The sequence below is a fragment of the Haemaphysalis longicornis genome, unplaced genomic scaffold (assembly GCF_048455015.1).
Source record: "Haemaphysalis longicornis isolate Haplotype H1 unplaced genomic scaffold, Haemaphysalis longicornis Haplotype H1 scaffold_7, whole genome shotgun sequence".
Taxonomy (NCBI): domain Eukaryota; kingdom Metazoa; phylum Arthropoda; class Arachnida; order Ixodida; family Ixodidae; genus Haemaphysalis; species Haemaphysalis longicornis.
The window spans coordinates 83,593,543-83,665,631 of NW_027526422.1; the positions used below are offsets into that span (position 1 = coordinate 83,593,543).

At 46.8% G+C, this 72,089-nt stretch overlaps 1 protein-coding gene across 1 annotated transcript; it reads left to right on the forward strand.

Annotated features, from left to right (window-relative positions):
* Positions 1-4,490: 4,490 nt before the first annotated feature.
* LOC144146019 (mite group 2 allergen-like Ixo r 2) lies at positions 4,491-14,260 on the forward strand. The gene is made up of 4 exons (XM_077677935.1): positions 4,491-4,690; positions 11,052-11,156; positions 11,910-12,082; positions 14,038-14,260. The coding sequence occupies exons 1-4, from the start codon at positions 4,612-4,614 to the stop codon at positions 14,116-14,118; spliced, it is 438 nt and encodes a 145-aa protein (XP_077534061.1). The 5' UTR covers positions 4,491-4,611; the 3' UTR covers positions 14,119-14,260.
* Positions 14,261-72,089: the final 57,829 nt, after the last annotated feature.

Sequence of the window (72,089 nt, forward strand, 5' to 3'; positions counted from 1 at the left end):
TCCATTGGCATTACATTTCACCCAGCACCAAAAAAGAAAAGCACTGCCCTTTCACTGCATAAATATACAGATGCATTAAAAAAACTGTTTGGTCACCCATACAATGACCTCACTGCACTAGCTTTGTGAACACTAAGCGTTGCACAACTACAAGCTAGGAGAAAACTGTACGGAACCCATTGAAAAGGAGGTTTGGAGCACACAAGTTTTTGTGCCAGCAGGAGCCAGTGCGGCCATGAATTTTGTGGAGAGCTCTACAACTAGAGTATTGTATTGCTGCCTAAAATGCAGTGCCACACAATTATTGTTTTCTAGTCACTCTTGTCCACGCTCTTATGGCTACGAAATCAAACCACGCGCAAAAAATTGCTTGTATTCAAGCGCATTCTTTGGATATAAACAGAACAATGTTACAGTGCTGGTTAGTAAAACCAGTGGAGTTAAAATATTACATGCAACGTAAAAAACAATGAAACAGATTTTTTTTGTTTTGAGCAACAGATAAACTTTTGTTAGAAACTAAGCAATAGTACAAATTGGTCCAAAGGTGCACTTGCCTTTCTAGTAGTACTTGAAAGATTTCAGAGGGCAGCACTTGAATGCATTTTTTTACCACTCACGCTAATGAACTTCAGTTACACATTAAAGTTTCAAACCGTCGAGCCCATGCAATTGTCTCGCCATAATCGCTAGAAGTGCGCAAGCTGAGTGAGTACAGCAGGCATAAACAAATTCACAATAACACAACGACGAAACTGCAGACTTTTTTAATCTAGACATGGCATTGTTCGACCAGTGGAAATATAGTACGCTTGATTAGCCTGAGATGAAAATCCTGGTTTCATTCTTTCAGCGCGCATACAAAAACATATAGTGCCACTCCACCTTGATCACTACAAAATCCAAGATAAACGGCGATGCGTTTGGACATACGAAACATGTTCACTCATCTTAATGCGTAAATAAAAAGAAAAGAAACGGACATATCACGTCACGTAGAAAAATTTCCTGGCGACGATACGAGCAATCGCGGTCTTCAAGAAGTTTGGCTGGGGATCTCGCACCGTCCTTCAGCACCGAACAACGGTAAGTCTACTGAAGCACAACGTGTAATTTTTTTAAAGTCACCACCACCCCCCGAACCCAGTGGGTGGTTCTGGGCTTGCACACACAGAACCGGGAGGATTTTTTGCACAGCTGGCACACACCACGGCAACTGTCACCAGAGGCCCTATTCTCGACTGCACAAATTGCCGGCAATTCTGGCAATTTGCCGGAAGTCTTTTCTCATTGGCTTTCAATTTTGGTCACGTGCTTCCGGTTGACAAAGCGGTTGTGTGTGCTGTCGTCATTTTGACGTTTCATGTCGTTTAAGGACACCAGTTCTAAACTTTGCCTTATTTCTCATTACTAAAGGCGCATAATTCTTGGCCGGCCATGAAAAACCAGACTAAACGCAGCGGACATGACAACGTAAGCCTGTCTTTGCTATTCAACAACAATACTGCTTGTAATACACACCCCCTCTGTGATTGGCTGAGAAGGCGGGACGTAATTTAAAGAGTTGGCGGTAACGATTACGTCATGCATTGGCAACTTCAGCCTGCGTAAAAGTGACGTAATGCTACGTAACAGCTTGAAAATGGCGGCTGTTTTTGTCGCAAAATACAAGCAAAATAGGGCGAAAAATTTCCCCGGCTTACGGCGCCGCGAAATGTGCGGCAATTTGCAGCAGGCGCAGTTTCGCATGCGCGCTGTTTGAAGCATGTTTCCTACCGAAACAAATTATAGTTTCAACTGCTTCCAAGTCAGCGATCATGGAGCATACACATAACGTGCAGTATTTTGCTTTTATGTTTGGCAATAAAATAAAAATTATTTGTTTGGCGTAACCGCAACATAAGAGGGCAGTACGTACAAGCCTCTCCATGACAAAGAGAACCCAATGCATGGCATTTGTCCATACTCGTCCTAGTAAGCGGTTGGGTCACACGATCAAACTCAAGAAAAAAAATAACAAAGAAAAGTGACTATTTGGTTAATTACAGCGCTGATTGAAGTCGAGCTTGACGAATGAGTGAATCGGCGACATCGGTGCGCTCCGCGGTTATCAGGCGTAGCGCTTCGCTGCTCTTATGTGTCATAGAAGCAATGGTCGCGGCCGCATTTTCTGTGATCACGCCATAAACTTCTAACATAGCAGCAGACGATGGCGTGGCGGCGGTGGCGGCAGGGAAGGTGATAACGCAACAAAGCTTGCATTGAAGCAGAGAGCCTTGCGTGCGCTCTCATCCAGCGGCCGTGGCCCAGCTATGTTACTAAGAGCGATTGAAAGAAATAAATAGATACGGTAAAAAAATTGTGTGATGTTCTTTAGCTCGACATCCGCCTTTCCATGGAGGAAAAAAAGTTTTCTTCCTCCGTGCGCCTTTCGCTCGTTTTTGGATCAACGTTACTCGATCGCCTTGTGGTGTTGACGCCAAATTTGACCTCCAGGAATGTGTTTTTCTTGTCAGCCTCAGCTACCGTCTTCATTTTTATAGTACATGCCAAGTGTTTTTATATCTTTCTTGCACACTATTCGATACCTTGATTGCGATCTTTATGAGTGGCTCGTCAAATTACACTGCGTGTTGTCATAGCTATAGGTGCAGCACGTCACTGATTGATTACGTCGTGCTTCCGAAAAAAAAAATATGGGTGAATTGCCGGCAATTTGTGCAGTCGAGAATAGGGCCCCAGCTGGCACACAGCATTTCGGATCGGCTAGAGCGTGACTGCGCAATAGATGCCGGCGTGGATTCAAAAAATTTTCGGCGCTTAACAATATCATCGCAAAAGCGCATAAACTCCCGATGAACATGCGAATTATAAAATGTATTTGGGACAGGGGCCCCGTTGCTGCTAGTGCCACTAAAAAGCGTGTAGCGGATGTGACGACTGTGCGGTCTCGACGTCAGAGATGTCAGAGGCCCCGAAGGCCACACCCCCGTTGGAAAGTAGACGAAACGGAATAGCGCGGCCGGGCCATGTGGAGTCGATGATCACCGACAGGAGCTTCGACATTCAAGTCGCGGCTCTTATACGGTACAGAGCGCATGCGCACGACGACACGAGGACGAACGAACGAGGGGCCCAAGCTACAACGTGTCTTTCTCGTGGCGAGCAACTGTTGCCACGATACGGCGAACGCTGGAGTTCTTTACGGCCAGTGTTGGCCAACCTCCCTAAGTGGGTGTGCTTGGCTTGACGAAACGGACAATTGGGCTAGTTTGGTAGCTGTTCATCTTGAAGGTGGAAGCGCTCACAAAACAGGGACGAAAGTAGAATGAACTTAGACGACACGGCGCTAACTCGCAACTATTTGTTTATTTCTATTTGTTTGTTTATTTTCAATAAACAAATAGTTGCGAGTTAGCGCCGTGTCGTCTATGTTCTTTCTACTTTCGTCCCTGTTTTGTGAGCGCTTCCACCTTCAAGATTGATGAACGTACGCTCGAGGCACGCGTGCACGAGCACTCGGCCTTTCCTTGCTACTTTTAGCTGCGGACAGCATACACAAGCTATTTCCTCAACAATTTTGCTGCTAAAAATTAAGCACGCATCAACTTTCAATTCAAAGAACACTGCTAGTACCAGTTATGCATTGCTGTTTTAACTCAAATATGCCTAATGATCTCTTTTCCCAAAAATGTTGAGTAATAAGTAGTGCAGCAAATTTTGGTTATTTATTTATTTATTTATTTATTTATTTATTTATTTATTTATTTATTTATTTGTTTGTTTGTTTATTTATTTATTTATTTATTTATTTATTTATTTATTTATTTATTTATTTATTTATTTATTTATTTATTTAGGGCTTGCCAAAATAAACTTCTCGTTTCAAAATTTTTATAACTTGTGAATAGTGTAGTGGCTAGAGAGAGAGGGAAATGGATAGAGTTTCGCTGTAAAAGCTAAAGGGCAGATGGGAGAGCGCTGCAACACCGAATCACGCTACGCCAAAAGTTCGAGCATCCTAACCTTCACGCACGTAACCGTAATTGAACGGTGTTGCCATCAGTCCGTATATCGCATTCTGCGTACAAGTAACCTCTACCTATCCTTGACTTTTCCGGTATGCGAGAATTGTCCAGGGCGATAATTTGTTATCGTAGGTGTCTACTTGTTTATCGCATGTACATTGTATGCTCGAACCCTTTGGACAGCGCAGAAAGGTCACCGACGTTGCTGCGTTAGTTACCGCACCTTTATTGAAAAAAAGCAAAGTTTCATCGAATCTGTTCAGTTCAGACAAAGGCAACTCCCGGAGGAAAGAAAGCTGATGAGCTCAAGTATGGCGGCATGCGCTATTGTTCCTGTATCTCTCCGATACCGAAAATGTCCAAAGTTCCTTGAGAGTCTCCCTATCCGAGCCCGCTATCAGCGGCGAGGTCTATTCAACCTTTGACGCAAGCAAAGGCTGACACACATCCGCTCTGTGTTAGTGCGCGGCGTCGCACCTGAGCAACCAACTATATATATTAGCGCGCTCGACGCTAAGCCTGCCCTTGAACATCGCTTGATTGAAACGGAGTGACACCGGAGGCATTTACTACGCCGACCAGAATGATTCGAGCCGTGCTCTTTCTCGTTGCCGTCGGTTCGGCAGTCGCCCAGATCAGGGATGCCGTCTACGAAGATTGCGGTGAGTCTTCCATTCATTATTTTCTGGTCCCTCGTGCTTCTTTCTCTTCCACCTGTGGGGAACCAACTGTGCTTCTGCCTTATAACCATGCACCTGTAGGTAGGTATCGTTCATGGCAGCCAGCCACCGGAACCTTGCTAAAGAATTCAAATTTCACTACTTTTTTTATAAGTTGATAGCCCCAGTTACGTTTGGCTTTTATAACCATAAATGTATCCCGGCTCTACAGAATTCGAGAAAGCGAGTGCCTAGGCTACCTATTGCCTTCGCATTTGTTCTGCGTTCGCATGCAATGGAGGCAGGTAATCACTACGAATTTGACTTACCATACGTTCCCTCCACAGTGCCAAGTGCTTTCACTCTTGTTTTAAAGTCTCCGCGACTTAATTGTATAACGGTTAGGTCACCAAAGTTATACATGCCAGAACAACATCTATTATGTTGGAAAGTGTTTACACCGCATACGTTTCAAATAAAAAAATTGTACTCTTGGGGCTAATGGGGTGGTGTAGTTGCAGTTATTGTGCTGCAGTCCGGTAAATGTGTTATTGGGGATTCTGACGCAATCTTATTTCCCTAAGATGGTAATAACGAGCAGTACACGTTTTTTTTTTTTTTTTTTTCCTCAACAGTCTAGACCCCGTTAAATGTTCCCGACTGAGGTATCATCTTGTCGCACTGAACATGTTATCTTCCTAAGTCTACACGCAGAAATCTGTGTCGCTTCGCATAGATTTGTAACTACAGCCCGAAAAGAACGAGGGCGGACAAGGAACACTAAATGAGGTGACACAAGACTGTTTCGCGCTCCCCCAAGTCTTTCTCGCGGCGTATACATGTATAGTTAACAATAGACTCTCTTCCTTGCCCAACTTTTATATAAATTTCGTAGACCATCAATGACGGAGGTTCGATCCCTGCCGCGGCAGCTATTTCTCTGAAAGAAGCGAAAGACGAAAACGCCCGCGAGTCGAGATTCCGGGGATTGTTATAAAGGTCCCCGCGTGGTCAAGCCTAATCCGTAGCCCTCCACTACGGTGTGCCTCATAGCGCACGTACGCGCAGCTTCGCCAGATTAAGCCGCCAAATTTCTTTGGACTTCATCCCTCAGCCGCTGCAGATGGTCTAAGACGTATTCTTCAGTGCGTATTCTTAGAGCCTTCAGGCTTTTCAGCGAATCGAAGAAAAAAATTAATGTGGTCCGAGCTCGACATTTTTAGGCTATAGCACCTGAAAATTTAAGCTTGCGTATGCTTGTACTCGCCGATGGCATTTTCCACAAAACTCCTTCGCTGTAATGAGTGCAATAGACTGCGGAACAACCGAGCGCAGCTGGCAATATCAAACCAGACAGGCTGACGCAAGCCGTCAATCACTGCTGTACCAGCTGTAGCTCGGGGATGTCTCAGAAAAAAAAAAAAGATGATAAATATGTTTGTCAAAGCTCACAACAGCGTAAATTGAGGTTACAAAGAAATAGTAACAGCCATAGAGTTTCATACTAATACATACTAGAGGGAAATCTGTCGCTGCAGTCGCGGGCCGCCGTGGGCAGCGCAATTGCCGCTAGCGACGTTCCTCACCTACTTGGCTTAGCTAGCCATATGGCTTCTTTTTTTTCTCAAAGCCAAAATCAACAAAAAAGAGTAACATTTTTTTCTTGTTCATCGTGCATGAAGCATCTAGATATTCACTGGCAAATGAATCTTATTGGAGGTTCAATTTCATAATAACAAAGCAATTTTGATGAATCTTCTACAGTAATAGTGTCGCTTTTTCGCAGCCAGAGCCAACTTTTCAGCCTGTTCATGAGCCATGCCAAGGACAAGGGGAACGTGCCTGCCCGGTACATGACGGAACACTCGCTGAAGCGCGGGCTCCCCTAGACAGTGGCGCCAGCTTTCCCTCTATATTAGTATGAACCCCTATAGTAACAACAGCACGCACAGCGTCTGGTGCATGCGTCATCATCTGGCTGCCAGGTTCGAAGGCTGTGCGCACGCGCTGTTCGTCTACAGATTTCATAGTACGGCCTGGTATTAGATCGGACGCCTGCTTCGTGGAGCGACGCTGTCTATCTTCCTTAGCTGCGCATTTCGAGATCACTGCGCAACTGCGTGTTTTCTCGGCATCTGCCTGACAAGCTCAAAAAGTGGCGTAAGGCGGGACGCGCTCATGCAGGCGCCAAGCTGCGGATGAAAACTAGGCGTCCCCACTGTTCCCATCTGAAAGCGGCTGACGCTGTAGGCAATATTATACAGGCGGCGTTCTCCTAAGAAACCCGCCCATGCGTGAAGCTTCGATATACGGCAGCCAGATAACGCCGAATGTACCGAAGGCTTCGTGCTCCGTTGTTCGCATTTATTTGCACTCCCCCTCTACATTTCACGCAGGGACAGAGCAAGAACCTCACTTCTCAAAAAACGCGCAAATCGGCCGCGCTGTGACTCGTGCTTGCTGTCAGTTGGCGACTGACCAGTACGTCGTTCGCAGTGCTCACGATCAAAGCATGCCCCCTGCATCGTCTTGGCCATGCCAATGAGTATCAATGCCACGCTCAGCATGTAACACTTTAGGCCATAAATCTGCCATGCAATTATGAAAAAAAGAGGCTCCGAGAACGCCGGCTAGCCTCAGTGTGGTAACCCCAGCGGTAACCTCATACGGTAACCTCAGCGTGGTGTTCATACTTTATATAAGCCGCTCAGTAAACCACCTATCAGTCGTTTCCGGTGCGCTCGCACAAAACAAACCAACTTGCCGTCATTATTTGTTTTTGTTTTTGTTTTTTTTTTTTTTGAAATTGGATGTATTTTTTAATATAGCTGAAGGAAAACTTCACAGGGCACTACGGATGCAAGCAAATAGTCTGAAAAACAATGTGTGACGGGGACGCGTAGAGAAATGACAGCGAAGGTACGGCAATAGTTGGGTGGTAACTTGCCAAAGCTACCATCGTCATCCCACCGTCATCCTTCCACCGCAGTCCTCCTCCTAGCTGACATCGTCCTCCATAAGGAGAGCAGTAAAAATACCTATAAAGAAGGGCGTCAAACAAGGAGACACAATCTCTCCAATGTTATTCACAGTATGTTTACAAGTGGCGCTCACAACTTTGGATTGGGAACAGGTGGGTGTAAGGGTGAAAGGAGGATACCTCAGTAACTTCAGATTTGCTGATGACGTTACCTTGCTAAGTAACTCTGGGGACGATTTGCAAAGCATGCTTCCCACACTGGACAAAAGAGTAGAACCGTGAGCCTGAACATTAATATGCAGAAAAATAAAGTAATGCTCAATAACCTCGGTAGATCACAGCGGTTTGAAATTGGTGGCGAGGCAGTGAAAGTGGTAAGCGAATATATCTACTTAAGCCAAGTAGTGACCCCGGATCCCAACCTAGAGGCAGAGATAATTAGAGGGATAAGAATGGGCTGGAGTGCAATCGGCAGGCATTCCCAGATCATGAAAGGCAGCCTACCATTGTCCCTGAAGAAGAAAGTGTATGACAGCTGCACCTTGCCGGTACTCACCTACGGGGCAGAAACTTGAAGGTTCACTAAGAGGGTTCAACTTAAATTGAGAACGACTCAGCGAGGAATGGAACGGAAGATGATAGGTGTAACTTTAAGGAACAAGAAGAGAGCGGAGTGGGTCAGGGAACAAACGCGTGTTAAGGACATATTAGTAGGAATTAAGAAGAAATCGGTGTGGGCAATGCCTGTAATGCGAAGGCAAGATAACCGTTGGCCATTGAGGGTAACAGAGAGGATCCCTAGAGAAGGCAAACGTGGCAGGGGGCGGCAGAAAGTTAGATCGGCAGATGAGATCAAGAAGCTTGTGGGGATAAATTGGTCGCAGCTAGCGCAGGACCGCGACAATTGGGGATTAATGGGAGAGGCCTTTGCCCTGCAGACGGCGTAGATAGGCTGATGGTGCTGATGATGAACAGGCCAAAGCGGTAGTTTGCTACAGCTTATTCATGTGTCGGCCCCATTGAGTTTCTTACAATATACACTAGAGAGCAATCTGGCGCTAGCGTCTATGCGACTCACATCAAAGCCGTCTGTGTCGTCATGGACCGCCATTAGAATATTTCCTCGCCTTAGCTTCATCATTGGCTTGAATTGAAACGTTTTAGTGACCCCAAATTTAAACAAAGTGCCATAAAAACGCCAAGAATACTGTGCAATTATGTAAGTGGAAAATATAACAGGCTGTTTTAAAATTAAGTAAAAAGGAAGTAAAGCGTATTTTTGCCGCAACGGTTGTGCCTGCTATTCTGCAGGCCAAGGTGGTAGTTACGAGCAATGTTAATATTTGAGGGCGAGACTTATTAGACACTCGTATTTTATTAACTTTACCAATATTTCACATAATAAGTTGTCTGAAGTGTTTGGAAAGTTTTTTTAGCGTGCCTATGAATATGTCGTGGTGAACCGGTGCGCCAGCCGTCAGTTACAGTTTAAGAAAAATTGCTGCTGAGCGGGTAGGTTTATACTTGAAGAAAAAAAGAAAACGTGCGTTAAACATTCGCGGACGATGACAAGACAGGACGGATACAGGCGCCAGTATTTGTCGTATCTTGTGTTCGTCGAAGTACGTTTTGTTTATTTTTTTCGTCACCTACAAATTTCGCGGCGGCATATTACTCGCTCAGTCATGCGTCCTTCTACTGCGGCATAACCAACGTCAGGTACGATCACGCACTGCCTGCTGTTTCGCTCGCCGAACACGGCTACCACAGAACAGGCAGGATTTCGGCTTCCTCGCATCTCGTAGGCGTGTTAATGCATAGTGCAGAAAGCAAATCCTCAAGACCGCTTAAGAATTCAATTGCCATGCCAAGCCCAAGCCAAAAGCGGGGGTCTTCCCATAAACCCCCACGACGACATGGATTACCAGGCGCAGTTTCTTCTCTAGTATGCTTACTAAGAAACTCTATGGTCGACCCATTCCGCTACGAAGAATGTGAGCGGATTTCGGACCGTGCTCCTTTTACGTGAACTTGATGTACCCCAAGGCCGTACGTAATGCAGTGCATATCAAGGGGGGGTCCCCTGGCCCTATGAGGACCAAAAGGGCATTTCAGGGGTCCGCGAAGCACCTCCCGGAACCCCATTTATCCCATTTATTTCCTGTCCTCTAATGTACACACTAAAAGAAAAAAACTAAAAAAAAAATTCGAGGACAAAACCCGCACCAACAAAGCTATCGCAGGTTTAAACCAATTCAAAATAAATAAAATAGGCACTAGGCCAAAAATACTTTTAGACAAAAGCCGATTCGATGTTGACAAAAAGAAAAAAAAATCACACTCCACATCCAAAGGCGCTACTGTCTACACACACACACTAAAATAATCCTATACATCAGAGCTAATTTTTAAAATCTAACAGTATGACAGTGAAGATGCGAAAAAGTTGAAAAGCGTTATAAAATGAGAACACACAAAAATACATACAAAACAGTCCACTAGAACAATGTCCTTACAGTGAGTTCCAGAACTATGCGAAATTAGTTGGTGCATTAATTACCCTTTTTTCACCACATGCAGACCCATGGACACAACCATCACTCTAAAACAAATCAACCAGAAATAAACCGGCTACAAGTGACAGAAAACCACACAGTTCAAATAAACAGTACTCTTTAAATAAACAGTACAGTTTGGCCCTATGAGGACCAAAAGGGCATTTCAGGGGTCCGCGAAGCACCTCCCGGAACCCCCCATTCTTTTCTCCATTTGTCCAAGCCTTACTGCCAATGGAAAAAGGTGTCCTCTCTGCATGACTTGTACATTTAATTTCTGCGCGCCGAACTGGGTTTCACGTTGGCTTTTGGGACCACACGACAGCTATGCAAAAAAGCCAGACATCTAAAAGGAGGTGTGTAGGTGTTTGGGTGAATTTTAGCCGCAAGAAGAAATCGTTTGACAATATGACACGTATCCGAATAAAAGTGAGGCAAGAAGGGCGGGCATAGAATAAGCATGTGGAGAACTTTAGCTGCAAGTGCAAATTGTTTGACATTATGGCACGATCTACATAGTTCATCGTGCGGTCCGCCATCACCTTTGCAAGCTGATAAGGGGTCCCCGCCCACTCATGGTTGAGAACCACCGCATTAATGAACGGAGCAGTCACAATGAATTGGCAGCTAGCTTTGCAAAAGGAGACTCATCTCAGTTGTATTCCTTCCCAAACCGCAAACTCAGGAAATATTTAGCCGAAGGCAGCATAAATTGGCACATATAAGAAATCGCCGTAGTTTTTGTAATGTTGTGCAAGCGTTATCGATCTTGTCACGTGTCATCTCCGTGGTCCCCACCAATATATGTTCGCCGTCGTCCCATGCCCAGGCAGCACCGCTGAAATCGTCTCGGTACAAGTGGAGCCCTGCACTTCGGACCCGTGCACCATGAAGAGGGGCACCGTCGCCAGCATCTACTTTGAAATTGTCTCCGGTGAGTTAAACTGGCTTCGCTTCGACCACACCCATTCTTCGCGTCGATTCCACTTCAGGCAAAAAGTGCCCAGATCGACCGCTGACACGCCTCGGCAAACTCATTAAGTGGGTTAAAAGAACAAGTAAAACCAGATTTTGTGACCGAACAAAGAGCACTTTTCTTTGTCTCTCTATCCAAGCGTGAGGTGTCGAAATGGAGGACACGTGGCTGCCTTAAGAGTGATATACCTCCCTCTCTTGATCTGCTCATAAACTAGCGACATCGGCGCTAACAGAGACGTTCCGTACTGCGGAGAAAGATTCCCATTTCCAGATGCGGAAATGTATCTTTGAGGCAGATAACAAACGCTGAGACGCAATAGCACCTGGGAGGCCATATTTGAGTGAGTGAGTGAGTGAGTGAGTGAGTGAGTGAGTGAGTGAGTGAGTGAGTGAGTGAGTGAGTGAGTGAGTGAGTGAGTGAGTGAGTGAGTGAGTGAGTGAGTGAGTGAGTGAGTGAGTGAGTGAGTGAGTGAGTGAGTGAGTGAGTGAGTGAGTGAGTGAGTGAGTGAGCGAGCGAGCGAGCGAGTGAGATGAGCGAGTGAGATGAGTGAGTGAGTGAGTGGTGCGGATGTTTACGTGACCTCCAATACGCCCTCAACGCTGTTTTTAGAGGATTACATATGTAGCAGTCAACTGTTACCGCTACCCCAGTGTCGTCCCGCTACCTCACACGAGGCGTGCCGTCGATTTTTACCCTCTTTTTCTTCAGACCAAGACAGCAACACGGCTAAGCTCGTAGCGACAGCCAAGGTGTTCGGCCTGGACATACCGGTGCCGGGCGTCGACCCCGACATGTGCAAAGGCGTCATAAAGTGCCCCATCGTTAAGGGGCAAAACTACAAGGGCAAGATCAGCATGATGCTCCCTAAGATTGCACCCATGGTACGTCTCCTAACGCCGCCACTAGCGATGGATTGGCAACAGATTAATTGTTGTGCTGGAAGCCTCGTTTAACCCTTTTCGGCCACTTAAGAAGTTTCGATTCGCCGTCTTCTTCGACGTAGGTTCAAGCGTAAAAATATACTCCGCAACCACTGAGCTAATTCGAAGGGCACTGGTCTCATTTCAAAGAACGAGTAGAATCAATGGAATAGCCGCTGTAAAAAGTGTTAAGTTATGTCCCTGCTTAATGGAAAAGCAGGGGTCGAACACTGGTTTATTGATTAGTGGTGGGGTTTGACGCGCATAACCAACGCCTGAGCTTTGAGGCGCGCTGTAGTGGAGGGCTCTGAATTAATTTTGACACCTGGGGATCTTTAACGTGTGCCGAAATCTCGACACACGGGCGTTTTCGGCGTCGAAAACTGAGAAATTCGGTGAACAATGATTGGAGACGATCTGATGCAGATTCGTTCTTGGTGCCAGGCAAGCCCCTTTCCGGTTCAATTCTGTCATTAGGCGCGTCCAAATGGAACTTGGTTGCACTCCGTAACGTGTGCTTACAGAATTTAGCATACAATTCTGCTTCCACTACACCGCTTCCACTGCTTCCACCCTTCTGCGAGTATGTGTGTGCGACGCTTGGCTGTGTAATTCTGTGTTAGACTTGGAGTACGCAAGCAGGCTTCTGCGTACACGAACACATTTCTCGCCGTGGACCTTCGTAGGGCATATTTATTTATTTATTTATTTATTTATTTATTTATTTATTTTTATTGAACTTTCTGACTGACTGAAATTGCTGAGTTGACGAGCTATTTTATAAAGCGGTTCACAAAACAGCTCATGGGTACGTGCTACTCTGGGGGTTTATTTATTTATTTATTTATTTATTTATTTATTTATTTATTTATTTATTTATTTATTTATTTATTTATTTATTTATTTATTTATTTATTTATTTATTTATTTATTTATTTATTTATTTATTTATTTATTTATTTATTTATTTATTGAACTTTCTGTGACTGAAATTACTGAGTTGACGAGCTATTTTGTAAAGCGGTTGACAAAATAGCTCATGGGTACTAGCTACTCTGGGTGTATGTGACTATATACTAGGAGTCAGAGTAGGCAGGCAAGCGCTCAGAGTACGTGCACAAATTGGTCATGTTCGACAAACTTGTTGCTTTCACTAAAAAGAAAACCTGGCTGAAAACTTGACAAAACAAATTAAAAATCTGTAGGACGATAAATTTTTTCAACGTCACACAACAGGGCATGCCTGTATGAGGAAGGGCGTGTCTGTATTAAATATTGCTTTGTAGTGTAGCACCCGGATTTTTTTTTTAAGTGACATTACCACCCGTCCCACTGGGGAGCGATGTACTTCTTAGAGCGAAGTTGCGCGTTTGAATCCGCTCTACGACGGCTGCACTTTTAATGAAGGCGAAACACACAACCACTCAGGCGCACGACATTTCGGTGTATGTATGCAAAAAAAAATAATAAGACTATGTCAAAAAATATATTCACCCCCACACCCCCTGTCTTGCGGTATGTCTCACCACCTGTAAGCCGGACAGCTACGGCGTAGAATCGAATTTTTAATTGTTTGGGTTATTCCGCCGAAATAGTAAGAGACCTTATGAGAATTGCACACAAAAAGGCGAAACAGTTTTACGGGTCTCGTACAACCCTCGTATTCTCCTATTTTCTAGAGGCGCTAGTTGATAAATTCCGAGAGCCACGTCATTCAAGTTGACCAACTGCGTATACCCGTGTTCTAGCTCCCTATACCGTCTAACGGGTCATTTGAAGCCAAGTTGTATTTTCCACTTGGCGACACCTGAATAGTCATGCATAAATTTTATAGGTGATATGCTCTCGCTAATCTTCGTAGTTCCGCTGCGCGATCTTCACGGTATGCTGCTTTTTTCCACCCCTCTTTTACGCAGGGTGAAGTCCCCCTTACGCTGAAAGTGAAGGGTGACAAGGGAGTCAGCGTCTGCGCCACGTCCAAAATCATTCTCCAGTAAACCGTCATTCCTATTCATTGATCTTCGGCAAAGCTGCGGTGAATCGAATTGCGAGCGTAGAGCGAAATGAACCGAACGAATGAAAAAAGGCACCACAAACTATCTGCGTTTTTTCACTTCAATAAAGGAATCATTTGTGCTATGCTTTTTTTCGTAGATTTTATAGTTACAACCGCTTAAGGGCCTTTTTAAATATTTGTGGCCTTCTTTCTCTATTCACGCAAAACATGTACGCAGGCGAGAATTAGTTTATTCGGTCGAGTCTCCAACTTTCTTCATTGTATAGGTGTTCCTTTTGGAGGCTGTTCCCGAAAAGAAACAGGGAAAAAATATAGGTTCCTGATGAAATCTGGGATTGTTGTGACCTGGGTTCTCTTATGACGGCCACAACTTATACAAATAATTTGACTGGTTATTGAATAGGACGGACCGTGTGTGATCGTCCGTAATACGTCTCAGAGAACTATCTCGCAATAAGAAAGTTACACAATATCATATTTATGAGCACATGTACACACACATACACACAACACATACACACACACACACACACACACACACGCACGCACGCGCGCACACACGCACACGCGCACGCGCACGCGCACGCGCACGCACACACACAACCTTCGATAAACACGCCGCACAACACGGGACCACCGCGGGAGAATTCGCCCCTAAGTTTCGCGCGCTGTTGGCGCATGGCCGCCACGTCAGCAAAACACACCAGAGCCGATACCTCACAGCTCGCGCAATAAAAACTAAACATGAACGCGAAGATTCAGTTTCTCTTTCCTTGTGTCGACGCACCATAATTGGATACAGAGCCACACTTCCTGTATCGACGAAAACGCAACGGCAATGACGGCTATTGTTTTGTGGGTACCGGCAGTATGAACGAGCCAGCCATCTACATGGGTACCTCGAGACTCTTCTGGAAACACCCATAGGACGTATTAAAGCGAAGCTTTCTAGGTCGCACTGATTCGTCCGTGAACGCCAAAACGCACTGCAGGAAAGCCAACTTTCTGGGATCGTGATGGTGATAGTAGAAGCGCCTGAAAAAAAAACGCTCCCCGTAGACGGTATCGAACCTCGGTCCTTCATGTTATGAAGCCGACGACTATACGATTGCGCAATTCCGACATGATCAAGGCAGTTTGGATTCGGAGAGGGTGGCACGGACGTGCAAAGTTACACAGAGAAATTATGCACCACTCCGTCTAACGACAATTATGGTTGAACGCGACTGTTTCTTCGTACGAAATCAAATGGCGAAGGGCCAAGTCAAAGTCCCTGCGATCAAAGTCCAAACTACGTGCGAATCAAAGTTAAAGCTCAATAAATCAGTCCAAACCGTCTGTGAGTCAAAGTCCAAAAGACAACAAACAAGAAATCCCTCTCTCGAAAGCTTCGAGTTTAATCATTTTCGTTTATAGACGGAGGGCTGCGTTATTTTTCCTGTAATGCAACGTGAGGAATGCTCTGCAAGTACGGTAAGTTGCCCCGCAGGTTGGTTTCTTCTCATACATCGTCTTATTGCTGTGAAGCCAGCTTTGCCAGATACTCGTTGAACAGTGGGGAGAGAGGCTGGACGATAATCACCCACCCCTGCTGTGGTAAAAAACGTCAGTTGAAGGTAGCAACAAGGTCAATTTATTAACGACCCCAAGTAAGTAATGCGTCAGGCTTCAGAAGTAACACCTTAAAATCACATGATAAAACTGCGTAGCCATTTTACTACTTTGAGGTTCGAAGACCAGCGAAGCTGTAATGGTGGATAACTATATGAGTTATGTACTGTGACTTACTATATTGATCGAATAAAGACATAAAACTTCCTTAGAGTCTAACCCAAATTTATTCTCATATAGTTTGTTACGGGCGAGTTTTGATAAAACAAGAGTTCCAGCCATTTTCTGTAACCCTTACACCCTCTTTAGGCAGCCATGTTTTGACAGCTGACGCTTTTCTGGTGGAGGCGGAAAGCGATAACGCTCGTGTGTTTGAGATTTCGGCGCCCGTTAAAGATCCCCAGGTGGTCAAAATTATTTCGAAGCCCTCCACTACGGCGCGCCTCATTGCCTGTGTAGCGTCGGTTCGTTAAACCCCGCAATCAGCCAATCAACTTTGTAACATTTAGAACTTTCCTGTGAACCAAATAAGTACGACAAACGAATGAAACTCGGCACAGTGATACAGTCGCCTGAGTGGCCAATATCAGTGTAGTTTTTTGCGAGGTAATTATATCAGATTAAGAGCTGTAGAGCATTTTCGCTTGCTCCGGACCGAGCGCGTGCGATTCGACTCTGTGTACGCGACCCGATAGACACGTGCGATTTTGGTCAGAGCCTAGCGCAAGACAGCTTCATTGCATCCCACGCATAGGTGAGAATAGGCATAATGCGAAGCTTTGTTCTTGGCATACCTGGGTTGCAATGTATCTGCGTGCCTAAATTCACCGCACCTTTTTTATGGTGTTATTTTGTTTGGCTGGTTGGCGTAGTTGCTGATTTTTCACAATAGTAAGGAGTGAAGAGTGCCCCGAGAGATACAAGACGCAACAAGAAACGTTGAACGTCTCAATCACTTCGGTGAAGACGCCAACAGCTCTAAGCGCACAGAACGTGTTTGCTCGGAGGCCCCTCGGGTGCGATACGGGGAAGCCATCGTTGTCGTGTGTAGCCTCTCCAAGAGTTTCTGGAAATGATTGATTGATTGTAGGGTTTAACGCGCCGACACAAAACAGGCGATGAGACACGCCGTAGTGTAGGGCTCCGGATTAATTTTGACCCCCTGAGCATGTTTAACGTGCACCGAAATCTCGAACACACGGACGTGTCCGCTTTTTGTTTCCATCATAAAAGCGGCCACCACGGCCGGGAATCGGACCCCCGTCCTCGGACACAGCAGAACAACGCCATAGCCACTGAGCCACCGCGGCGGGTGCGTTTCTGGAAACGCCTGAGCTCCCAGATAGATGTGCACGGACGAAATGCCAGGTCATTTTATTTGACGACGATCGACTGCGAACGTCAGTTTTTTGAAGGGGCTTCTTCCATGTTTCTGTTTTCTTCCAGTTTATTGAACAGCACGAGTTCTCTCCAATACACTTTGATTACTACAGGAACCTCGCCTTTTTCTAGACACAATGGAAGAAACTTCGCCCTAAAAGAACAAGGAAATGTCAAAATAGGCGCGATTTCGTCCTGGATTGCGTATACCATATTTAATCAAGAACTCACTACAAAGAGCTCGCTCCGAGATCAAAGAATTCATTTTCCGTCAGCCCGAACAATAAGCTATGACATTAAGCCATGCTGTTCCCGTGCCGATTTTCAGAGCAATTGAAAATTAATGTCCTACATTCTTTTAAAACTGTGCAGTATTATATTCTAGCAAATTCCGAATAATAGATACATAATCCCGCCACAGAAAACGTTTTATAGGCCATATGCTCATTAGTAGGCGGAGTTATGCCTGCCAGAAGGTGTCACTTCTTTGTGCATTACCACGAGAAAATGTCTATAATAGAACGGTAATAATCGTAGCCCGGATGGCGGGAAATACTCTGAGATTATAGACAATGCAAGCCCTATCAAGGAAGCCATGCAAAGTGTAACATAAAAAATTGCGGTGGTTGCTTAAAACGTTGTAAGAATGTGAAAGCGGAAGCCCATTTCGAACTTCTCTTGATCTGCTGGTGAACTTTCTGCAGAAAATTGCGGCCACGCCCGTCACGGTTTGACTAGCCCCCTGGACAGCGCCCTCCGAAGCTCGTACCGCTCGCTAGCCACCTCCAGGAGCATCCTGTTCATCCCCGTCGGCGGGTTCACCTCTCAAAGCGGCTCGTATTGCGCGTGCGGCAGTGGCCTACCCTCCTCCGGCACCGTTGTTACCCTTTCCCGCCGTGCTCTGCGTCGTTTTATGGTCAGAGCCCTCCTCCGACCCTCCTCTCGCACTGCTGTCATCCTTTCCTGGCGAGTGCACCGGGACTCACACTTCCCGGTTCACGCAACTTTCTTTAGGCGATTTCGTGCACCACACAGCGATTTTAACACAGAAGTGTTTTATGCCAGGATAACACAAGATTATACTGACGTCATATTAGTCACGGAAATGACGCCAGTACAACTAACGCAGGACAAACGGCCGTAAAAGTTTCATTGGCGTGGATGGGGCTGCCGTCTAGGAGAGGTGAAGTAGCGCATCATGAGGCTAACAGCGCCTACAGTCGGCGCCTCGGTTGGGCAGCGTCCCCCGATCGAGGCGTCGGCATACTAGCAGCGATGCCGACGGGCGATTCCCCGAGTGTGGCGGATTTGGTGCAAAGAGAGACGCCAGCGGGAAGCGGAACGTGTTCGTGCGTTCATGGTCTACGCTACGAACTCTACCTCTCGCGTTCCAAAAGCTGAGCTCGTCGCAACGCAACCGTCTGCAGTACACGCCACGGAGCGAGACCGTAGTGGTGACACCTTTACCGCGCGACCCGCCAGTAGGACGTCGCCCGCCGAGCACGCCTGCAATACAGCCGCCGACCCGCAAACCATGCTTTTTTTTTTTTTGCTGCAGATTTCGCTGCACAATTCATATTCCTGTTTTACTGATTGCTATGACAGAGGAATCAACCACAATTTTTCTACCTCACGTGTTTTATGAAAAGTAGACATCTACGGCTATCAGTTTAAAAGTTGGTAAATTAGGCCACAGAGAAGGCGGAAAGTCCGAATTCAGGTTGTAGGTGGAGATCTGGTTCTGCTCTGGCTTGTCCTTCTTCAAACGACGGGACTGAATGACTAGACGGAAGTAAATAGCCACAAGCGGATATTTTCGGAATGTGATCCATTACTTGTGTAGAATAGTGCGCAACACCGCAGCAAATGACGTTGAGCTGTTTTCTAGAGGGAGATCAAGTGGTAAGTTCGCTCCTCCGCTAAAAGACTCATAGTGCAGAGAAGCCACCCAAAAGGATGCGAAAGATCGGTGAATAGACCAGTATAACTTTACAATACGGCGAGACTACTGTATTTGGGCCCACTTGGCCGTTCGGCAGTAGTTTTGGTCGGCTATATGAACGGGCCAGCGAATGGACTTGGAAATCAATTCTTTACTTCAAGTGGCACTGAAATTCTCAGCAATCTGTGAGGTCGTACGTCAAATCAGCAACGGCCGAGTTGCTAGTTTGTTGCATTTGCTATAAATTGCGATAGACTTGTTAATTTATAACGTCATATATATGACTGCGTTGCATGGGTGGTGGGGTTAGGGTATTCTATCGATTCACGAATTTTGAGAAACGTTCAATCAGAGCAGCGGTGTTATTTATTTATTTATTTATTTATTTATTTATTTATTTATTTATTTATTTATTTATTTATTTATTTATTCATTCATTCATTCATTCATTCATTCATTCATTCATTCATTCATTCGTTCATTCGTTCGTTCGTTCGTTCGTTCGTTCGTTCGTTCGTTCGTTCGTTCGTCCCCTGTACCCTGCCTCTCGGTGCCTCTGCCGCGCTGGTTTAACCTTCTTTGCTACAAGGCCATTCAGGTGGCGATAATAAGTCGCGAGAAATGCTTCTCATGAGAACTTTCCGAGCCACGGCCATTTTATTCCCTGTGCAAATAACAATATTACGCTTTTATTGGTACACGTTCACTCCTTCACGCTACGCGAGTGTTTCCTTCGTGATCTTCACTTGAAGATTTGGGCCTTGTGTCTCAGTTCCCTTGCCTGACTTCTTATATACCCGCTTGTAACGTACCCGTGCATGGTTATTCATTTTAAAGGTATCACCTGCGGTGAATTTGGGAAATAAAGACGCTGTTTGTTGTACTTGGGCCGGTTGCACTTACGGGTGTAGGGGAAGTGCATGCGCTATTGGCTCTGAATTGGCGCGCATACGCCATGTAGTTACAGTGATGGCGGGTTGGACCGGAGAGGGTGGTGGCGGCTACAGGATGCGGTGCACTAGAGGGCATCCAACTTAGTGTAGCCACGCTAAGCAACGGCTTGCCATGCGAGAGATTCCGCGATGCCCATCTCCTTTTCTCGTCGTGGCTGCTTAGTCTCACCCATCAAACGAAGATTACAATAAAAGAAGTAAGAAAAAGAGTAACGGCAAAATATTTCTCGAATTGTGGAAATGAGATTAGGTAGAGGACCAAAATAATAATGACGACAAAAGGAAGGAGGACGAAAAATGACAGTATTACTTCATACTCCTACGTAACAGGTCACTAGGCACCACCTAACGATTCAGTGTTCCTGACAGACAAGACCTTTAAAGTGATTGTTGTGAAAAAAACGGCTTACAAAGAATTTATAACGCCTCTAAAAACAACAACGCATAGCATATGACACGTGAACTCTCTCTGATATATAGCCTTCCCTTGTTTTAAATGAGAGAGTGAGTCATCAATCCTACATTTCTTGCAGGAAATAGTTGCTGCGATATACTCACCCCATCATAAGTGAGCTTTAACATCACGTGACTACGACATAGGATTCCCCACGCCCCGCACATGGCCTTACACATCGACACTTTTCAAAAAAGAACGCAGTGCACCGACGTCGAAATGACCGAACAGCAATGGCGACGCATTGAGGCGGCTCACAACCGCCGTGAAAATGAGAGGACTAAAAGAGCAACTGTAGCGTTAACCAGCGAATTGGTGTATTTGCCTGCACATATAATCATAAGAAGTATACGTGCAACGCACTACGAAGTTATTTTGCAAAACAGTCACCCAAATATCGATTACATCCGCAAAAAGAATGCCAATCCACAGCGATTTATATCAGGAGTACAATTCCAAAAGACACGCTTTCCTATTTCATCGAGGCTTGCGCAACGCAGACAAATTCATCTCGCTTTTTTTTTATTCCACGCACGGCAGGAATCCCGCTCAATAGATGCGAGGCTTCTTACGCAACAGGGCACCGTGTTGCGCATTCCGTTTAATCCCAAAAAGCCGGGAAAATGGGCTCCGATTCGGCCGCTTCCCGTCGGAGCTGCCCTCCGAGAGGGACGCACGATTGCGTCCATCTGTCCCCGCTTGAGTCGGGTCGCCCGAGAGCTTCTTTTTCGCTCAGCCGGCTTTGCGTCTCGATTCCATCTGATCCCCTGACGCAAGCACTCACCGGCTGGGGCTTTGCGGTCGATTTCGAAACGCAGCGGTCACGCTGTGCGGGCCTCTCGGAGTCCGAATCTTTTGCATTTCGTTCTTAGGGTGCGCATCAGTTTATTAAAGAGAAAAAAATGCGTCTTCAGAGAGCGTACGGACAAAAAAGAAATACGTTTTCTTTCTTTGCCTTGGGAAGTCTACCGTGTTTGTCAATGTCCAGAGGTCAAACGCTCGGCAGAACTCCTACTATGCATAGCAAGCTTGCAGCTAAGTTTTAAGGGCGTGAAACTGTACGAAAGTGTTTTACGAGGCTTCGCACTCAAAGGTCAGGTCATTCATCGGTGAAGCCAATTTTGCGACTAAGTGGTTTTGGTTTCGTCCTCTTTCAGTATGCCCCCTCAAATAAAGACGTTTGTTCTCCTTTTTCGTGCACGCATTTGCTAGCATAGTAAGCCGCATTTAAGTTACTCTGAAGTCGCACTCAACAGTTCATTCAACAGTACGCTAGAACACCGTACAGGCCATTGCAGTGCAGTATCGCCGTAAAAAACGTTCACGCGAGCCCAGAAAAGAATTCGGTTAAAAGAAGATTCAGTCATGGGAAGCACGCGTGAAGGATTATGCTACGATCAAAAAAGTACAAAAAACTCCGATAAAGCTAAGCACATCGTATCAGCTGTAAGAGCAAAAACATTATCCTACAATAGTGTGCTTCTCAGTGCCCCTTCGAGTTCTTTGATGGAAATAAAGATTTATAGTTTGGCCGTGTCTAGAGTCCCGTCCGACGGTATTATAAGCACTCCACTATATCGACGTCCACTGGTGTTTTCTAACAAAATTGCCGTGGTTGGCACTACATCGCTCTAGATAACGCAAAGCAAGCAAACCTAACCTAAACATAGCATAGCATGACCTAACGCACACAAGTAAAGCATTTAAAACACCCAAACTACGCTAAGCCATAAAAATTGTACTTTAAGGTAAAGATGAAAAAAAAAACAATTAAGGCAAAAGCCGGTCTCCAACCACCGTCTTTGGGATCAAGAAGCTAAGACGGATCCTCTACACTACAACGACAGACGCTTCGGCCGGTACTAGCTTAGTCTTAAATATTCGAATGTCGTCGGACGGCACTTTAGCCATGCCTGCAGCCAAGGGCGTCCGCAGAACTTTTTGCAAGGGGGGGCATCCATTAGCGGGGGGGGGGGCGTGAGGGGGGGGGGGGAGTACGGTTGGATAGCACATAGAAGGCTCTATTTGTGGTTACAAAAAGTACAAACAGCGAATTAAAACCAGACTTGGAGAATATACATTGGATTTTATTACCGAACAAAGAACTAAAATTAATAAAAAAATGCAAAAACTACTGTCACTTTGTAAAGAAGAGTGGCCAGTCTTGCTGCGTGAGCGTTCTCGACTCACACAAACTGATCACCAGCACACAGCACAATACATTCACATACATAGAACTGCACTCCGTCAATATTCTTTGAATAGCAGCTGCAGACGCCTCGGGTTTTTCTGGGCAAATTGCGAGACGACATGTGTGATGAAGTCTGTTGAAATGGCTCACCCAATAAAGATACTACTGGCCTCCCTGGATTTCAATGCAGTACAGGAGTACAAGCGTTTTGAAGGGCTGATTTATAGGTTTTGTTTCGGGCCCCGAAACGAAACCTATAAATCCGGGGCTTGGGTGGTGCCGACATTTCGAAATTTAGAAGGAAAGGGTGCACAAGGTAATGGGACGGCACGGGAGGATGTTACACTCTCGCTACTAGGTGTAGCGGTGGAGATTTTTTGCTAGATATCGCTGCAAATTTGTCGGAAAACTGAAGTTTTTGCGGTAAGACTGCATAAATCTAGAGTTTAGAAAAAACAAAACAAAAAACTTCAAACCTTTCAGAATTGTTCTGTATCTTCAATAGCCAGCACAGGCAGTCTGTTTCCCTGCCATCACATGACCGGCAATGTTAGTCAGTGTCTAAAGTGCAATGTTGACCGCAGTCCTGAAGGGCGTTCCATATGGATACGCAGAACCTGAGTGTGCTAATCATTTGAGTAGCGTGGATTGTTGGGCTAGTTGGTTCACGTACATAATTAAAACAACTTTGCGCTAAAGGACGGGACAAAGGAGAGAACGTCGGTGTCGTTCTCTCCTCCCTTCCGTCCTTCAGGGCAAAGTTATTTTAATTATGGGCCAACCAAGCTGTGCAGCTTTTTTGTAGTGCATAAAATATCCGAATTTCCAAGGGGGGGCAGTTGCCCCCCCTTGCCCCCCCTTCCGGACGCCCATGCCTGCAGCCATCAGTCGGACGGCACTCTAGACACTGGGCTATAATTCTGCTGCGGGGCAACTTCCCCGTACACTGGCGGGTTCGGCCTCCTTTCGCTGTCGGAGTTGCCGACGACCTGGATGCTTCAGACTTCGTATTGATACGGTACTTACAGCCACGCAGAGCGGCCTTGTTCCTTGGGGACTGTTGCGCCGCTGTGTGAGGCCAACGAGATGTACTTGCCGTGTCGCTACTACGGGACACTAAAAGGCTGTCGCAGCCACTGCCACCACGTGCCTACGCGGTAGAAAACGTTCGCGAATACACCCTTGTGGGCAATTGCGGCTGCGTGGACATGTAACGCTGCACGAGTGTTGGCACTACCACGACATGTAAAAAACCAGGGAATACACCTCTGCGGTCGCAGTCAGTGGGCGGTTTAAGAGCCGCGTGGGTGCTACAAACACCGGACACCAGATGTCGCCTTTTTCGCACACAGAACCACTTGCTGCTTTCGCATTAAATACTTTTTAGTGACATGTAGAAATATAATTTTATGGCAACTAGCCTTGGAGATGTCAGCTGACGTCTTTCTCAGAACCCAGTTACCTCAATGATATCGTGTTCTTCAGTAAACGTCTTCGCTTAACCCTCGTCACTGGCTGAAAAAGAGAATACTCATATGTGACTGCAGACGTTATATAACGAACGACAGCCGCAACTGACCTCCTGGGCTTCTCGTAATAGCGTAGGCTATGTTGCGCACTCTTTTTCGCGTCGGAGTTCGCTCTATTCGAAATGGGCTCGTAGGCGAACGCTATTTGGTGAAAATGTGGCACGACAGGTGTATTATATTCATCACCTTTAATGTCATATCAGACCACACTACGTACTCTACATTTATCACCTTTACAGCGGTCAACCATCGACCTTGGCTCGCTACGACTTGTCACGAAACACGTGCGCAACTTTCCGCCTACGTATTTGATAAATGACTTTGTAATGGTTAGCTGAGTTTCCTAACATGATGAACGAGACACGATATCCCGGTGGGAGCTGGCCGAGCAGCGTTAATCACTCCTCACTAAAAGCGTTCGTACATGCCGCGTAAAGCGCAAGCACGTTTAGCCGTAAGACATTGCGCAAGTAAGGCAAAGCCGAACGCACCGGAGGGAAGACGTTGGCGCTTTGGGGTAGGAGCGTTGGCTAAGCAAATAGATGGTGATGCCCCGCTCCTTTCGGGACATTAAAGTAAGTGGAAGACAGCGTCGCCTTGCCTAACCCAACGTCAGAATAAATTGGGAAGAAGGGGGGAATAAATTGTATGCGCCAGTGGGAAATTAATAGTTAGGTATTCTGAGAAACTAGGGCTGTGACGTCAAATAGAGGAAGAAAAAAACTGTATGAAATGTTCTCTTCCGAGAAAAATGGGGGACGCAAAGTGATGCAAGAATTATATCTCCACGAAAATCACACCGCTGAGAAACACCATCTTCTCCATCTCCCGATTGCAAAACCAAAGAAACGAAGAAAGGTACAGAATAAATTAAAGTAAAAAAATGAACGGTAGGAAGACGGAAGCAAGTAAATAAATAAAATTGGAAGGAAAGTTGATCTCTACGATTCTTATATCAGCAGGCGGTGTTCATTCAACAGCTGGGAGTGGTACAATAAGCATGCAACAGGCACTACACGCTGCCTAACTTATCTCTTTAATGGACAGAACATAAAGCCGATTTTACTCTTAGCCGGTGACCCACATTCGACGAACGAGGTGTTTTTGCATTTCCCAGTCAAGCCTAGCGTTTGTAAATGGAAGAGGAATCGAGGAGGATGGCACCAAGCGTTCTTAACGTGCAAAGTGAATATTCTGTTAATATTATGGCTTATTTTTTTTATAAATGGCCAGACCTGTAAGAAAAACTCTGTGCGTGGTCTTCGATTACCCTTGCACTAGTCAGGTGTAATTAAGCAATCATTGGATGAAGTCGACATGGAGGACCACAAGAAGGGCTTAAAACGACGTCACCCTCGGGTCTCTTGCTCTCTCCTTGCGGCTAATCTGGGAGCGTTTCCTATTCACATACGCGCCCCGGCATCGACATCACCCGTAAGGCACCAAAGAAAGAGTCATACCAGACAACGTTTATTATTTTTCCAGTCGCGATACCCCGACGGGAGTCAGCTAACTACGCTCGTCGTAATAGATCCAGTCATCCGCAAACATACTGCTCTGCCCCGCAGAAAGAGCAAAACGAAATCAAGCCGGAAAAAAAAGGCGGCTGGCCAAAGCGAAAGCGCAAAAGTGAGACGTCCTCCGAGCTGGCTTGGATTGCAGCAGAACCCTATCGGTTTGGAGGCAGGGGCAGAGCGGAGGAGGGCGGGAGGGGTGGTTTGAGGGCTGCCGGAACCCAAGCGGCAGGCGTCAGCGCTGAAATATAGCGTCATCAACGAACCAGCGCCGGGCTGCCAACGAAAGAGGACCCCGCGGAGGAAGTTGTAACCAGGCTGGCGGCCGGCTGCGCTCGCAGAGGCGTAAAATGGAAACCACCCCCTCCTACTTCCTTTCTCGCCCGTTATTTTTTCTAACCCTTCTCACTCTCTTAACGCGCCAGTCGTGCCTTTCTTTTTCACATTCTCGACCGGCGGGCCCTTCAGACCGACACCACCACTCCAATGCCCCCTGTTTCACTCACTTTTAAGCAAACTTAAAAATCCAACGCGGAAGCAAAGAGCGGAGCGGAAAGCGAGAGATCCCGGTGGTCCCTTGTGGCGGCCGATAAACCCTCCCAGAAATAAGTTTTTCTCTGCTCGTTGGGGCCTGTCGGAATGAACGCAAAGAGGAGATTGGCTGTAAAAAAGGCGATAATAATGATAGTAGGAAGCGCGTGCGAGCACGCTCCAGGAAGGGAGCAGTTGCGCCCCTAGGTCGAAGCGCTATGGAGCGGACGTGCCCGTCAGCCTGGGCTGCGACGTGGGTGACTCGCTGCGAAGTTTGGCAAGCGCTTTAAAGGAGGCGTCGTACTTAACGCTAATCGCCGCTCCACTTACAAGTGCTTAGATCCAGCTGCTGGTGGCCGCAGATCATGACTCATTCTTGCTCTTTTCTCGCTGTGGGTTTTTTTTACTTTTTGTTTATTTTCTTTCTGTTTTTTTTTTTAAGTTTGAAACTGTTTCCATTTCGTATTTACTTTTTAACGAGTTGCGTTGTGCTATCAGCCCGAGGGTGGTATGATAAACTAGACGGTGTTTAACCTTTGCTTCCCTGCTTGAATGCATGATTGAATGCTGGCCTGGAGGCTACTCTACTTTGCAGTGTTCCAACTCAATGATAAAAAAATCTGCCGCGTTCAAAATGAGCGACATAAGCAAAAAAAAAAGTTAATTTTTAGGCTTGATGCGTTCGTTAAGTAAGTTAATATTGTTTAGCATGTAGAGCAGTGCACGAAACCGAGAGCACTATCTATACTTCCGTTTGCATTTATGACACCCGCCACGGTGATGGTAGCGGCAAACCAATTGTCCTGAAGTTCGCGGGTTCGACTGTGGACCGTAGCGGCCAGTTTTATAGGTTAGGTAAAAAAACTTAGGGAAGCTTCGTTCAAGTCAGGCCAATAACCGTAAAAAAGTTGGGTATGCTTGGCTTAACGAACACGCGCTCGAGGCACACGACGAACGCAGTTCTTTGTTTGTTTGTTTGTTTGTTTGTTTGTTTGTTTGTTTGTTTGTTTGTTTGTTTGTTTGTTTGTTTTGCCAATATTGGCCAAGCTGCATAAGTGGGTATGCTTAGTTTAACCAGAGTTCTTGACGAACATGCTGTCTTTTTTTATGCAGTTTTCTTTTGATTTCGTTTGCTTTTGTTAACAGCGAAGCTGTTAACAAGAGAAAATCATGTTTATGAGATCATCATCATCATCATCATTATGCACTGAGAGGAAGATATGATGCACTGCAACACGGCTTGAAGCCGGGCCAGTTGGTACGCAATATGGCGTGAAACAGCGTGAAAACACAGGATGACAGAACTAAAAGTATAGAGACGCAGCGCTGTGATAAGAGTACATAATTTGGCGCTGCGTCTGTTTACTGACTGAGTCTGTGTACTCTTCTGGCTACAGCAGTGTGTACAGCGCTGCGTCTTTGTACCCTTAGTTCTGTAGTCCAGTATTTTCGCGTTGTATCACGCCAAAGTATGATGCACATTGATATCTGGTCGAATGGTAATGTACACAATGAACTTTTTTACACACTTTTTGACCGAAAAGGGGGTAAAAGTCTTGCCCCATGTTAAACACCTTTAAAGGGTGTTTGGCTACATCTGGCCTTCTTTCTTTTATAGCCACTAGAGGAAAGTCCTCTGATAGAGTCGGTCGGGTTTTCGGAAAAAAGAGATACTTTAGCTCTAATTTTGGAATTATGCATTTTAATGCCAGCATATACAAGTCCGCATGCGGAATTGCAACCGCTTTTTAGTCGGCAGGTGATTGCTATGTTCAATAAGTCATGAAATTCTTATTAAATACCAAATGAACTCCTTCTACACACCCTTTCAACGCCCATCAAAAAGGGTGTTCATTATTTCAACACCCTTCTAGCCACATCGGTGTAAAGCTACAAAACAGGGTGTCGGAAACTAAGAAAAGGGTGTAAGAGACCACCAGCTAAGAAAATGGGTGTAAAAGACCTCCAACTTCGGAGGTATTTTCTACCCGTTTACAGGGGTGGACTTGAACATTTTCTACAAACGGAGGATGTTTTGTACCTCACGGGGTTAAAACAGTATGAATTGGCATAATTTATTACCAGCGGAGTTGTTTAAGCTTGAGTTTGGTTCGGTGGCGTTAGCAAAAAAATACCAAGAAAGAACTGCGCCGCCTGTATAGGGTGCCCCACCGCAGATAGGGTATTACAAAATCGAAGACGGCTTTGTGAGCACAAGGGCCGCTCAACTGTGAGCACAAGGGTCGCATGCGTATGCGCACTTCTTACAATACCATTTGAAATGTGATAGTCTTTGTTTAACTATTAAAACGCAAAAAATGACGCAGTTTGCACTACTGGTGCAACGCCAAAAGTGGAGCTGGGGTCGACCTAGCTTGTTTCCCCCTTGGATCCGCTGTCAGCTGAGGGAGGTGGGGTATGCACTGGAACAGCCTTGTAAAATACGGCTAAACTTGGCCTCCCCCCTCAGCACTTAGCCGAGGCTAGCGAGAGCATCGCAAAACCAAACGAAACTTAGCAAAGCGTAGCAAATCCTAGCTCAACTTATTAACACCGGAAGAAGCTAGGTCGACCCCCAGCTCCGTTGCTTCTTTGTTCTTGTTGTTGTTGTTGTTTTGTTTTGTTTTGTTTTTTGTGTTTTTTTTTTCAACTGAACACCTATTTCACACCCTTTCAACGCCTTACAGAAAACCGGGGGTATTGCAGTTGGTCAACACCATTTCTTTCACACAAAAAGGGTGTAAAGGTAGAAATTGGAGTGTTGGAACCTAAGAAAAAAGGCATAATGACTTCCCAATACCCTTGTTCCACTTATACTACACCTTTTTTAGGCGATAAAGGTGTAAAAAGTTTAGTGTGCAGAGTATAGCCGCAAGACCACCCTTTCAATTTCGACCTCGAGCTCAAACGCAGCGCTTGTATTCATTACCCGCCATGTGGAAGCGTGTTCTTAATACAATATATCCTTTGGGGACAGTCAACAAAGATTATGCCAAGAAACACTGGCAGCATCCCTGTAAAAAAAAACATCCGTGGTCACAGTTAAACCTTGCACAGCCCTTCGCATGGTGGCGTGCCTGACACACTTACGTGTATTGACGTTGAGGTTAAACATCCGACCTAACTAACAACGCCACGGCTTCTGATCTCACCCTTTGACTCAATTTATACAGTGAAGTTGAGGTTGAATTGAGGTTGAGGTCGGCCTCATGAGGCTTCCCTCCTCTCCAGGTGAATTATGGAAGCAAAAAGGAGAATTTTCAGGCGATTATTCGACCCGATCGATGAGGCGAAAACTCAGGGTAATTGTACGATCATGGATGACATAGAAACCACATGCCGACAATTCTGCAGTAATGCTTGAGCCTTCTCACAGAGCTTATCGACTTCACGAATTTTACGTTAACTGGATGGAAATTAAAAAAAACACTCTTGGATACCTCTTTTTCTTTTTTGAGTTATTCGTGGATTATGCCGGTGTTTCTTTCTCAAGCTTCAAATCTTGTGAACTTAAAGTGCCGAAGCTACACCTGGGTTATCAGGAGTGCCGCAGCAGGTAGCTACGAATTAATTTAGACAACCCAGGGATCTTGAACGCCGTGCGCCGAAGCCTCCCTCGACACACGGCGTCTCTATTTTCGGTCCCGTCAAAAAAACTGCCGCCGCATTCGTTATCGAACCCGCATCATTGGGTCCAACAGCACTACGCCTCCGCTACATTCGTGACTTCATCCGTTTGTTTGCAGCTTTCGTCACAAATTAAAATCGAATTCACTACTGCACATATGCGCTACTCGTAAGGCGTTTTTAGGGGCCATTATAAGCAGTCTGATGTCAAAATATCAAGGCACAAAGCTCTTTAATAAATGACTTCATATGACTTAGTGTAAGCCGTTTGTAATAGACTCCATTACTAGAAACTGTTACGATTCAGCGCGCCGCTATTCTGTTCAAGGGTACAGCAAGCTTCGTGTAGTGCTTCTATGCTATGTGGCAGAGCCTACCACTACCTGCTCCTTCCGCGTTGGTGTCTCGATGGTGACTGAAACCGTTGCAGCGACAGCCAACGGTTCAAGATTAAACTTGCCTCTGCGGGGCGGCCGCCGCAGCTGAGATATCTTCTCTCCCTTCTTTTAGAATCAACTGGCGCCGCTGCTGCCGGCCCCTCACGAACTCGGAAAGAGCGTTGTGTGCGTCTGTATTGCGGGCCGTGCGCCAAAGCACTACAACTGTTTGACCGTTCGCGCATCGGGCACGAATACGGTGTGCTTCCGAGATCAAAATTAATTCGTTTTGGAGCAGCGAACCCATCTTGTCGCTCTTCTCGAGTACCATACTGTCACCTCCGAGGGGTGCGGCAGCTCGAGGAACTGCTTTGGCCCCCAGGAAGTGCCAGGGAGCGGGACAAAGTGCTCGAGGCCCTGGGAGCATACCTGGGGGCCTCGGGGCTCCACAACGCACTAAGCTACAACTTTACGTAACAGCTCGGGTCGCAGTGGAGTGTAGCTGCTAGTGTAGAATTCCTGTGTGTGTATTTGTGTGTGTGTGCGTGTGTATGTGTGCAGGTGTCCTTTTTGCTACTCATTCGTGTACTGTATTTTGGTATTTATTTATATGTCTAGTTTTTCGTTTTTTTTTTGTTTTTTTTCACCTAACGTTGTATATATGTTATTCTTGCCCATGTGTTATATATTTATGTTAGCCCTCTACCCTATCCCCCTATTCCTATGTACTCTTTCCTCCCTATCCCACCTCCCCTACACCAGCAGGCGTTCCGGTGTCCGCCCCTAGGCGAGACAATTTACGCCTGTTGGTGGACGTGCAATAAATACATACATACAACCTCGCCCGAAAGGGTATTATTCCTGTATTGCTTCGTCTCATCTCTCGCCATGCAGTAAACCAGTTAAGTTTGCCTTCGGCTTCTTGTCGTCGTCACTAATGCTGCAAGCTTAGCTGGCCGCTCACCGTCACGCTACCTCGCATGACGGAGGCAACAGAGCCTGGTTCGGGGACGCCTTCTCCTTCGTAAAGAAGCAAATGTAATCCAAGCGCACCACGTAACGCGTTTTTTTTTTTTTTTTTGTTCTTGTCCTTCACTTTTGTGTTTTCAATCATTCCTTTTAGATTCTCAAGGTACATTATTATAACGATCACGTGTGTTATGTTCCGAAATTATGCATATATTTTGCAGTCACAAGGCGCCATGGTTTTGCGGTGGAGCATTCGTCAAAGAATTCTCCTGCATTAAAGGCCAACTGCACTAAAAATTTTTTTTGTCCAAATAAGTAGTCTACGCTCTTAAAATCACCATGGCGAAATCCTTAGCTTCGTAATCACAGAGAGCGCTAGGTACCGCCGTTCAAAGTACCTCCGAGCAGACGACGTTTGCACCTGGCGGAGAGTCGCCGTAACAAGTTTCGAGCGGCCTGTGACGGAGGTTGGGGAACCTGTCTTGTGAAGCTCGCGCTTCTCCGGCGACTTGCAGGGCGCTCCGGCGGGCGCAGGGATGCGTTCGCCCGGAGGTTCTCTGCTTCACCAGCGCGCTGTACCGGCGCCGCCATCAAATTTTTAAACTAACCGCATAGGCAGTAATATCCCCCATTTTTCTCAATGCAAAAAAAAAATGATTAGAAGCCTAAACCTATTCAGGCGCTTGCGAACGTGTTGGAGTTAGCAAAACTTTTTTACTTGAAAATAATATTTTACTCAAAGGAAAAAATAGCGCAAAAGGAGCACTTGCCTAAAATTTGTCATTCCTATTGCATTTACAACAGAAAAAAAGATATATTATAAATTACTGACCACTTGCACTTCCGCGTCCAATATTGCCCTCATTTGGGCTGGCCCAACGCCACCTCTATCTTTTAGACATTTCCAAAAGTTTTACGACCCAAATAGAGTTCTTGCACACGCGGCTATAAACATTTGTGCGACTTTTGTCTCCCTAGCTAAGTGAACCAAAATCAGCCTTTCTCGTAGTAACAAATACACCCGCACAAATATTGGCCGTCGTATTTGGGAAGTGAGAAAACTAAACTGCTCCTCTCCTAAACAATAGATTATATTTTTGTTCGATTCCCAAGTGAAGTATTTACTTTGAGCGTTAGGTTTAGTTTATTTGAAAGTAAAACGTTTTCAACAGTGCCTGTCTCTGGTTAAAGTAGAAAACAGCGGTAGATAGGAAGTGTTTTCGTGTTTTAGTGCGTCATTTAGCTCTGGAGGCGGGCTTATAGTTTCAGATCCCTTTTATAATTCGATTCTCGATGTGCACACAGGGGAAAAAATACTGGGCCGATATTCACGAAGCTGTTTGTATGTAATGTATAGTAGAAATAGTGATTTATCTCCGCCCGCGTGCGATTTGTTCCCTTCAGAGAGGGCGACGTGATAGCCGAGGGGTCGGCTATAATAAAAGCTGCTTTTCGATATCGTATACGAGCAAATAGCTTTGTAAATCAGGGTCCGTTTTTTACTTGCAATGCCGAAAATTGCTATTCCGGCAGTTATTATGATGGAAAAAATTACTGTCGGGCGTCTACTTCATCTCGATTGATAGCAACGGGATGCCGGAATTGCGCCCAACTTCATTATCATGGGCAAACGTTAGTGGAAGTTCTTCTGTGGAAATGAAAAAGCGAAACGCGGCGCTACCACGCCCATTTGAAGGCGGCTCTGAGCGGCCGCCGGCTCTGGCGCGGTCGCTTCCGTTCCCTCACGTCCGTCACGTCCGGCCGCCGCTTTGGCCGCCTTTTCTATTCAGTTTCGGTTCCGAAAACGCGAATGTCGCGAGCCGTTTGAGTCGCACGCGTTGATATTTCAAGCGCAGTATTTTGCATTTCGCACCCTTTTTATTTGAACTGTTAGGTGACATTATTTTTACGTTGTCGAAAATTTGAGTGCAGTTGGCCTTTAAAGATCAAATTCCCGGATTACGCAACAAAACAATCTTCTAAAGGTTTCTAGACGAAGGGCAGCGTGTGGTGGTAGTCGTGGCAAAACACAAAGAATCTATCGAGCACGTTCGGGACGTTAATCGGCATACAAACGACGAGGAGAGAATGAAATATTATAAGGAATACGACGCAATCTTGTGATGACAATATTCTATGGCCTTCACGAGGGCACAGAAGAAATTCATGGCAAATTTCAACCTAAGAAGTACACTTCGCGGCACTTCGGTCTGATTATAACGGGCGTTGAAGGCGAAAGGCTTATGGCTTTCCCTGTCAACACTTATCAGACTGCTTTACGAACACACTGTGTTGGCGTCCGTTTCTTCATTTGTGTTTCTTCGTCTTTTCGGGCAAATTATCGCAGGCGGACCTGCGACCCTTCCTGCCACAGCTTCCCGCAAACAGAGCTCTCCGTCGCTGGGGTGCACTCGTTCTACTCCCGTGCCTGTCATTCTGTCTGAAGTCAGCGTCGTACGTACTACGCTAGCTACTGTTTCGCCGCTGGTGACGCGCCGCTGCAGCGTGGTGGTAAGGCACGCCCTCCTACACTAGGACCCGGAATCATTTCCCATAGGAGCTCCAACGTATTGTAACCACGAAGATTGCCCTTCGCTACCGCTACGGAAGCATGGTGATCGACAGTGAAGCAGTCGAGACGTTTCAGGAAGTTTTAAGGTTACTGGTTTATTTACTGATAACATTGGCTGATAACACAAATTTCAAACAACAAATTTACTACATGAAGAGAGGAAAGATAGACAAAAGCACTAAACGGAACATAGATGTTGGCAAAGATCTCCCGGCGTAAGTCTCCCATGGCGGGCGGCAGCAGTGAATCCCCGCGCCGGCGGGTGCCCCGCGAACCCGGTGAAGATACTTGTATTTGCTTCAAGCACTTTTACGGGCCAAAAAGAAAAGTGCATTCTGGAGAGCATTTCGGCAGCCAATGGGGGATACGCTTCTTAACTCCAATCAGCTATTTTCCCACCAAAGCGAAAGGGGACAAAGGGTGAACCCGAGGACGCGCGCTCCGGTAAAAGGATTATTGACGTAAACGAGGTAGTTGGCACAAAACTGAAGTAAAGATTGGAAAAAACAGGAAGGGCCGTTGAAAATACTCTGCGCCTGTGCGCGGGGGCGAATGCCATGAAGGCTGAGGGACGCTGAAACCGAAACTCTGCCACCCGCAACAGCCCAGTCTTCCGGCCGAACGGCGCGCAGGCAACGGCTGCATGCGTTTTTTCGAAAACCGGGTGCCTTGACGGCCGACTCGCTGCTTGAAAGCAGGAAATAACAACAAAACTACGGCTTTGCGACAGTATATAGCCCACTTTGTTTTCAAATATAATTGGTTCGCTTTGTCGGAATTATTCCACGTAAACGTTTTGGCATAAATTCCATTTTTGCACGTGGGTTTTACTCGTTACCATGGCGGCCATTTTCAGTGCCGGCCAACAACACCGCTTTTGCTTGCGTGCAATATGGCAGTTTAGGCTTTCGCGTTAACATTGTATGTCGTACAACGGCGCCAAAAAAAAACAAGACTGTGTAGACGTGTATAGTTGATGACAGGGTAAGAATGCAGCTCCGCCCACAAGCGTTGTTTGGCCGCTAGCTGACTCTCCGCCGTTAGAAAAAATAGTTCGTTATATTGCAGCTGTTTATACCCATGATTACTAATATAAGCGGCTGACAGTATAACCATCTGATTATGATGTCGTTTATATATGTTTCATTCCGAAGAATGAATGATTTTCACAGAAAAAAGAAAAAGTCATCCTCATTGAAAACTGGCTCAGGAGAAGAAAAAATTATTCACTAAAACAAAGGTTATTCTTGATAGAAACTATTTACGGTGCATTTTATGCTTAAATCAAAGCTATCTGTGATTGTTTTACTGTTAGACAACAGAAATAAATATATAAACAACGCGCACACGATTTTTTGGGTCTGAATAGTTCGAATTTCGACCGCTGCACGTCGCTTAGCCGTCGTCTGCTTGGAGAAACATAATCAACATAATTAATGGTCGTCGTTATATTTTGTCGGGCTCGTCGCAGTTCGACTATTTCTTCACTTCGCGTGTGCAATCATTGTCAAGAAATGTAGTCGGTACAATATCTTCCACAGCCATCATCACCGCTAAATCAAGCGTCGTAAACGCACGGTGGAAGAACGGGGCGGTTCGTCGCCGCAATGGCTGGATGCAGTGCACGGACTGTGTAAGCCCAGGGTGAAAAGGAAACCAGCGGCGAAAATTCATCGGTGTCTTTCAGAAATCGGCCGCGATATCAACGGGCCACGCATTGTTCTATGCGACTGTTTCGAACGTAGTGACGCACTGCAAACACCTATCGCGGCGACGCACGCAACCGTGGAGGTCGCGATGCCGCATAAGGTGTCCTGCCTTGCGAAATCAGCTGTAGGTGCGAAGAAACAAGCGTTTTTTTTATTCCGCTTAAACGAGACGACAACACCGTATGGCGCGAGCAGAGAACTGCGGGATGTGAAACGTTACAAGACTAAGCATTTCTACTTCACGAGACACGCGAGTGGCAAGACGCTCTACGTCAGTTGGTTAGACTGACAGTATACAGTGTCATGCTTTCAATCCAGGCGACCATTTCCGAGGTGTTTCCCGGCGATGTAATAAAAGAGCTGCCGGCGTTTCTTTAGTGTCATATCACCACCGCGCAGTTTACAGTGGAATGATAACGCAGAGAACCCCAACTGACGGTGAAAATTGATAGAAAAACACCCTTAAGCACTAGCAGCCGCCTAAAAAAGTACTGTTGCGAGCTTTTATGGAAAAAAACAAATAGTGACCTACAAATGCATCCGTCCGAAGTTCGTTTCCAAGTTGTGCTACATTCAACTTTCATTGCATGGCTTTACACTGATGTGCAGCAGCCTACCGTGAAGATATTTTTATTGTTGATGAGGCTTTTGAAATAGCATACATAAAGAAAATATTCGGTTCAACATGTAGTTGCTTTGCAGCCATGTCATGTCAAGCTTTTGTGGAAGCATTTTAATTTCTGATAATCTTCCCGAAGCCAATAATCTTCCCCTATGTACACCAAACAGTGACGTCGAACACTGACTGCGCCATACGAAACCTGAACGAACAGCTATACAAGTGCACTCATTCTTAATGCACCTATTTAGACAACCACACTCAACAGGCCCAATGATATGAGTATGAACGTGAGATCTAAGTGAATTATTTAAAAATGTGCCGACATCTCCATGCAAGCATTTCTATTTTATCCACTTCTGCAACCAATCAGAGCACCAAACTGGAACAGGGAGAAGAAATATTTAATTCTCACTGCCCCTTGTCAACGTGTCATGGGCTACTGCTCAAGCATTTTCTATTCTTACCACACTTTCCAGCCAGCAGCAGCAAAGTGGCACCCTGAAAGGCTGACATTGGATCCATTTTGATTTGCTGCACCAGTGTTTTCAATGCCTAATGCAGCTTTAAAGCCAAAAGCAACAGTGTGTACGTGAAAAGCAGTGACTTCACAGCGTGAAGGTGTGGCATGAATTCATTCTAACGTACTACATAAGCATCTTCAACTCTCACCACAACTTCATGGCCAGAAACTACAATGTGTGCTAGAGAAGCAGCGAATTCATAGCCTGAAAGTGTGGCATGAATTTATTCTAACGTACTATGTAAGTGTCTTCAACCCTCACCACAAGTTCATGGCTAGAAGCTACAATGTGTAAATAAAAAGCAGCAACATCACAGCTTGAAGGCCTGGCATAAACACGTTCCAACGTATTTTATTAGAGCTTTCACTTCTTACCATAGCTTTCTAGTCAGAAGGAACAGTTCAACCTTGTAAAGGAGTTACATAGCATCTTGAAGAAGTGACGTAAAATCGTTGCGACCTGCTGAGTACGTTTTTCCATTTTTTACTGCGTCTGAACCAGCTGGAAGCAACAGTGCGCACGGAAAGCAGCGACATGACACTCTGGAGGCCTGAAGTTGAACAATTTTGATATGCCACATCACTGCTTTCTATTATTCTTGAACAGTGCATGCTTGAAAAGTATGAACATAGCATTCTGAAGGGGTGACGTATACCTCATTTCTACCTGATAGACAAGTATTAGCAATTATTACTGCAGCTCTTCAACCTGAACCACCTTCAGTCACTGTTTGAAGGCTCTCCACAGTTGCTGGAACAATAAAAACATCTAAAAGTGGGAAGCGGTGTTGAATCTAATATAAAGTATGCTCCATGATAAGACGCTCAAACATGTCCTCCACTCTGTATAATAACAGTCTATCATGACAGAGACACTGGAAATCTGAATGTCTGCCAATACACGTAACCCCTTTGTTGAAATTTAAACTGCACAAGCACCAAAATGCAATAATTAAACTACAGCCATCACTATGAAACACAGCTGCAATAGACAAATTTTTATAACTCATAAAGCCCATCACACAAACTGCATGAAAATAAAGGGAAGATAAACTATTGGTTCATTCCTACTAAACGAATTCAGCTATTTCAAAACAACTTTAACAGCTCACGACACTTGATGAGAAATTCCACACTGCACACGAAATACGCAGCCTCAGTACATGCATAGTCAGTTTCTCTGATGCCACTTATTGTAGCGATGGAAGCGTGCGCACCATAAGCTTAGCAGGCATAATAAAAAGCTGCGCGCGTGTGTATTTTTGGCAATGTATAAAAAACTACGTGGTCATGTTGCGGGGCCACACATTTCCGGCTTCCTTCAACGACGTGGTTCAAAATCAAGCACTCATGCAGTTTCGATGTTTATTTAGCCATCTTATACGTTTCAAAAATGCTACTGATGATTACGACCAACCAATGAGTCAAGAAACGAAACGCTACCACATTTGATTACCTCAACAATACTCGCACTCGTTCATACTTTTGTATGTTCGATAACATGCCCATTGGCACAAACAGAACGCCATAGGCACCCGTCTCGCAAGAAGGCAGGTTCATACCGATTTTCTTAAAGCTACCCAACCCAGTCTCGGATAATTGTGCACGAACGTTTACTTCTTCGCGAGTCTCTGCAATGATGGTTTAATCATACCTGTTTACGCCAGGGGGAAAAAAACGCCACACCACTGCTCCGTTCGTACCCCGGCAGGCTAAAGCAATGCGCGAATCGGCAAGGAAAGATACCTTACATTGTAAGATTTGGCAGTCGTCTTAATAACGTGTTCGGCTGTACGAGCGGCCGTATCCGGCCAAAAAACACGCCGCACACGTTTGCACGATCCGCGTCGGGCCGGACGGACACCACGTAGGCCTGCGCTCAACATCGGGCGCAGCCTACGCTCACAGCAACAAACGAAAACGCTTGCAACTTGTCACCGCTACTGCCGTATATGAAAGCAAATCGCATTATTTCTTCACAAAGGTTGCGTTACACCGACACAATTTCCACAATCACACCAGCAACAGATGCAGCGACGCTTTGCCGTTCTCAGATCGAGTTCGTTGACGACGTTCCGAGTACGTAAAACAGCCCACCAGTGCCGCCACGATTTCCTCACGTACGTAAAAACCACGACGCGGCAAGACACACACGGGACAGGTGACGATAAGCGGCTTCTTGATGCACTACAGCACATTCGTAACACAAATCGCCTACAGAGCTGTTGGTTCTCGGCAACCTCGTTGTCGCTCGACAGCGCAGCAGCGGTGGGGAAGCGAGCGCGGCCATATTGGAAGTAGTTCTCCTTTCAAACGTACGTCGCAGGCGTCACACAAACGGCGAGACGCCATTGGTTGCGGATGAACACAAAATCCCTTTGATCTTGAAAAGCCGCTGCAGAGTTAAGCTGTCACCAACTATAGTATTTAAATTTCACTCTGAATGACCCTTTTGGTGCACCTAGAGAAAAGCCGATGTAGTCGCCGTTGACGTCTTTCGGCAATCACCCTCTGAACATACAAATTTTAAATAAGCGCGCATCGTCTCATGGTTTCAGACCGCCAGTTACATCATGATTTGCGTACGGACGTTTAAGTTTGGCTTATAATTGTGCTTATGACCATCCGTATCTTGACGTATATCGCCATGTGCTACCCCTGCTGTCCCCCTCGCCGCCTAATTTTTTAACACGAAAGTGTTTTATTCAGGGATTCACGAATAGTGCACTTACGCCATATCCGTCGCACTGCAGAAATGGCGCCAGTACAACGATGCAAGCGGCCTGTAAAGGGTGCACATCTGCACACGGAGTCTTCTTGCGGGGAAGCAACCTTTAGTACAATAGAGTGCGTTATACTTCGGGTTGCTGTTTTTAGGGTTTTATATTTTAACACGAAGGTGTTTTGTGCCGTGATACACCAATATTTCCCTGAAGTCATATCCGTCACGGAAATGACGCCAGTACACTTTCACCGAAGCAACCCGCCGGCAGAACGTCGCTCGCCAAGCACACTCACAAGACAGCCGCCGACCCGCAAATCATGGTCAGCTGCAGATTTCCCTGTACATTTCACTTCCGTGTTTCCCCGATTCCTATGACAGAAGAAGCAGCCACTGTTTTCCTCTCCCTCTTTCATCTCAGTTTCTTTGCGTCATCTGAATTAGCAAGCCCTGGAAGCACAAAAAGCATGTTGGAAGCACAGAATTAGCATGTTGGAAGCACAGAAAGTATATAAACATTAGCTTGTTATAACGCCGAGTCCGTGCTTCGCTGTGTCCTCCCCCTGTATAAACTGCGCTCCCCACGCGAACCAAGGCCTTTCGCGAAAGCGGCACCGATGGAGCCGCGATGGCTCTGAAGCAATCAGTGGCCCGTCGTAAACTGCCAGCTGCGTCGCGAGGCGGGCACTAATGAAGTGGTCAGTTGTCGGCAGCCGGATAAGTGCGACGACGAGCTTCCCCGTGGCCGCGCGGAAGCTCAAATTACGACTCGGTTGTCACGCTCCTACTCCTCTATCTATCTTTTTTTTTTTTTTTTTTTTCTTCGCGCTGTCAACCCGCGGCCGATCGACCCAGCCGGGCCAGAGTGCGCGCGTGTCTTGTGGACGATGTGTGCCAGCTGCCTTCGGAGACGTGGCGACGCGGTCTTTTGAGCGCGAGCCAGTGTCAACAGTAGACCCGCTGAAAGCCTCCCTGCTCAACGGAGCGGCTTGTTTGTGTTTCTCGCACGTCAGAAGGGCGTAATCGTAGATCAGATTTAAGAAAGTAACCTGAAATGACTTTCCATGGCGCCTGCATACACCGTAGTCGAGGTGTGACAGCTTTGAAGTGCAACTATATATCGGGATAAGGCAAGTTCTCAAACGAGTACAACGCCAGAGAAATTTCCCTGTAGGGCGGAACGTTATTATGTGGCACTGTGCATACTGATCAAAGCTCTTGTTGACAAATGTTTTCGTGTAAATATAGCACCGCATTTTATTAGCCTTTCTATCGAGCGCTACACAAATCGTGCGCAGGCGCGTATGTGATGTCCAATTTTTCAACATCGATGCTGCAAGTCAGGCTCAGCTGTTCTCAGCACAATGCGCAGGGCTTGAATCACCTGACACATTGGCAAGAACAACATGGGCACGAATACTCGTGAAATATAATGTTTTACATTGGGACCGGAAGCTTGGAGCTTAATGCGCAGAAGCCTCTTTCCTTTTTCCCCCTCCAGTTAAATTTTCTCTTTAAACCTTATCTTGCTTTCCCCTTAACCTTTAATGTCACTTCCGTCGACCACTGATGCGGAACTCTTGTATACTGCGTGATGGCTAGAGATGAGCCCCGAGGCTTACTTTTCTTCCGACCACAAGTGATAAAAGTTCAAGTTGCTTCTTGGTCCACGGGATTAAGGATACCTAAGCTCCTTCTTGTTTTCGGTATTTGTTTTTGTTCATCCTCCTCATACACTTCTTTCGCTGTACTGGCGTGCCGTTTACCCCCCCTCCCCCGGGGTGTCCGTTTTTGCACATTTCATAAAAAAACATGACAATTTGTTGTTCGTATAACGCGTTCTAGAGAAGTATGGAGGGTGAGGGCAAACGGGAAGGGGGCGATTAATCAAGCCTAGCCAAGAAACTGGCTGGGAAGGAAAAAGATGAGCAACGAAGACAATTTTGAAATAATTACCTTCGCGGAGGGGCGCCATTAATTTTGGCACTGGTTACTAAGTTTCAGCGAAGGCCATTCCATAGTTTCCACCTATAACAGTGCACCGACCGTAGCGCAGAGTGTTCGTGCGTTGTCTCTCAGGTGTCATTATTTACCGGAAGCGCAGCCTCACTCGGAAAAGAAAGCGCGCAGGAAAGGAGGCACGTGTAATGCTTACGGGGGGAGGGAAGCAAGACTGCGAGCAGCGCTCACCATCGCCCGACGATACACGCCCCTAATAGCGCTCGCGGGCGCAGGAACATTAAGAACAGCTCAATGAACGCATCTCACGTCACGGATACTCCGGCCCGAGATAAGAATCTCAACCCTGAGCCTGCAGCGCATTCGATTTCATTTACCGGGAGAGCTCTGCTCGTGACCGCGCAACGCTATCGCACACGTGTTTCCACACACCTCCCGTCCGCTCTTCGAATTTCTCCCCTCTGCGTAGTTTCGCCTCTGTCTGCGGCCATTAGTATGCGACCAACGCTCGCACCGCTCTTTGGTACATGTTGTCGGACGCCCGTTCCTTTCGGTAAACAGGCGTATCTTTTTAGTCGTTTCTTTCTATGCGAGCAGCACATAGCAACTACCTCCCGTTCGAATACCGCCACAGCCTGTGACGGGGGAGGTGGGGGGGGGGGGGGGGGGGGGGGATAGGCACGGTTGAGTTACGCTGACGAATGCAGCGAGGCATAGAATGTTTAAATCAATGTTATCAAAGCGGGATGATGTGTTCCGCACCTGCAGTTATTAAATATCCGCGATGTACGCTGAACGAAAACTATCCGGCCCATCTAGTTTGTGAGGTTTTATGCAACCTCCTAGCCTTGACGAGCATGATGATGGCTGCTTAAATGGACAGCCAAGCGCTTATTGCAGAGCTCGTGTCCTGAAGCGAGGGTCCCTCTACACTCACTGACTTTGGGACCCTTTTCTTTTTTTTTCTCTCTCTCTTTTTTTTTTTTGTCCCTTCAATAAACTCCTTCTTCTTAAAAATATACGCGCCAATCTACTCTGTGTGAGTGATTGGAAAGCGAAGCTCTAAACGACACCCACAGCGATTACCCGTGCGATGTCACTTAAATTCACACTAGTGGCACTACAAAGAGTGAAACCAAAGGCAAGTGAAATTAACTTAACCAGACCATTTCTTACTTTAAAAAGATATTCTTTGCTAAGGTTAAATCAATGCATGATCCATAAATGGTGATTGTTTAAGTTTTATTGGTGAAGCACATAAATGGAAACTTTTTTTACAGAATAACCGGAAGCTCAAACCCGGTGATAGGCGATCTCACTTCTCCTCCGTCTCTGCCGTAGCCGACGGAGGCGACGAGATCGGCGGCAGAGACGGAGAGGAAGTGAGATTCCATGGGTTGGTGTGAGCTTCCTTTAATTTTTACTAACTCCTAGCGCATGCGCAAGGAGCGCACACGGCCGCTACACGTTCTGTGGGCGGAGCGCACAGCGGCGCAATAGGTCGCGTGACGCTATCACGTGGCATTCAGCGAGAACACAGGGGGTAAACCCGCAGATGAGCTCGGTGAGTGCACCGTCTGTCTCCCCCGTGCCCGCGTGAACTCATAGCTCATTGGGCAAGGCAATTGGCTCCCACTGCGTTTCTCTATTCGTTCCACGTTCGATTCTTGGCGGTGCCAGTAATTTCTGTTATTTTTTCGCGGGAGTTTTCTGTTGAAGCCGGCGGTCGCGACAGAACCCTTGGTTGGTACAGGTAAAAAGCTTCGCGTTAAAAAAGCCAGCGTTTTACATACTAGGGCAACCACAAGGAATTTCTAAACAGGCAATAAAGCAGGCAGTGAGAGGTGTCTGGGATTATCTGCGTGGGGCTGTGTACATTTATGTCACAGTTTCATGCACGACAAAACAAAGCTTACCATGCTGGCCGATATGTAGCGCTGCCTATGATCACCTAGGTAAGACAGCAGAGCAACGACCACCTCCTCTTCCTTATCACGAAGGGCACGGCCTGTACGAGGCTTCAAAGAGCTTAGCCGCATACTGACATCATCCCTGGTGTCGATGCCGGTATGAATGCCTGCACAGATGTATGAAATCTCACAAAATGGATCAAACGTAATATCACGAAAAAGAAACACGATAAACTCGGGCAAGCCTGATTGTGGCCTCGAAGACAAACAAATGCAATTTACAAAGCCACAATGTAATACGCATACGTATCAATGTTATACGAGTACGGCTGTTTGTAACGTTCTGTTAACCTACGCCACTGAAGTGTAATGCAGAGACGGAAACAAGCGCGACGCACCCTTCCTTGTCCATATTTATGTACGGCGCGCTTTTTTCCAGGATGTGTGCCGCTCTGCCGACAGATGGCGACACTGGGCTCAACTCCGTCCCGCCCGACAGCCCCCACAATGAGCTCACGAGGCAGCGTTGTCGGGCCGTTCGTCAACTGCCCTGAAGATAACGCCAAGTGGCCTGCTAGGCTCACTCGCTCCGAGCAAATGCCCCGCATTCAGCGCGCCACGCGACCCGTATTCCGAGCCCACCCGGGCTGTTGCCGTAAAGACGCATTCGGCTGGGTCCCGGCTAAAAGCCGCCATGCGCGGCTGCGACAGTCTCGCCCAACGTTTATTCTAGTAACGTTGGTCTCGCCGGCGGGTCGACCTCTCAGCACGCTCTACGCGGTGGTGCACAAGCGACGTGTCCGGAAGCGCGAATGAGCCGCGCGTGGTCAGCGGACCGTGGCGTGCAAGGAAGCCCCCTTTCACTCCGGGCGGTCCGCGGGAGCGCAGAGGGAGAAAGAAAGAGGCATACGGTGACGGAGGCGCTCAACATGCAAAGCAGCGTGTTCCACTCTAAGGTCAATTTCCTTCCGGACGACGCCTCTCGAGTGAAAAGTTCTCTCGCCCCATCCTCAGACCTCGCGACGAAGCCGTTAAAAGGGAGACGCGTTTTTTTATCTCCTATTCCTTTCCTTCAGCGAAATTACCTTCTTTCTACGTTTTTTTTTTCTTTTTCTTTTTGCGACTCCTCATATTTCATTCCCTTCGAAAATGCGGGATCGCGGCAACGAGACACAAAAAGGCAAAACGACGCGCTACCGGCGCGCGAAAGACAAAAAGCAAGAGAACGGCGGGGGCGCATCGTTCCCGGAGAAAGCTTGGCGTCATAAAAGGGACTTTCGAACGTTATCGTGGGCGGGTTTCCGCTTCGTGTAAAGCCGATCGTTCGACTGAGCGATCTGCCTATTCTTTTCCTCTCCCCCGCCCCCTACCCACCGAAACGATGTTGCGCTTTTATTGTTTCGCGTCTTTTGGCCTCTCTGTATCGCGTGCTGTAACCATGCTCGTTTGTGCCCCACCCCGTGGTTCCATCCCTCCCACCCCTGTTTCTCGGAGCGACAGGGCCGCTTTGTACGGCCGAAAGACAAGCTTATCCCAGCACCCCCGCTTCCGCATTCTGTCTCTCCCTCCTCATCATCTGGCCTTTCACTTTTCGCTTTCCTTTCCTCTTCCCTTTTCATTCTCCTCTTGGCGTTCTTTTATTCCTCCATACATCTCTCTTTCGTTCGCGTTCGATTATGCGTCGTCGTCTCTCCGGGCGCTTTCCTCTGGGTAATACTTCTTTGCTGCCAGGTTGTTTTCGACTCGGTCGGAAGAAAATGAGCCGGCGTCGCTGCCTGCTCAACCCGATCCCGGCGCGTCGAATCCCATTGTCATGCAAAACACGGCATACGTTTTGACAGCACTTGGGCACGCTATGCAATCTTCTTGGCGCGTGGGCACTGAAGGGGGGGGGGGGACAAAAAAAAAAGAAGAAGACGAGACGTGCGCGGATATTCAAATTGAAGGAAATCGGAGAAGTCGGGGAAGGAGTGTTTGTAAACACTCGCGAGCACCCGTGGAAAAAGAACAAGAGGGTGAAATTCGAATGGCTGATCAGGTTGTTTGAATCGGTGGTGCCCCTTCCTTCGCGTACGAACTTCTTTCGCGGCTACCTCCCTCAGCACTTGTCCTTTGCAGGCCCAAATCTAACGAGGTTGCTAATTAAATGCTCTTGTTCCGATTCCTCTCGCGGGCACTAATTCATTATCTCTTTCCCTCAGTTACTCGTTTGTTTGTTTGTTTTCTTCTTTCTGAGTTCGCACACTGCTTCGAAGTCCGCGAATGCCGGGCCCCGTCCGCCTCACTTCGCCCGCAACTTTTCGCGCGATGCTTCCGCTCCCTGTCTCTGCGTATAAAGAGCCTCCTTGCACGGTTTACATACAGGAAAGCCCGGCCATCCACTTTCTTTCTCTTTTCTTTTCTCTCCTCCCTCTATCTTTTCCGCGCACTTTCCTACTGGCGTTCAGCGTACTTTATGCGCTCTGCGTCGGTGCTTGCGCTTCGGCTGGTTCGTGGGAATCTCGTTTCTCCGTTTGCGTTCCCTTGCCTCGGTCGCGGCGGCGAGTGAGAGTGGCGCCGGCCGCGTAATGAGATCATTCGTATTCGGCTCTCGAGGAGAAGGAGAAGCCCCGTGTCCTCCAGTTCCTGCCTCCTTACTTTTTTTTTTCTCCTCGGAGTGCATCGACTGAGGAATCGGAGGTATAGATTAGGCGACCGCCTGGCCGAAGCTGTCGAACCACGCGCAGTGCTTGGCGGTGAAGCCCCCGTAACGTGGCGGGGATCTGTTCGACCAGCCAGGAAGTGAGCGGACTCGGAAGCAATCCGTTTGGAGGACACGTTTGAACGGACGAAGTACTACGTATCGGTCCTTTCGTCTTTTACGAAGGATTTGTGGGCTGCTAACGAGAGGGCGATGCTTAGGTGTGACTGACACAAATCTCTCGTTTCTATTATTTATTTCTGTATTTATGTATCGGTTTGTTCGGGTGGGTATTTATTTATTTATATATTTATTTATTTATTTTTATTTATTTATTTATTTATTTATTTATTTATTTATTTATTTATTTATTTATTTATTTATTTATTTATTTATTTATTTATTTATTTATTTATTTATTTATTTATTTATCGCTTGCCATCCGCTAAGTGAGTGTTGAAAAGGATGTCACGTGGAAAACTAGATCAAATTTATTTATTGAGTCACGAAGTCTATCTTTCTACATCAGAAGCGGTGCTTCATTCTATCTGATCATCCTATCTTGTATAAGTCCACGTACAAAAAAAAAAAGACGGCAAGGCAATCTTGGCCTAGAAGTACACCTCATTTGCGAATTGTGGGTTTGCAGAAACAGCATGCCAAAGCATTGATGATGGGGAATAGACATCATGTTTTAGTGTCATTGTTTTTCACCATATACATTGCATAGAGACGGAGGAACAGCACGAAAGGCTTCCAAGGAAGCAGCTTGACCAGACCACATATAGTGTTAGTCAGATGGAGATTTGCTGCATCAACAAAACACATTCACTAATTACGTAACTACATAAAAACGATAAGAAACAGCAAAACTTTTTTTATGGACTGTTTTTGGCAATTAGGCCCTGCTAGATTGGCCTGAGAAGAAGAAATTTTAGAAAGAACCATTATCTATCATCAATGAATAGTTCACGAAAAATGATACAGGTAGAAATTAATTAGCCCGAGAACAATAAAAAGAAATACAATTTTAATTTATGAATGGTTAGGAAGAACCGGCGAACATGGAGCAAATCAGAGCTCACAGCTCCACCTCCGACAGCGAATAATAACACGTTGTTTGTCGTTTTAATACAGGACATGAATTTCTTTTAAAGGACAAGCAAGGAAATCTGAACTGTAATATACCTGTCATATCACTTTCATCAGTTGCGCACGGCATTTTTTTTTTCGCTGTAGCGGAGTCCTTCAATGCTTTAGCATTGACTAAAGCATTGAAGGACTCTGGCTGTAGTTACGAATGGTGGCGCTCAATTTCAAGCACCTCGAATTAACCACTACCGAAGTAAAACAGTTCTTTCAGTTGATGTGGTTGATTAAAATAACCTTATAGAAAGCTATGAACTTCCAAAGCACCTCAATATTTTGCGTGGTAGTTGTTGGTGGGGTTGTTCAAGTTAAAGCGCCTTGAATTAAGCACAACTAAAGTAAAGCAGCTTTTCATAATACTCTGGCTTGTAAAAAAGCACTAAAGAAAAAGCCCCGCAACTTCCGAAGCAGTTGCGAAACTTGTCTTTTGTAGCTGTCGGTGCTGAAGCTCAGTTTAAAACCCCTCGTAATAACCCCAACTGGCGTAAAAAAGAACCACCACCCAAAAAAAAAAAGCAAAAGCGGCGGAGCTCCCGATGCCGTGGCTCAGCACATTTTTTTTATGTAGTTCTATCTATGGCGGTGTTTAGTTTACATCGCCTCGAATCAAGCGCAACAACTAAAGTAAAAGAGATCCTCTTACTAACACCGTTTATGTTTTTTTTTAAGACACCATGGAAAAAAAAGCTGCGAACACCACTTCCAAAAAACTTTTGAAGAGGGTCACTTGATTGAAGCTGCCACCACGCATCAACGGGCATTACGGGTCAACAAGCGGGAGACGCCTCGAAAGGGGCTCTACGGCCGAGAAGAAATTTTGCAGTGGTCGTTTCACCGGCGCTTCCCAAGCAGAGAAAGCTGCGGAAATTACTTACCTTTAAAATAAACTTTTATCAGCGGACGGACACCTCATCTGTCGAGCAAGCTATACTCTTTTTTTTTTTTCAACAACGAGACTGTTTATGGTGTAAAGTTCCGCGGACATCTCAGTCAACAAATCTAGGCAGCAGAAACGCCTTGAGGCAAAGCTAACTTTACCACAAATGCTCACTATAGAAAACGGCTGCAACTCTCGTTCCATGGAAGTTTTCCCAAGAACAATTCAATGACAATAACTGGCCGCTAAGGTCACTCTATCATTGCTCCGGGTTTCATTTACTTGTAATTATTAGTCCACGGTGAAGTTGCAAATGTTACAGAATTCCCGTCTGCTGTCAATACGTGGGCTTGAATACAGGAGGGAAATCGGCAGCCCCATGTCAGCATGCCTGCTGGAATAAAACTAGTGCTTCAAGTTTCACCATGTAATCACAAAGCGACAGTAACTATATACTATTACCGAATAACGAGAAAAATTAATACGTCGGCATTCTCTAATCACGTGTGTAACGTATATTTTATACAGCTTCACTGGTAATCCACCTTCACACAGTCAAATAGTTCCTCATTTCTCGCTTCCTGATAAGAACGGACCGCAAATTCGTCAGGCGGTGCGATTTTCCAGCTATGCCCGCTTGCATCTCTATTGCGATAATTCGGAGGAAGCGAAGGGCGGCGTAAAGTGTTTTATCTCAACCGTTATATTTCGCTTAGTAAGAGCGACCATTTGTAAGCAATAGAGATGAAGATCATAGGAAACCACTTGGGTGCCTATACTCAAGGAGCAAGAAGCTGAAATAAAAATAGTAAAAACGCCAGCAATTCCAACGTTGCTTATGTCGCTAGGGTTCCGCGCATTTTTTATGTTTGTGACTGACCCACTCAGACTTGGTCAGTTACCTGTATTTCGTATTTTGTATTATGCTACCTGACCAAACGGTATGCCGTACAACCATCGACTTCATGTCTGCGAAAAACTCCCGAGGCTCCACGTGTCTTTGAAGAGTGAGGCGTTCTATAGCGTGAGGCGTCTGAAAACGAAAGTCCCGGTGTGTGCTTCTAGCACGCGCACACACTGGGGCTCTTCGATTTACAGTCTGGGACTCACCGCTGATAGTCCGCGGGTAGTCCGAAGATTCCCCGAAGCCCTAGCGATACATGGGAAAATCGAATGCCGGACTGCTTCTTTGGGAGTCAGCGGTGAGTCCGAGATTGTAAGAGCGTCACTGTTTAAAGCATGACCTGGACCTGAATCTTATATGTCTCATCACTGTATACGTTCGCACCGCCCTCTCTTTGTCGGCGTTCCAAGTGCTTCCGTGTCTAGTTTCCTCCGACTCCTCGGAGCGGCAGTCCCGTCGTCAAGACAGGTTTCCATTCTCCATTTTGAATTTCACTTCTCTTCTGTCGTACTGCGAAGGTCGCGTTTAGTCCGGACTCCAGCATCGCTGGTAATCCGCCTTCATAGAGTGGAATGGCTCATGATTTTTTTGTTTGTTTGTTTTTTTGCAGCACATGTAATGTAGAGAAGAAAAAGGAAGTCGAAGTCGTTTAAAACACGAAGAAGCGCAGACGGAACATTTTAGCTATAGTTCATCTCACAAGCTAGCTGCAGCACTGTGGAGGCTACATTGTTGTACCCCTCAGGGCGCCCAACTCACCGCGAAGGAAGCGACAAAAGGCGCCGGGGCCGTGCGGTGCCACTTGCCGAGAGGGGAGAAGGGAGTGTCCTTTCAGGACCCCCTTCACGGCGGATTAGGCGCCCTCAGTGGGCGCACTATTGATAACAATGTAGCCTCCACAGTGCTGCAGCTAGCTTGTGAGATGAACTATAGGTGCGCCCGTATACATTACCTCGACGCATATGAAGTGGCCCGAATCTGCAAGATTCCTGTTCAGAGGCACTTTAACCATTGTTTGTTCCTTCAGTGTTGCTAACGGTGTCGCCGTAGCTCTTCACAAGTTACCGCCTACTTTTGCCAAGGCCAAAACTATACGCAGCTGTATTTGCGTGAACATTTTTTTTACGCTGTTTTCATTTTGTTCTTATTTTCATTCACGTTGTTTTCATTTCTGCACAGCCGTTAGCTATAACATACCCCTTCCCGTTACACAGACCTGTGATGACTTTCCACCAGGCCGCCAGAGCCACGCTGGGCAAGGGAGCCCATCTTCGGATTTACAGCCGTTGGAACATGGAGGAAAGAAAAGCTTAGGAGAGGCCCTGACGTCACACCCAGCGCAGCCGGAAACGCCATTTCTGTAAGTCGAATGGCGGACCATTGGCCCTCCATTCTATTGGCGGACTCTTTTTGCCTCTCTCTCTCGGTGCACCTTCTCCGCCTTTTCCGTCCTGTATCGCCTCTCTTGTCGTCTGCATCTGCCAGCGCCGAGCCGGCGGAAATCAGCTGATAGGCAGGTAGAAGGCCGTTTTGCAACGCGTGACCGTGAACCTAAACGCGCGGTTACACTGTTACACGTCTTCAGTGTGGCCGTAGCAGGTTTGCGAAGCGGCTCGCTCTAACAATGCCGCAATGCTCGGTGCCAGGCTGCAAGTCGCGATCGGTACCCAAGGAATTGGGCGTCACTTTCCACCGGTTAGTGCATCATTCCGCTGACAAGTATTGCTGTACATTGGTGTGCATTCATCCTTTGTTTGCAATCGCCGCCGTTTATAGGTTCCCAAGCGATGGAGAACGCCGCAAACAGTGGGCGAACGCCGTGCGGCTACCGGACTGGAAAGTGCCCAAGTTTGCGTTGCAGTTTCACTGGCAATCCCAGAGATGACTAGTCAATTAAACGGCCGTTCTATATATATAGGTAAGCAGTACTTCATGCAGATTTCACGCTAAAAAATTGTGGAATGTTTTTACCGTTGTTTGCGTGCCTTCGGTAGAATTTTTTGCGAAGGAGGAGGAGGAGGAGGCAAAACGTTTTATTGAGTAAAAAAAAATGAGAGGGTGGGTGGCGTCAATAAACTTTTTTTCGCCAAGTTTCAACTTGTCTCAGTGTCAATAAATTCAAGGTGATATCAGTTGAAAACGTTCATACACTAACCTCGCAGTATGAAGCGTTGAAAAGCGAAATCCAGAGCGAGACCACAAAAAGATCCAGATTCCAGATCCAGCACTCTTCCAGTCAACAGACGGACACCTACTAAGGTAATAGGACGATGGAATTATATCAACTGGGAATCTACCTTGTAACAGTTGCAAAGGCACTGCCGCGCATTGCCGGCCTAGCAAACTATATATTGCAGCGGCGATAACCAAAAAATTCAGTTGCGAATCGTTCGGTTGCAAGTCGCCTACGTACTGCACACCGTGTATCACTTCCCGAAAATCTACCTGACGGGTGTCCGCGCGTACGACGGGACGGCGCGTTCACGATATCTGCACTTCAATAGGCGCGTCGTGATCGCGACCGGAGCAAAAGCTTAAGACGCGGTACAAGGTGCACTTGCAAGTAGAAATTAAATGACATATTCACATCGGCGCAGCTGTCGCAACTCGCAGCATCCTTTTCGAGTTCCGCAAGACCACAGCGCAGCAAAGCGAAGCAGCAATCTTCGCAATCGGACGACAAGGCAGGCGCTGCCTTTCCTCCATGACTGGCGAACGGCGGGCGGGCTGTTGCTAGGACGCCGTTGCTAACGCGACTTCCAATGGCCGCCGAAAACACGTGACTTCCTCCACACTTTTGCCAATGCGCGGGGATAGCTGGGGGCCTCTCCTAAGCTTTTTTTTCCTCCATGCGTTGGAAGATACTTCTCCAAGTGGACGAATAAAAAATAAAAAGAATTAGCATCAGTGAGTCCGACGTGTTCCACAACTTCTCCGCTACTCTGGAATGACAGGGTATTCGCCGGGGTGGCCAAGACGCTGCTCTACAAAGCGCGAAGTCATGGGTTCAATTCTAGACAGTGACAGCTGTTGTCGCGGAAGCGAGATTTAATACCGTCTTTAAGTACGCGCTTGAGGCGCATTAAATGTCCCTCGGTTGTCTAAATTAATTGGTATTTCCACACTACAGCGCGCCTCGTGCATCATGCGTACAGCTTAGACGCATAAAATCCCTGGTAAAACTTTTTTAAACGACAGGTGAAATGAGCGAAGCGGGGACGCGTCGTTATTATTGCAACAGTTGCTCCCTCTCTGTCAGCGCCGGTATCTACCGTGTCAGGTAGAGACAACACCCGCATTATAACGATGTCATATGAGTGTCACCTCTGCAGCCCTCCTCGCCAGCCTATCAGCTTACTTCCGTCCTCCGCGCGATGACGTTTTCCGGCAGTCTCTGCGTGCTGACGGCAACGGCGTGGTGACGTCACAGCGCACGATAACCAACCTCCCAGGCTTCCTAACCAGTCGCTCCGCAAGTTAAGCACGTTCCGGCGGAAAGTTATTTTCTCGCCGGCCGTCGTCGGAAATTTGAAACGCCTCGCCGGAGCGATTAACGGGAGGCCAGCCGAGGAGGACGACAGGAGGCTCTCGCTCAGAGGGAAGCCCGCGGCGGGAGGCCGTTTGCTAGGAGCGCGGCCGGCCCGACCGGCTTTCACAGCGACGGGGGGGAAATGAGATGCGCTTCGTCCTTCTTCGGGCTGTTATTACAGAAAGGCAGCCGGTTTCGCGAACAGTAGCTGGCCTGTTCAGTCCGCCGTTTCTGCTCGTAATAGAGGGAAAAGCACGGGTTTGCGATGCATACGGGATGGATGTGTATACGCGTTTACCCGGAATTTCGCACGCCTCCACGTTTCTGGGGTGTCCACACTTTTGATGGCAGCTGAGACCTGGCTGCTCGTCGTTTCCGGGACATTTCTTCTTTTCATCTCTACGATAAATATTCCTTTCTCCTCTGTACGTAGCGAAGACAAAAATATGGACAGAGTTTTTTGCTAAACGCTCGGCAATTGCGTGTTGAATGTTGTAAATAAAAATTATACATGAAGCGTGCAACCGATGTCGAATGAAAAGAATGTACCCGTATATAAAAAAATAACTATAGGCAAAAAAACATCAGAGAATGACGCGAATGGACACACACCGGTTAGGTACAGTCTCAGAATACGAAGCCTTAAAGTTTACGTCTTTTTTTACTTAGTATGTTTGATAGCAGGAAGCTCGTTGGAGACCTGTTGAGCAATTAGTTTAATCAATGTATTTTCTTGCTTAATTACACAAGGTCGAAATTGAGTTTCATAGTTTCTATGTCGGCCGAGTGATTTCTACTCCTGAATTTTGGCAAGGTAGAAAAGCGCAACTTTATGACGTTAAAATGAATATAAGATGGGAGTCGTGTGCCCCTGAACCCCTCTAAACAGTAGCAACTAAAGAAAGTATACAGCTTAGAGTGAAGAAAGTATACCAGAACAGCACAAGATTTGCCTCAAATAAAAATTTTCTACTTCCACGTGTTTTAACTAATTACGGCAAAATGACTTCAACTTTCACAGCCATATCAATTTGATATATAGTCTACCAGCTGCTCTTAAATCCACTAAATGCGCGTCTTTATTTAAATCATCCTTGAAAAGCCATCTCTTGTCGGATTAATTGTGTTGCTATCGCTTATTCTTGTTCTTGTTAGTCTTTCTTGTCGTGTAATTGATATGACGGCCTTCTGCACCTACCTCGTACTTTTTCTGCTTCTATGGTTTACTCGAAATGTTGTAGTCCTTTTTATGTTGTAATTGCCATACAGTTCCAATTGAATTTGTTTCTGCTATTTATTGTTTTTTGGATATTTATTGCTTCTTGTCGCTATTTGTTCTTTGCTGCCTGAAGTTTACTCAGTGATTACCCCTGTTGTTAACTTACCGAGGGTCCCGGTACAGTCTTCGACTTTGGGACCCTTGTCTGAAAAATGTTGTACTTTTGTATTACTTGTCTACTGCATTTCAATAAACTTTTTCTTCTTTTTCTTCTTCTTAATAATAATTGCCTACGAAGCTTTTACGCTCCCGCTCGCGCGTCTTCCCGTTTCAAATGTGATGTTTATGTGAAACCAATGGTTTAAAACTTCGCTCTGGATTATAATAGCATCATTCACTACATTTCAGCTCTGTTAAAAATTTAAAGAAAACGATAAAAAAATAATCTTCCGATTATCGTATTCGTGGTTATGAGAACTCTTGCCTGAGCGCTGAGCCCAGTACCTCACTCACAATAACGAGAAGGAACAATAAAAAAATCCCCGGTCATCTCCATTAACGTGAAACCTGGGGAGGGGCGAAGCCTGCAGCCTATAAGTGTATTCTTGGCGCCTTGGCGTTTTTGCCCACGCAGATGAAACCTTTGGGAGGTAGAGCTCTACAGCTTTGCTCTAAAAGTCTCGTGTATGAAACACGAAGCGTTCTAGCGCGAGGCGTTGGAAAACGAGTGTCGCGGTGTTTTAGTACCGTCACTACATCGACGACGACGTGGGACGACGACGACGTTCTAGCGCGAGGCGTAAACAAGTGTCCGGTGTTTTAGTACCGTGACTACATCGACGACGACATGAAACGCCGACAGCCCCAGCTTCTGAGGGGCTTTGCCCCTAAAATTATGGACGTGAGCCATAGCTTTACCTTCTGTTACTGGATTTTAGTAACGGCATAGTCAAAGAACGCATACAACGCACGTGTTTTCCAAAATCCTGAAAAAAGACGGATTGTATTAGAAAACGTTTTTAATTTCTAATTGAGTTATAAGATCCCGAGCGGTGGCCGGACCTCCTAGTCTGATATTCTACTCTGTGCTGCGGCCGCCCGGGCACGCGTCACCAGAAACGCCTGATCCTGCAGCTGTCCACTGCGTATCACGCTCTCCCTCTGCTCGAGGGGGTGTGTGTGGTCGGGGATAATGGGACAGCTGTCTACTAATGCGTAAGAATTCTTCACAGCTCTCTACGTTACACTGAGCTCCTATAGTTGGCTTCAGGACTATACCTTATTGCTTTGCTGTGAAGACATCTTACCAAGGGAGATGTAAGTAGTTTCATATAAAAGTATTAATGCTCCGTGGGTTGCTATAATACGTCATTTATACCGAGTTCTATTATGGCCGGCTACAAATATGCACAGATGCAATGCTAGCGTACGCCGTGGCGCGTTTTTTTCCCTCTATTCTGGAGGTACCAATGTTCTGCAGTTGCACTATTCTACCGATTACATCTGTTAACCAAACCAATTAAAGATTAATTTTGCAGACATTAAGTGCAACGCATTATCCCGCCAGAGAAATATTTTGCTTCTGAAAGCTCAAATTCAAGTTTTACGCGACGAGGTGACGCTTAGGCTATGAGTCACACTTAGTGTCACTAAATATAGGCCAGCGTAGCTTATTTAGTGGCTCTATAGGTACACAGTTATTGTAACGTTGTGCATTATAATCACCTTGAAGCCTTCGACATGCGCCGAAGATCCCGACCCTCTTGGAGAAGAAAATCGCAACGAAAATAAAACATTCTACTCTCTCTCTCTCTCTCTCTCTCTCTCTCTCTCTCTCTCTCTCTCTCTCTCAGAGACGCCCTGCTTGTGCGCATCCATTAAAGAAGTCTTCTTACGTCATAAGGGCCAGGCGAAGAAGTGGCCGGGGAGCCGACACTGCTTCATGTGTTTCCTTTACTAACCTGAGTAGTTGGAAGTGTGCGTACAAATTGTCATTATTTGTATGTGGGTCTATGCAGTTTTTTGAATGAACAACGTTTTTGTTTTGTCTTCCTAAGCCCTTTAAAATATTCATGCATTCACTCACGGCAGCTTTTATCTCCCTGAAGCCTTGCAGGTCTGTCCGCCGTCCTCAGTTGAAACGTGGACTAAACTGTACGTTCGTGTCCGATTCCACGAGACAACACCTCTCGCTAGCGCCCGTTCTCTTACATCTACGCACCTGTGAGGAATATGCGGCGTCATAACGCAGGTGCGAATGTCCGAATGAGTCACGAAGTGGCTGCGGTGTTCTGACTGGGATAGAGCGCCTGCGACCGTCTCGGAGCCTACGTACTGTACAACTAAGCACGGCTTCATCGCTCTCGAACCACGTTCCCCAGCCTTCTGCTCGAGGCAGGTGTTACGCTGCATGCGATTACTAGCTGGTCGCAGAGATCACCGCTTCGCGGTTGTATTGATACCCGCAAATCCAACGTCCTGGGCAGAAGCCACCAACTCTGTCAGTCTTCTGTTTCCATGTGTGCGGGAAGATATAAAAGGTCTCCAGCTCCATTTACTTTTCACGAACGCAAACGATTTCTCCGCAGGCTGTATACAACTTATAGAACTGTCTGTTGTTTATTCGCTACTCTCTAGTGAAATTTTCTCTCTACGTTAATTATTATTTCTGCAATTATATTTCCCTTACCCCGTGCCTTTGCTGCTTTTGTGTGGCGGCCCCGTGCTTTTCACACACACAGTGGTCCGGGGTGAGGAAGAAATACCAAAAAGGTAGCCCCAGCAGCTTTTCTCACGCTACGATTCCATGAGGCTCTCGGATCAGGGGCGGTATTCTCGAGTTTTGTCCCTTTTGCGTCCCTTTCAAAAGTGTCCCTTTTGGGGAGCCCTGATTGGCTACAAGCAAACAACCGGAAGTGACGTAACGCAAGCGCACCTAACCTACTGTCAACGCCCACTGCTTAACCGGAAGTACGTCACGATGAAAGGGACTCAAAACGGACATTTTCAAAAGGGGCAGTCACGAGAATACCGCCCCAGGAAACACATCTCAAGGAGAATTACAGAAAACAACAGTTATCTTCGTGATGTTCTTTTCCCCGGGGCTTCTCCTCCAAGCCGCAGCAGCGCTGAGGATCTCACCCCGGGTATCTTCAACCGACAAACTCAGCCTCCGATACAAAACTGTACATTTATTTACAGCCCGGCGGGCGATTAAAAAACAGTACTCGCGCGGAGCCCGAAGACAACGGACCGAGCTCTCCTGCGCCCGGGCCGCGTCTCCCTTGTCTTCATCCCCTCGTCTTGCCGCTGGGGCCGGGGAAGAAGGAAAAGCCAGTTGTCTCCGTCGGTGGCCATCGCATGTGGTGGTGGTTAAGAGATCCGGTGCGCGCAGGCGTTCGAAATGCGCGGCGTCTCAAGGCGCCGCGCGACACGTGCATTTCATTTGTGCGCTGCTCGCCCCAGGGCCCCCGCCAGTTCGTGCGTCGAAGCGCCCGACAACAACCTTTTTTTTTTCTGGGGGGAGCGGGGGGAAGGTGGCAAGAAATGAGAAAGGAGGATGAGAAGGGCGGTTAGATACGGCATTCATCTCTAGATACGTTTCCCGCATTCAACACCTGCGTACGATATCTGAAAATCATTTCGCGCCAGTCGTATCGTTACAAACAGGCAGTTCGCATACTATGCGGAACAATTCTACACGAGCGTATGCGAAACAGCTGTCGCTGTGGCCTTAACGCTGTCCTCACTAGAACTCGTGGAATCAATTAGCATTTCTAATCTAATCAAGCGAAAAATGGCGATATATAGCTATTAAATTCGTCAATGAAATACGGGGCAAAGAATGCAAGCAGAAAAATCTGGAATTGTATCGTGTATTTCTGTATCCACTCAACCTTCAGCCGGACAGATATCGCTGAAGAGCCCTTAGCGGCTCATTGTAAGCTCACGAGAGAGATATGGTTGCAGCAACGGCGACGGCCCCTGCGGGCTGGAACATGGAAAGGGCCCTCAGCCATCTCGAAGCAACGAGAAGCTACTCGAGTGGCATGCTTATCTCTTATCGAATAGAGTTGACGACGTGCGGTTCTTTCGAGTGCGTCACTTGGCCGTCGTGTTGGCTGGTTTGACGTGCGCTAAGGCTTCCGACCGCCTTCGATGCTAACCAGAGTTCCGCACGCGTTGCATAGTGAGGGGCACTGCAAGCAGTCACTACCCCGGCAGGCCGGACACCTCTGTACAAGTGTCAATAATAAAAATGATACCGATATTGTAGTAGTAGTAAGTGAGGTCACGTGTCCCTTTATAGCCAAAGACGAGGCTACAAACACCTTTTCCGCTGCTTCCCCACCATAGAAATAAAAATGAAAATACAGAAACGTGAAATTGAGAACCACGACTTCATTTTCTTATTTTATTCAGGATTAAGTGACACGGCAATCGCATTTTCTTAGCCGGGCCCTTATTAAAGTACACGTGTGGATTTTGATATCCATGACACTTATGCCAGTAATGAACTGCTACTTAGATTTAACAAAAATGTATGGTTTCTGGGTTCTTTGGCTTTAAATAAATAAATAACTTTATTCATGTTCGCCGTAATCACGTCGAAACGCTTCCACGAGTTCACGGGGCTGTTTCAGCGGGGCCAACTTTGTTCATGGCGTAACTCGCGTCGTTCCCGGGGCTGTGCAAGGCTCGGGTGAAACACAGAGAGTGCGGCCTGCCCCATCGTGCAAATTGACATGAGCTGTGGTGATCACGATAACGATGCCTTGGCGATTATAATTGCGGGAGCAATATGGGGCCCACGAAACGATAAACCGGGCGTTGACGTCAGCGAATGGCTCCAAAACTGCACGTGCCTTCAGCTATGTCACTGTTTCCAGGTGTGGTACCCAGAAGAGTAGTTCGGCAATTATGCGGATCATGAGTGCCTAGGGGGGATGTCACCTTTACGTATGTCCGCCGAGAAAACAGGCCCATCGGCTCCACAGATCACTCCACATCAAATTGTACATTCCTGTGCCGTCGATCTCGAGCCAGCCATCTTTCCATCTTCCATCATCGGCCGGTAAATATTCCCTGTTGTCACATGATCTAATCTTAATCTGTACCTAACCAGAACATGCCTTGCGGTAGAGCTAACTTTGCCGCGATGACTCTACAGCGGTCAATTTATAGCAAGTCTCTGCTGATGTTTGTTATGAATTAAAAAAAAAAAACGTTTTTCTTCCCCTAAAAAGCGACAATGTTGTTCGTTTAACCGGATATCACAAACAAGTATTCATCCCCACAGTGAAGCGCATATCCTCAGATTGATGGTGTTACACGGCCTGAAAACAAAGCAAACTCGCAAGAAGCGCATAAATGTCTACCAGGTTTGCAGAAGTGACGTCATTTGTAGCTCACATACGCGATACGTATACGTAAACGTTATGGTTTCAATGTGCATCCGACATTTAAAACAGCCATGAAAACAGGGTAAAACATGATCCAACTATAAATAACTAGCTTCTGGTAACTCACGCAGCTTCATTCTAGTCACTAAAGAAATTTTTAACCGAAAAACCGGAGAAAATATTAAAAACCTTCCAAAGTTTGCGCTAGAGTGACGTGTTATGGGCACCAGTGAAGTAATGTGGCCAGGTATCAGTATGTTGACGGCAAGTTAAAATTCGAGGGACACGATTAACCGTAACTAGAGGTCACACTACAATCGACCAGTCATGTTTCTTGCCTCTGGCTTTGCTCAGTGGCCGCCGATCGCACAAGCAAGATTCTGTGACGTCATGGAGATGTCGCCGGGAAGTGGCTGTGATTCTCCCCTGCTACAAATGTTTTCTTTAATATCTCGATTATTTGCTTGAAGTTTGCGATAAAGTTCGTGTCGTTTCTGTCCGGACGAAGCAGTCTTTCTACTGAACCAAACTTGTGCTTTGTCTTCACGGCCAATTTAATGCAAGAACATTAGTCAGCTCGGTAGGCCGAAAATCTGGCGTCGTGGCCTGGAGATGACACGCGAAATGTTCGACGGATCAAAGAATAAGAAGGAAGTCAAAGATTGCCTGAACTAACGCCAAGTTTTCTCTGGAAAGTTCCCGCGGGGTTAAATAACTGGGCTTGAAACAAAAATTGGGTAAATTCGGGTCTGGGTGAGAATCCAAAACCGAGCCCTCCGGAAACCGAGACCAGCACGCATCCCGAACACCATGCACCAATGCTCGTCGATACTGACTTAAAGGCGGAGCTAGAGAATGTGTGGCGGCGCTCGACTTAGAAACATGCGTTCTAGACATGTAGTGAGGTATACGTGAGTAATTCGAGGACGCTAATTACAGAAGAAGCAATTTGGCGAGTAGCAAATACGTTCCACTAACTGTCATCTTTGCTTGGTGATGAGAGCACAGGTTTTTGCTGAGTCGTAGTCACAGAGAGAAGAACACAATGGAGATATGCTGAGGATAATAGTACTGTGAGGACATGTTCGACAATGGGATACTAATGTTCGACTTCACAATAATTTCAGTCTCCTTCCCCTCTGTGGAGAACGATGACCAGCGAAGCTGTGGAGCGTAATGTTAAAGTCGTCTTAGCGGCTAATTGTGCTACAATTCGTTTCCAGATATTTCCGGTAAAAGAACAGTTACAGCAGTTTTCTCTAACCACACTCCCTTAGTATATGTACATGGCCATGAGTTGACTGCAGACAGTAGTTCTGTAACGTTTACAACCTCACCGTGAACTAACTAATTAGTACAAGTAAATGAAACTCGGCATAATGTAGAGTCGTCATAGCGCCTAATTTCAATGTAGTCTGTTTTTTGATACTCTCAATAACACAAGTTAGAGCCGTTTACTGTAATCATGCTCCCTGCGTAGAGGGTCATGCTTCACTGCGTAACAGGCAACGTGGAAAAGCAAGCTTAGCAAAAACCAAGCTTACACTGCTTTTCTTTATTCGGCTTCACCTTTAAGCACAAATGTCTCGTTGGGAAGATATTGTTTAAGGGGCAGTATAAACCGTTTTATATCAAAATATGGAGGCCCTGGGAAACTTTCTATGACTTTTTCTACACTGGGAACCAGTTTTTGCGCGGCATAAAAACATCCTCCATGGAGAGGAAGCGTGACATGATTACAGCAGAGACTGTCGTCACGGCCAGCCCTAGAACACCTCCGCTCTTAAAACGAGAGTGATCGAGCTCGAGTTCGATCGAGCTGCTGCAATTACGTAAGAAACATAAGGTCCCTACAGACAACGCGTGAGGAGTGCGAATGCGTGAAAATTGAATTGAACTGCGCAAACCTGCGTTGCATCCATTATGAGCGGAGCGAGAGGAGAGGCATCGAAAGGACAGGGACGACAGGCACGGCAGAAGATTATCTTATTTCTACCGCATTCCCGGTGCCGCGAGGGCAAACTTGGTTCATTTTCTTTTTTTTTTAAATTCGAATCGATGAAAGGAGTGCCACATTATATCGGCCACTCGTGCAGTGCCAGCTCGTTCGTTTACTTCTTTTTCTTTTTTCCTTCCGTTGAATAAAAAAGTTATATTATCTCGACAAACTCTTCATTCCTTAAATGTATCTGTTAGGCAAACCAAAAAAAGCAAATCTGCGAGAAAGACTGAGTTGAGCAAGCTTCACTTCAAGTCTCTACAGGTGATGCAAGATTTTATGTGCGGTCTTCTACGCAAGAGACTTATGCATATAAATATATATATATATATATATATATATATATATATATAGGAGTCTCTAAATATTCACTTTCATTTTGTCACGGAGCACCATTAGGGGCAGCCCATCAGCCGGTTACTTTTACGTGATTGCAAAATATCCTGGAACGAAGTGCGCTTCCCGAGATTTCATCACTGGAGCTATACTCAGCGCGTTTCATAACCTATATTACGCAAGCCTTTTCTTATCTCGTACAAATTTAGCGACGCCACAGATTGCGAGAAGTTGCAGACACTCAATCATTTTTGTATGGTTTTTCATCACGTCGTACTACGTTGTTTGTTTTACTCAAGCTATATCGTTTTCGTGCTTTGTTATCTTTCACTTCCAAATGTCACCACAGCGTATTGCGTGGTGTGTATTTGGATGCGTTGTTCGAGGTGTCTTCTGGTTCTGGGCTACTACTGGCTTACTTTAGTAACTCTCCCTTTTCTGCGCTTTAGGTTTGTTGTAAGTTACCTCTGATTTATGAGTGTCCCGGGCAGTGTTAATGGTGATATTAGGGATCGTGTTTGCTTGTTTTGTGTAGACATTCTGGGAACACTTTGAGCACATTGATGACATTGTTCCTCTGTTGACCTCTTAATTTGAAAAAGCCTGATGATTTTTTGAACAGCGGGTCTGTGTGTGTCAATTCCCCCAATTTCCTCGCCCGTGGGGAATGAAAACTCGGGGCTCGGTTCTTCATGTGGTCGTCATTAATATTTGCTTTTACTGGCGACTTACGCAGCCCACCGGCAAGTACCGGCTCCATCTCGAGCGCGCCACCGTTTACGAAGCGGGCGTGAGTTGAAGGTACGGAAAAATTCATAAAAAACTGCGGTTGATTCCTCTGTCATAGGAATCGGTAAAACACGAAAGGGAAATATGCAGGGAAATCTGCAGCTGAGCATGATTTGCGGGTCGGCGGCTGTCTTGGTGGTGTGCTTGGTGAGCGACGTCCGGCTGGCGGGTCGCTTCGGCAAATGAGTACTGGCGCCACTTCCGTGACGGATATGACTTCAGTGTATCCCGGCATAAAACCCTTTCGTGTTAAAATTTAAAACCCGAAAACGAACAACGCGAAATATAACTTACTCTTTAGTACTAAAGGTTGCTTCCCCGCAAGAAGACCCTGTGTGCAGGGGTGCACCCTTTACAGGCCACTTGCTTTGTTGTACATGGCGTCACTTCCGCTGCGGATATGACGTAAGTGAACTCTTCGTGAATCCCGGGACGAAACACTTTCGTGTTAAAAAAATACAAGCAGGCTTTAGGGCCTTCATATTTTCTTGTCTTATCTTTCCCTGGAAAAAATGTCTTCCCAGCTCCAATTTGTGTTCAAAGGTGAAGCCGACTTTACAAAGATTGGTGTAAGCGTAGTCTTTCTAAGCTGGCTTATCCACATACTGAGTTGCACAGCGAAGAATGGCCATCTACGTAGGGAGTATGGTTACAATCACACTTTGCACCCCTCTCCACCGGCGCCACCCCTTTCCTGAGTCGTGGATACTGCTTGCCACGCGCAGCGTGTCTCCCCCAGACATTTTTATGTGTGTAAGGGGGGGGGGGGGGGAGCGTTCACACGCAGGCAGGCCTTGACGCGCTCACCATTGACATACCGGTTCTGCCGAGGGGAGATATCAACTTAAACGTCTCACGTCCAGATGTGGCCTGACGGCTGTCCTCCGTGGTCGAGAGGTTCGGGCTGGTGTGTTGCACAGGCAGTAACATTCGTACGACGCTGGAGGGAAAAGAGATCCAACGTTTGTCCCCTAGAGTAACACTCTGGTGCTTCCAAGTTTCATTCAGCTAATTAGCCTGGAAGTATTCTCATTCGCAAATTACAAACGAGAATGTTTTGCGTCAGCAACTCCTTGCATTGTGCCCAGCTTCGATGTTAATTTTTCCTCGCATAGTGGAAGGGCACTGATTTTTTGTGTGTGTGTGTGTGTGATCCGGCTGTTTGTTTATCCACATCGCTGTCTACGTTCTTCCCTTCCTAAAGCGAATGAAATCTGGTCGTATTGTTAACAAAACTCAACGCAAATATATCTCGCCAACATCACTTTTCCGCACTTTTGCTTCCTACCACCATCACTTCTTGTTCTTTTTCTTAGCCGCTAATTTCCGTATATTAGCCGGTGTTATTCTGTTCGTGCTCCAACACCGTGCGTCTCACTCGGCTCATTCAATCTTTTTCTTCTTACTTTCATCGCAAGCCGCAAAGGCTAGGAATAAACGCGGCGGGAAAAATGAAAGAAGAAGCCTGCAATGAAGCCTCCAATCATGGTCGCACGCGTCGTGAGTAAGCAAGCTTTTTTATTCGTTATTATTGCGTTTTTTTTTCTGTTCCTTCTAGAATGCAGCGAATGAATGATATTGGGTGTATACTGTCTACGCGTGTAGGTCGGTTGCGCCAAAAAATTAAGGAGGATCAGAACAAGTCCGCGGAGAAAGCACATGTGAGTAGCAGCGTTCCCGAGCTTCGCGTTGTAAAGCGAAAAAAGAAAGAGTAGGGGGGAGTAACGGCGCCGAGGGAAAATCGTTTTTCTGCTATAGTAGTAGATACGCATGAATTATGAACGGCGCTCGCCTAGCCCCCCAGAGTGGAGAAAAGAACGGCGGCGCACTACTACCTCCACCACCACCATCAAGCCGCCCTGAATGCGGCCGTTCACCGGACAAAAGGAGGCCCCTCGTTCCTTCTACGCGGTCGTGTGAGCGTCAGCCCCACGCATAGTCCACGCGGTCACCGTGAGAGGCCGTTCGCGTCGGCTCACCGGGCTTCATTTCGCGCCAGCGCCATCACTTACGAGCTCAACACGGTATTCAGTATTACGTTATCGCAGACGGCGAACGCAATAACCCCTTCGTATTGAACTTCTTGGGTAATCACACCTCTTGCGTGGGCATGCCTACACAAGTAGTATCTAGAACTGAAAAATGCGGTTGACCAAACCCTATTAAGGCATGCTTTCTTTTTCCACATCTAGGGGGCGACGTTGTATGACATGCCGCGCGGTTTATTATACTCCGCGAGCGAACTGCTTGCTCCCCGCCCGGTCGTGGCTGCCGCGAGCGGCCGTGGCGTTCTAGTTTCTTGTTATTCTTGTTCTACGTCATTTTTTTTCTTTTTTTTTAGTTTCTTCGCGTCGACATCCTTTCATTGTCGGCTCGGGGGAACAGCTGCTTGTCAGGCTCGCTGAACTGCTTTCAGCGCGGCGTCAAATGGAATTATGCACCGTGCAGTTGTGCTCGAGCCGAAGTCGAGGATGTTTTGAGGACGCGACTTATGACCGAGCGTCCCCTTGGGCGTGCTTCTTTATGCTCTGCTTTTTATTTAGCCTGTTCAAGACAAGGATGAAATGTGAAGACACTCTCGACTGTGTTGGCAGGATCCTCCGGTCGCTTCGTGGTTATTGTAATAAATACAATTGTTCTGTACTACTTATATTTGCGGGTAATATTTTGGGGCGGTCTTTTATTTCCTTTCATTGTGTGTGCGTTTGAGAAGACAATAGAAGTAACTTTTATGTAACGAAGTAATCCTGTCAGAAAGAAGAATTGTTAAGGATACTGTACAACCTGCTGCGCCTGTAACTCTCACGCGAACAGGCGCAAAAAGAAACTAAACAAAGGAATTTTTAAAACGCGACTGTGCCGAGAGACAGCGTTAAGCTCCGGCTTTTAAGAAACATCGCCCAAAAGTTAACATGAGTGATTTTAAATATTTAATATTTTTAGGCTTTCTATTAAAAATATTTTATATTTTAGAAAACCCTTAAAAGGACTTTTTTGTCGAGGCAATAGCTTTCACTAGGCAGTACAGGCAAAATTGCGGAAATTGTATTACACTTTGATTGTGATAAATACTGCAGCGCAAAAACACGCTCAAGAACAAGAAAGGGTTGACTTCCAACTTAATGTTGAGTCTCATGGAAACCCTTATACGCAAGTAAAAACCCCAAACAAAAAGAAACAATATATACTTTATCTATCCGCCGTTGTCGTGGCGCCCAAACAAACAAAAGCTTGAACCTTCCTAATTTACACCTTCGCTCGTCACTCTTATAAATTTTTCTATTTGTAGATCAATGATTTAGTAAATTTGTATTTTGTGACTGCACTGCAACTTACGAAAAGGGAAACCACATGATGCGCCAAGTTGATCGCACACTACAATCATCCTTTAGTGTGCGTGTGCGTGTTGTAAGAGAAATGCGCAGAAGATAAACTGCTTCCCATTTCATCGCCTCCTACGGGAAGAACGGAGACGCACTCTCGTCCGTTATAGACGGTTGATTGTGGGCTTCCAGCCTTAAAGCGTGTACGCACATAATTCTCGTCCATTGATATATCGCACTTCTGTACACCGCTTTCGCCTGACAGCATATTATATGCCTACACCTACGATTTCATTTTTTCCCCTTTGGCAACCTCGGCGCAGTTGCCCGGAGCCTTTATGAGTTCATAAATTTTGGATGACGACGGACACATGTGACATTGATGCGGGTCCGGCGAGAACGACGCTGCAACCGTGGTGGATGAGGGAGAGATTTTTTCATCCCTTCCAATATAGTGTCAGAGCCTGCCATTACTCATCGGACGCTGGAGGCGGGCCAGAGACGCTAGGCGCGCGCGGCTTCGCGTCGCGTCAGAAGTGCTCAGGCCGAGTTCTTCCGAGCTTTCTTTTGGAGCTTTCTTAGCCAGCAAACAACACGGACCACATCTTGGTCGTAAGCACAGACCTTGAGCAGGCGCACTGTGAGCGAAAGGCCATTCGCGAGTTATCGTTCTGAGTGACGTCGATAAGGAAAACGTTGCACTACAACGACTTCGGCAGGCGTTCGCTCTGCGACCGGGGCGGAGTATGGAGGAGCCTAATAGAGGACTACGTTAACCTCGGGGGAGAGGATCCGAGGTGGCACATTTCCGCTGTGGCTTTGTGGGCCATGAATCATGGCCCAGCAAGAGTCGCCCCTCCGCGGCGTCGCTCGACGTCGCGGTCTCCGCTGCGCCTGTCTCGAGGAAAAATAAGAAGGAAAGCCGCGCCGGTTCTTCGATCCTTTTGCCGATGTTGGCTGACGGCTGTACGCGTGTCACGCGCAACGACAAAAACCCTGGGTCGGCGGCCGTTCTCGAGGATTGAGAGGCAACGACGTCGCTGCGACGCCTGCGCCATATATCCGCGTGCTTGTGCGTCGGTGTGTGTTAGTATGTGTGCACGGTGCGGCGTCGGAGACGTGTTCGACATCGGCAAAGAGCGGCTGCTCGCCCTCCCGCGTCAGCGTGTCTCCTCTCCCTTTGTCTCTATTTTGTAACGTAGGTGCTCGTCCAGGATCCGCGCGCTTGCACAACCATGTGGAATTCGCTTTACGGCTTAAGTTGGCCCCGTCAGGAAGACAATTATGCAAAATGAATTTAGCGGTGTTTTATATTGTTGCAAAAACCGTGCATGAATAGAAAGTATTGAAGCGTCTGACAGAACCATAAGGCCAGCAAATAAAACTAATGAGGTTATGATTTGCGATTATGATTTATGGTTGTCACCCGCTTCCTTAAATTAGGGTGCACTGTCAGAAAATATGGGGAGTCGACTCAAGAGAGCCAACAAACCCCACCGAATCTGCAGGGCACAGGTGACAAAGGGGGTGGCCGTCTGATGTGCGGCTTTCGCCGACTAGAGCGGCAAGAATGAGCAAGAGCCTTGAACAAAAAACAGCACAAAGACTTATATTCAGACAGGCAAGTTACAAACACAAGCACGAGGTAACGGATCGATAATTACAGGCAACTTAGATGGAATTCAAATACAAGGAACAGTCCAATTAGACAAAATGATACAAACAGGAGCGTTAACAAATGCATATTACGAATCGGAGCAGTTAACTAAAAAAAAAGAAACGAACAGTTCGATGCTTATGAGAGACAGAGTCCCAGCATATTCACCGACCGGGCCGGACGATGCACCGCTGTCGGAGGCGAGTCGGCTACCTGGGAAGCGTGGCTTCGCTGTAGGACAGGCCGTCCGAGACGATCACGGACATTCGAGGCCCGGGAGCACGTTGGAGTCCTCCAGGGCGCGGGTCGCCGATGGTGTGATGTACAAACTTGCAGGTGCAGTTGTCAATCACGACGTCCAAACGTAGCTGGTTTGCTTAGGTGCGGCTTCTCTTTTTTATAGGCGCGCCGGTGGGGAGAGGGAGAGCACAAAACACTATTCGCCCGCCGCCGTCAGTGAATAACTTCCCTCTTCTCCCTTCTAGAATCATCGACGCTCTTTAGAACTGGCAAGGCCACGCGCACCTCCTCGAAAGTACTGGAAGCTTCGACGAAACCGGAGCGGCGGAGGTTTTATTTTTGTTGTTTTCTGGCCGGCCAGCCGGCGTAAGATCGTGTTACCGCCTCTTCGTTCGAGAAACCTCCAGCCTTGTCTCAGGCGAATAGAACCGAACTGAATGAATCGGACGACTGAAGAAGAGTTAGGCGCTGTACAATAAAATGAAAAATTTATACGATACTTTTAGACGTCGTACGCTCGAGTTTGTGACAATGGTTATCCGTGCCTTACTTATTGATATGTTGTTTTATGTTTTTTTTTTAATAGAATAGCCTTCATATTTTAAAGCGAAGCGTTCTTTCCCTCTTGTCCAGAGTTAACGGGCGCTACCACTGCAGCGGCAGCTGTGGTTTTGCCCGCACGCGTCGTTACACCACCGGATGGCGCCCGCCTCGCAGCATCGTGGCTGGAGCCGCTGCGGAAGCGTATCAAATCAACTGGCACACATCTAGAAGTCGGCTTGGTTGAGTTGTCACCGGTCAACACAACACAGAGACCGAGCTCACTCTCGCCGATGGTGTGGGCGAGGCAAGCGCTCCGCAAGTCAAGTGTGGCAACGGGGACATCGCTTGGGCCACACTTTAGCATCAGTGCGAAAGTAACGAAGACGGAAATTAAAAACTTTTTCGCCCTGCACTTTGTTCAGCACGCGCCAGGAGCTGTGCCACGACAAGGCTGCCCCATTGGTTTTCACCTACGAAAGCCGGAAAACCGGTGATTGCCGGACTTCATGGAAGTTGTCTACGGCGTTCGTCTTCAAAGCTGCCAACTTGGCTGGTACAATTGACAACGTGTTCACCAGGGAGATAAAGACGTTGAATGTTTCCCGTTTCGTCTCGTATTTCCCGACGCACTCGCCACTGCTCACCGGTCTTCAAGGAGCCATGAAGACAAAATACAAGTTGGGTTTATTAGAAAGACTGCTTAGTCCCGATAACAATGATACCAATATCATCGCAATCTTCGAACAAATAACGGAGATATTGAAGAAAACGTGTGAAGCAGTCGCGACGCCCTCCCCAATTTCCCGCAACTTTTCTATGACGTCACGGAACCTTGTTTGTGCGATTGGCGGCCGCCTAACTGACCTGTCGCGACGACACATGACTGGACGTCTGTAATGGGGCCTCTAGTTCCATTTGACCGCGTCACTTGAATGCTAACGTGCAGTTAACGCACTGAAAATTACATTTATTGTTGGCCCGTATGACGTCATTCTTGCTAATAACACGTCACTGTGGTGCAAAATTTGAGTTTTTAAATACTTCTTGCTTTTTTTTTCGTTAAAAACATCTTTTCTTGCTGTAATGGAGCGGAGTGAGATACTGAATCCTAGTTCTTTCAAATTAAACGAAGTTGTATTTTCTGTTCATGGCTCCTTTCAAAACCAACAGCTACGCATAGCAAAAGTACCCTTTCAAACAAAAGGAAAAAAAAAAGAATGCCACACGCGCGTTCGTTTCATCCCATTCGTGAGATCACTGCAGCGATCTCACGACAGCTTCGCATTACGTTGGTTCACGCCTATGAGTTAGATACGCCGTTTTTTTTTTTTTTTTTTTCATCCCCTTCCGTATTCGATCCAGGTAAGTCAGTATGGATAATGGTTGCAGTTTCCTGGAACGTATGTTGGAACAATTCTAAGCTTGATAGTTCTGCACGCACCCGCCGCGGTGGCTCAGTGGCTAAGGCGTTGCGCTGCTGAGCACGAGGTCGCGGGTTCGATTCCCGGCCGCGGCGGCCGCTTTTCTGGTGGAGGCGAAAAGCAAAAACGCCCGTGTGTACGAGATTTCGGCGCACGATAAAGATCCCCAGGTGGTCAAAATTAATCCGGAGCCCTCCACTACGGCGCGCCTCATCGTCTGCGTTGCGTCGGCGCGTTAAACCCTACAATCAATCAGTCAAGTTCTGTACGCCCTACAGCCAGCTTTTACCGCAAATACTAACTGTACGCGAAAGCATTCAAGAGTACTCTAGAACTTTGTATGTTATTACAGTTGTCGAATGCTCCTGGCCACTACTAAGTCACCCTTGTAGAAATGAATGTTTCATGATTTCATAAGCATTTCTTAACCGTCCCATCATCGTCAACAGCCCACTAGGTCCACTGCAGGATGAAGGCCTCTCCCATCGACATCCAACCGTCCCATGCAGCAATTGCTTTTGCCATCGACGCGTAATTTTCGGGTTAACTTTACAGAACAGCATTACCGTCGATGGGTTAGTCGCCACGTTATTGCGATTGCCTGCAGTCATGCGGACGCTTAAATAAAATACAAGATCGGTTCCTTCCAAAGATCCAAAGATTACGTCCCCAGAATATCAATGACGCCAGTTTTGTTACTGTAATCATTGATGTTTACGGTAGTGCATTGGTGTTGACGTTAGTGCGAAGTAAGACGGCTACAAACGGGTCCGCTTTCCACGCACCGTCCTGTGGCTATTAGACACCTTAAGGTCTTCCAAGGGGTGGGTTCACAGGTGTTTTGAAACCGTACACGTTCAGAATACCCTGCACGCCGTGACGTCGTATCTCTATATATGGCGATGCCATGACCCCCAGTGAAAACAACACACAATGACACCGGTCTGCAGGATCACCACGACCTCTTACGAGTCTCGCCTGCAACAAAGAACAGACTCCTGGTCGCTTCGTCTGTGATAGCCCTAGACTTGAGCTGCCACGCGCCAATACAGGCCAAACTGGGTGCCGTCTTTCCAAGAATGCATTCGGCCGTGTATGCGGCCGACCATGTGGGCGTACCGAAGCTACAGTGTACTAAAAGTTAGAGGTGTGTCGTGCGGGGGAAAACCAATGGAGAGCGCTGGTCCCCTTTGCAATAAAAAAATGTATGGAGCGCAGGCGTTCTCCAGAGAACTCCTGCTGCAGCCAGCGCCCCCTAAATGTTTTTAAATAAAACTCAACAGTTATTTGATGGGTTTATAAAACTTTATACCGTAAAATGAAGAACTGAAACTATTTAGGGCAATAAACAAAGATTAATTTAGCAAACAAAACTATTGAAACGAACTACTAAGGAGCGGGGGCGCTGCTTACAACAGAAGTTCCTCAGCACAATTTTTAATCGCAAAAGGGGCCCCTCCCCCCTTCCCCCGAATCGATCCCGAACGACACACCTCTCTCTTCTAGTACACTGTATTGAAGATGCGGAGCGTGGTAAGCTACGGAGCGTCGTATCCAAAGCAGCCATTGCGGACCATTATTAACCCCAATTTCTAAACCCTAACGGATAGCCCCCCTTTAATAAAGCTTCAGGTCTGTCTGTCTGTCTGTCTGTCTGTCTGTCTGTCTGTCTGTCTGTCTGTCTGTCTGTCTGTCTGTCTGTCTGTCTGTCTGTCTGTCTGTCTGTCTGTCTGTCTGACTCTCTGTCTATCTGTGTCGCACGCACACGCGGCACGGGTTTGGTTTTCTCTTTTGTTACCATTCCAGACAGATCATAATGGGCGTAGCTTGTTTGTGTCCTTTCTGTGTATAGCTTGTGACGAGCGCTTGTTTGTGTCGTTTCTGTACGTTCGTCGTTCCTTTTGCGCTCTTAAACTTCCACGAGGTAGCTAAGGAGTCTTTCGCATTCGAAATCTGCAAGTGTAGCCGCCCACACTCCTCACACCTAAGCACGCGCGCAAGCCTCGGCCACACAGCATAGCAAATGCATTTCGTAAATTGCGACCAGGAAAAATAAATGTCCCGTGACCACTTCAAACTTGACCGCAATCACCAAAATTACCTATGCGCACTCGTGCGAAAGTCCGTGAAGGCCTCTTTTCGGATTAGGTTACCGTGGTTATATCTCACCGGCTCAGCAGTGTGTATTTGTAGGGCCTCGTACACGCGAATGAGCGTTATAGCCCGGGTACCGCTGATGCACGCTCGGGTCCTGTTCATATCCATCCATCGCCGTGAGGGAGCAGATCCTTGGTCCTCAGGTCACGCTCCAGGGGGGCCGCCCAGCAGCCCGCGGCCCGCACGCGTGATCTGCCTGCCAAGCGGCGGCCGCGTGGGCCTCCTCGCTTTCCCGGCCTTCGCAGCTACGGCCACCACGGAGGAGTACTCGGAAGGGGCGTGCTTTTACAAAGCGCCCAAGCGTGTCGCCGGCCGCTTTGATAAAACGTGTCGATGGTCGTTATACGTGTAGGGAGGGACCCGTGCTCTCAATCCTCAATCCGTGCGTGAAACCGCTGGTTGTCGCGAAAATACACCGTTCCTGACGATGGGCTTTATATATGTAACGTTTGCTGCACTGCGTCGAAATTTAATTCCATCGCCGAAGTTTTCTCGGCGACATTGGCTGGCTCAGAATTGTGACGACTGGCGGAGCACACCACTTCGGCCTTTTGTTCACGTTCAGTTCACTCCTATAATTTTTTCTAGCCATTTTGTCGCCACTAAGGTGGGGAAGAGGCGTTAGTCACTTTTA

What these genes read in the sequence shown, in the direction of transcription:
- LOC144146019 (XM_077677935.1), top strand. Translation starts at nt 4,612, where the DNA reads ATGATTCGAGCCGTGCTCTTTCTCGTTGCCGTCGGTTCGGCAGTCGCC. An exon ending in TGCCGTCTACGAAGATTGCG is followed by an intron (nt 4,691 to 11,051) that starts GTGAGTCTTCCA and finishes TCCCATGCCCAG; the next exon opens with GCAGCACCGCTGAAATCGTC. An exon ending in TCCCTAAGATTGCACCCATG is followed by an intron (nt 12,083 to 14,037) that starts GTACGTCTCCTA and finishes TCTTTTACGCAG; the next exon opens with GGTGAAGTCCCCCTTACGCT.